The 71,854-nt window shown below is 39.0% G+C and overlaps 6 protein-coding genes and 1 long non-coding RNA gene across 7 annotated transcripts; all 7 read right to left on the reverse strand.

Moving 5' to 3' along the window:
- Positions 1-2,515: 2,515 nt before the first annotated feature.
- LOC116249747 (suppressor of RPS4-RLD 1) lies at positions 2,516-25,293 on the reverse strand. Its single transcript, XM_031622986.2, has 23 exons — positions 24,876-25,293; positions 24,650-24,759; positions 22,607-22,929; positions 19,651-19,695; positions 19,468-19,569; positions 19,313-19,393; positions 18,715-18,781; positions 17,514-17,614; positions 17,317-17,424; positions 16,591-16,661; positions 16,381-16,437; positions 11,604-11,712; positions 11,433-11,513; positions 10,951-11,037; positions 10,474-10,680; positions 8,743-9,080; positions 6,835-6,921; positions 6,671-6,770; positions 5,911-6,002; positions 5,762-5,800; positions 5,587-5,677; positions 4,667-4,764; positions 2,516-2,942 (listed from the first exon to the last, which is right to left on the reverse strand). Exons 1-23 carry the CDS (start codon positions 24,995-24,997, stop codon positions 2,654-2,656), a joined length of 2,805 nt encoding a protein of 934 aa, XP_031478846.1. The 5' UTR covers positions 24,998-25,293; the 3' UTR covers positions 2,516-2,653.
- Positions 25,294-31,081: 5,788 nt separating this feature from the next.
- LOC116250088 (3-oxo-Delta(4,5)-steroid 5-beta-reductase) lies at positions 31,082-33,017 on the reverse strand. The gene is given in 4 exon segments (XM_031623465.2): positions 31,082-32,443; positions 32,446-32,559; positions 32,562-32,619; positions 32,912-33,017. Coding segments are annotated over 4 exon segments (1,170 nt in total). The 5' UTR covers positions 32,951-33,017; the 3' UTR covers positions 31,082-31,484.
- Positions 33,018-35,141: 2,124 nt separating this feature from the next.
- Positions 35,142-39,011, reverse strand: LOC116250087 (pentatricopeptide repeat-containing protein At5g02860). Its single transcript, XM_031623464.2, has one exon. It carries the CDS (start codon positions 38,799-38,801, stop codon positions 36,444-36,446), a length of 2,358 nt encoding a protein of 785 aa, XP_031479324.1. The 5' UTR covers positions 38,802-39,011; the 3' UTR covers positions 35,142-36,443.
- A 2,330-nt stretch (positions 39,012-41,341) lies between these two features.
- Positions 41,342-44,996, reverse strand: LOC116250399 (uncharacterized). The gene is made up of 3 exons (XM_031624026.2): positions 43,980-44,996; positions 42,596-43,286; positions 41,342-41,571 (listed from the first exon to the last, which is right to left on the reverse strand). The coding sequence occupies exons 1-3, from the start codon at positions 44,994-44,996 to the stop codon at positions 41,342-41,344; spliced, it is 1,938 nt and encodes a 645-aa protein (XP_031479886.2).
- Positions 44,997-47,313: 2,317 nt separating this feature from the next.
- Positions 47,314-49,962, reverse strand: LOC116251141 (protein TRI1-like). The gene is made up of 2 exons (XM_031625230.2): positions 49,476-49,962; positions 47,314-47,792 (listed from the first exon to the last, which is right to left on the reverse strand). The coding sequence occupies exons 1-2, from the start codon at positions 49,779-49,781 to the stop codon at positions 47,673-47,675; spliced, it is 426 nt and encodes a 141-aa protein (XP_031481090.1). The 5' UTR covers positions 49,782-49,962; the 3' UTR covers positions 47,314-47,672.
- Positions 49,963-52,618: 2,656 nt separating this feature from the next.
- LOC126409946 (uncharacterized) lies at positions 52,619-53,831 on the reverse strand. The gene is made up of 2 exons (XR_007572899.1): positions 53,033-53,831; positions 52,619-52,943 (listed from the first exon to the last, which is right to left on the reverse strand). It is a non-coding gene; the product is annotated as an uncharacterized LOC126409946 (long non-coding RNA).
- An 8,670-nt stretch (positions 53,832-62,501) lies between these two features.
- LOC116251571 (uncharacterized) lies at positions 62,502-66,044 on the reverse strand. The gene is made up of 3 exons (XM_031625918.2): positions 65,371-66,044; positions 63,999-64,346; positions 62,502-63,796 (listed from the first exon to the last, which is right to left on the reverse strand). The coding sequence occupies exons 1-3, from the start codon at positions 65,821-65,823 to the stop codon at positions 63,182-63,184; spliced, it is 1,416 nt and encodes a 471-aa protein (XP_031481778.1). The 5' UTR covers positions 65,824-66,044; the 3' UTR covers positions 62,502-63,181.
- Positions 66,045-71,854: the final 5,810 nt, after the last annotated feature.

The following is a 71,854-nucleotide window of genomic DNA, read 5'->3' on the forward strand; positions in this document are numbered from 1 at the left end:
AAAACTTAGAGAATCTTTATATATATATATATATATATATATATATGAAAAATTCTAAGTATTACAATTGGATGGTTAAGGAAAAACAAGAAAAACAATGTGTGAAATAATATTATATGACAAAAATATCTATCACCCTTTTTCCTTAACGGTTTATCATGTTGGATCAAACGGTTGATTGACTCTCAAAAGTAAGTCATTATTCAATTATATATATATATATATATATATATATATATATATATATATATATATATATATATATATATATATATAGATAGAGTATGTGTGTTTGTTGTCAATGCACTTTCTAGGACGATTTTAACTTTATTAAAAAAAAATCGGCCGAAAGGGACAGCCGCCAAATCACCATTTAGAAGAGAAATTAAGTTCTCACTGTCAGCTGGTCTCATCCACCATTTTACCATTCCCAATGCAGATGAGGAGTTTTGAATAGTTGTAGGTGATCACCAACCGTAACATATGAAAAAATGGAGATCGTCTATGTTCTTGAAAATATGAATTGCCAGAATATCGCATGTTTTTCTTATCATTATCTTGACAAGCTGGGGTTGATATAAGAACTAAGATAAGGCTGCCCCATTTGTTGTTACCTATCGACTTAGATCACGCGTTTAGTCTTACCAAGTATTCAATGTGGTAACATACTGATTCCCACATGAAATTACGACCGAACAACATAGCATAGGAAGGTGAAACAAACTGATCTCTTATTTATAAAAATTTCCGTTGCTTTTATTGGCTTGTAAACGATGAAAACACAACGAATGACAACCAACAGACTACATGGTGAAAAGGCACAGCGCTAAATGTTCCCATTCTCGATTCTCATTGGAGAAGAAATTTTCGTTATCACGTGCTTCATTAGTTTTACAGCCATCTTTCTCCTGCCAAGTAAGCAAGGGAAAATTAAAATATTTTAGTTTTCTGGCCTTGCCACCGTCAAAAAGTGTTGAGATCAAAACCTTTTGTATAAATGGGTCCACGTAGCGTGCACTATATTACATTCGAGGGTCCAATGTTCGTCTTTTCAAACGTCATATCTTGTCTGCCATTTCTGCAGCTAAAGGTTGGATGAGCGCGATAGCAATGGTCATTCGCGATGCATTTCTCCTTGTCGAAAGTGCTTCATTCATTCTTTTCAGGCGGCACAATGAAGACTGAAAATTTACCGTAATATGTATATAGTATATACACTGTTGCTTGTGCATCAGAGAGAGAGAGAGAGAGAGATTTAGAAATACCACCACCCACTTCCGTAGAAAAAAATCCTCAACTGAAAACGAACGGTGGTGCCCATGAAAACTGAAGCAGTTCTTATTGCATCTTTTGTATGTGGTGGATATTGCAACATACTTGTGTTCTTGAAAAGATTGTGGCACGGTACTCGATGACCAACATTCGAGAGACCGATGCTTATTACCAGCATCAACTTGCATCCGGAAACTCCCATGACCGACTATCCCCATGAATAAACAGACAAGTACCGGCAACATGTCGGCAACCAAGGATTTCCAGAGAAACCATACTAACTACGTATAGTTAGCATGCTTTAGTAACGTAGCACTTAAGTCAAACAGCAAAAAATGGAGAATCCGTATCGGAACATCAAGCCCTACCCATAATGGGTACAATGAGCACCGGCGACCTGTCGGCATCCAAGGATTCCAGAGACTTCAATCACTCTATATAATCAGGACGCTAGTTGCACTGCAATATAATAAGTAAACCTTTGCCAAGTTGACTTTCAACCGCAGCTTGGTGCAGCAAGAATTGAACGACCAAATGCACAAGGAATCAATTCCCCGAAGGCAAGGTTCTTCGAGAACGTAACATAGTCCCTCACTGTTTTTTTCACAACATTAAAAAACGGAACTAGATTGGCTCATAAGCAAGTCATGAGCTTCTCTGGAATTGCTAAATATCAACTACCTGACTAATTTAGCTATAGTTAAAGCACATCTAAACAACTCGAGTACAAGAATAGGTCGTGGCTAAAGAGATTTACGGTAAAGCACTGAACGTGTAACAAAACAGAAAGTCCAGTGTGTTTTACAACGAACCAATGCAGCTCGGTGAAACAGTAAATCATACAGAGAGCAAGTTTGACTATAACCTTTAGAAGAAAAAGAGGAGGCAGATTACCTCCTCCTTTTTTGTGAACACATTCTCCAAGGGAAACCCGGACTGAAATGGAACGGTCATAAGATGCCTTTGAATGCATTTCCTGGACCGATGTTACCATGTACACCTATAACACAGGTTGCGCAAGGAAGAACCTCTATGGGACGTGAATCATGCGACCCTGCTTGGCAGCCAGGGTCCACCATCAATGCGGGCAGCCAAGAAATGGGTTAATTATACTCTAGGGTGCACATCGATGAATGATTACTTTTAGAAGGTCACGAAGATGAAAAGTCGGCTAGGTCAAACCTTGTTGAAGAACTGAAAGGTAAACGCCAACCAAGAAAATGCGGGGTGTCCAGAGCCAACGTCCAAGTAACAAAGCCTAAAGCTTATGCACATTTACTATGTAATAATCAAATACAAAGTCAAGATCAATACAACAAAAATCATTAAAACATTAAATACAGATTACAAAAACCACAGTTTCTGATGTGAAGTTTTCTAGTCACTCTTCATAGTTGCTTAGGCCAGCAATAACGGACCCTGTGGTGGTGAAAGCCCCCAATACATCTGGGTAGTCTCTCCACGAGGTGTTGATTTGAATGGAAGGCCAGAGCCAAGAATTTATAGAATCAATAAAAGAGCTAAGATTTGGGGTAAGGATGGCCTCCCAATCCACCTGAATGCCTTTGGGAATGTTTTCTGTCACCTCCATATTTGCAGCAAGATGCAATCCCAGCAGCACCACGTAGCCAACAACAGCCGTGCCCCTAGATAGAGGCATGAAATTATACCTGCACGTACATTATCTTTAACTCAGTTGGCCATGCAAATCTAGAGTCACCGTGGTCATCAATCCATTTGACAGTAGGTGTGTGGATCCTCCTCCTCTTAATTGACGGTAGGATTCGGCAAACTCTTTCACATTACAAGTAGGATGTGAGAAATGCATTCATAACCCGAAACCACTGGAAACATCTCTTTTTAGATATGATGGAACGGAGGAAAACTAGCTGAACCAGCAACATTCAAAAGCCTGATCAACTAACAGATAAAATCCAGTAAAAAATTGAAGCACATGTATTACAAAGATGTGTGTCCGATATATATATATATATATATATATATATATATAGTTTTTAAAATGTGTAGATCGATGGTTCATAAGATGACATGTAAAGTTACTTTTTCAAACTTAACCTACAAATCAGTTTTACCTTTCTGAAAAAGTAGTCATACATGTGGCACCTTGTAAACCATTAATCAAAGATCAAAGTTGATCAGATGACTCAAATGGAGTCTACATAATCTACTTATTCTGCATATTCCTATATTATATATATATATATATATATATATATATATTCTAAAAGTAGTCATATCTTATGTTACTAAATGATTCCATAGGACATATCTAATTGATATTGTCCCTAATGCATAAAATATGATCTATATTCTATAATAATGCAATGTGCTATTTTACTCATTGCGGTTTTTTTAATAACAAATCCAATCTAACATAAAATTCAGACATTACCTCATTTTTTTTCTTAAATTTTCTTTTCATTTATATTCTAGTTCTTATTTTGTTAAAGTTGCCAAGTTTTTTTTACATTGTCCAAGACACTTCTCTTGGTCCATAAAATTTTGCCGCTATCATTATTCTTTCTGCGACTCTCCTAGGCAAAACAGCATTACCATCATGACAAGTATTGGAAGAATGCTACTTGAGCTAAAATTTTCACTAGTGTGCCAACTGCCACTATGTTCAACCACCGGCAAGACTGCAACCAAAGAAACTGAAAAAATCTTTCACAATGCCATCCCCGGGAAGACTGCAATCCAAGAAAACTAAAAAAACTCTTTCACAATGCCATTCAATTCTGCCTTGCACCAAAGCTACCCGCCTCTCCAATGCCCTATTTCTCTTGGTTGTACACCTAGGGGTCCAACCTTGATAGGAGATCCCTCCATCAACTTCATCAGTTCATTCTCAACCAGTCAAGTCAATCTCCTCAAACCACATAAAAACCTATTTTTCCTCCATCACGCTACTCAACCTTAAAATAACATGATACTTTCTTTGTTGATATTATGCACAAGCAAGAACTGGTTTTATTTTCCAAGATACAAATATCATCCCTGATCGGCTGTTTACCAGGAGTGGAAGTAGTCACATACTCATACCTTGAAATAACATGACTGATGATACTTTCTTGATGATATTATGCACAAACAAGAACTAGTTATATTTTCCAAAATAAAAATACCATTCCTGATAGGCTGCTTTCCAGGAATGGATGTGGGGAATTGGTCTGAAGCCAGATGTTTTCAGTAAGCAGACATAAGAACTTCAGAAACTGGGTTTCCTGCCCCCCAAATGGAATTAGTAGCATTGAGTGGTATAATTCTAAACCGATTTCCATGAGAAGTTCCACCATATGGATTTTTTGAATTACAGCCTGTCCAAGTATGTGTTTGCTTGAATATATGAACAGAGACAGAGGAAACTGATTACCAGTAATATGCCAATCTTAGGATTCCTTGCTGTATCTTTTTGAGTGAATCCAAGTCAGTGGAACCATATGCTTCACCACAATAATCATTACATAGAGCCTGCACGAAAATTCACATGCAAAAGCACATTGTTATATCCAACCTATAATCTGAAGTCAACAAGATGACTCATCAATGAAGAGGTAACATAAGGCAGCATGGTGACCGACAGACCTAAGTCACACATAAATATACATGAAAATATGTGTTTGTACCATAGCCACAAATATCATTCTCGGGTATTTATCGGCAAGTTATTCTTTTCAGGAAAATCTCAGAGTTTTCAAAAAAACATACAAAAATCAAAATGTTAGGTAAAAATACAAGAAATGGAAAACTAATAAGTATTGTATTGCATTTAAGAAGGCAAGTTAAATACCTAAAACAAGAGGAAATAAAACAATGAAACACAAGTTAAAAAAATTAAAAACAGAAAATGAAATAATGAAAAAATCGTGTTAAAATCACAATAAATTCATTTTAAGTTTTTTTTTTCAATATATCATGACAGTTTCCCGTTTTTATTGTTTTCTTTGTTTTTCTCACTAATATCGCGACATTATCGAAAATATCGTGATATTTGTGGCTAAGGATTGTACACGTTCCCACATGCATGAGTGCACAAAGAACATAAATACACAAGCAAAGGATAATATAAGGACATCAAGGTCATAGAGTCGGATTTTTTTGTTAAGAACCAAGTGCTGCAGCCCAACAAAAGGGAAAACTTTTCAATTGCTTGTAGGAATTCTCCCACAATAGAAATGTTTATAGATGAAAGGAGCACCACAAAACCAACTGTGAATATTTATTCTCTTTGCACCTACTTACCTAGACATACCGACATTTCACTGCCAAAGACCAATTTAAAGAATGACATACCTCCCAGGCCATTATCATTTCTGCATCATAATCTTCCCATCTGGAGGGTGTACAAGGTGTGCGAATTGCAAAGTCATATCCTTTCTTCCCTCTGCAAGAGATTGGCAACATAAATCTTCTTGTGTTCTAAATCTAGAACTTGGTAAACAACATGCCCTATGTAAGGACATCTTACATTTTTTGAGTGGTAATTCTTGTCCCATCAAGACACTTCCTGAAGGTGTATCCACATTTTATTCAGATTAGAAAACGAAACACAGATGAACAGTTTAGCAACTAGACACTTTCCGCAAGAGAGCAACTAAATGGCTTCATAAGTTTTACCCTTCAAAAGCAGTACTATAGCAGGGAGTCGCTAACCAAAAATCTTCACCAACAACATCATGAAGGTCACCACAACCGTCTGCATTTACGATCTGCATCAATTATAATGTTCTAGGTTTAGCTATTAAGTGAAAAAAAAATTGAGTTATTAACATAATGAAAAAAGCAATAAAGGAGTTTGGTGCAGCATCTGTTGACAAATCAAAAGTGTGCCAATGGACCAGTGAAATATAGCAATAGAAGCAAATCCAGTAAGAAAAATACATTTCATAAGATAATAACTGGATCTTAGTCCTAAATAGGCAGACGCAGGTAGCAAAGGTTTTTAACCATTCATCTCCTTTACAACTTAATGCAATATTAGCTTACAAATATGACATTTTAGGAGCACGTATATGGTAAAGTTCTTAAAATAGCAATCCAAGAATGTTAACAGGAAAGAGTAACCTGTCACTATAAGGTTATACACATGATGGAAGAGAAAGCAGGAAAAAACTAGCAGAGAAAGGGAAATAAAAGCATAAAAACCATAGACTTGTCATGTAGAGCTCATGGTTATTTGTTTGAAAATTTGTATCAGCTCAGGAAACATATACTACTGAATATTGTCACAAAGCAACTTTGTCATTCAAAGCATGCTAGAAAACTTTACAGTGTGCTGCAAGAATGACTTTAGTATTCTAGATATGCTAGACAAGAAAAATCAGTCTGCACACATGCCTAGGCATGCAGAAAGTACATGATATCAAAAGAGACTTACGCTTTGTAGTTTTCCAACATCAGACAGGTCAATGATGCTATCTGATGCACTGTTCACAAACTTCTTCTCCTCCATGATTTTTTTTGCAACACCCAAAGCCCTAAAACATTTTTAGAAATTGAGAATACTGTTTGTGACTGAGAAAAATGAAATAGCAGACTTACCTCTGGTAGTATGGGTAGTATCGAGCAACTTTTGCTTGTCCATTGATCAGTGGTGTGTGAGACCCAAAGCCAGCATTGAACTCCTCACTGAGTTATAGAAAACATGTAACCAACTCCATGAGTAAAACAGACAAACATAGAGAAGAGACAACACACATGCATGCATTGTCAGTAAAACCACCTCACTTTCATGCAGACATCTGATGTAATACTCCAAACACAGAGGTAACTAATTCAACCTTCCAAATGAACATAAGAGAAGAAACTTGAATAGAAAATAAAATGGCTTCACAATGTTATCTGTATCGTACGATACACGAGCTTATCGTGTATCGTAAGTGTATCGCTCGTATCGTATGATATGGGTGCCGTTTCGTATGATACGAGCGATACACCCCTATATCATATGATACGGGGAAAACACAAAAAAGGGGCCCGATGGCCCCTTTTTTCTTTACGTTTTAAAGTTTAAACACTCATCCCTCTCTCTCTTCTTGTGTTTAAAGACTCCAAAAAAAGTGGGAGGGAGAGATTTTGGCCATTTTTAACAAAAATATCTGAGGATTCATCGATTTGAGAGATATTATCGCTGAATTATGAAAGATGATAACTATATGTTTTGAACTTATGAAATTGTGATGTAATCTAAGTCCTAAGACTCCAAGTCCTAAGACTCTAAGTCCTAATATTCTATAAAATTTTCAAGTTTAAAATTGTGATGGATGCTTATTATGTAATTTTGAATATCTGATTTCTTATTTTTTAATGTGTTGTTGTCTTGTTGATACAGAATGTTCCTTATGTATGATGACCTTTTTTATATTTGAATACATTTTTCTTGATTTCTGATTTTTTGTTTATTTTTTCAGATTTTTTATTATTTTCTCTATTTTTTAAAATTGTTTAATATTTTTAAATTAAAAATTAATTTTACGATACGTTACGCTACATTTGCGATATGTTACGATACGGCCGTATAGGTTGGCCCGACAATACGCGTTATGCTACACCTTTTACAATATTGTGGCTTCACACCCATGATATAGTACTTAAGTAACCATTTTAAACTTGATAATTCATATTATATATTATTGGGTGTTGAGAGTCAAGACAGTGATGGCCAGACACGCCTGACCTGTTGCAATCACCCATACCTCCATAACAAAGATAAACTTGATCTTTTAAGGCAAAATAAGAACATCCACTTTTTCCTGTCCAAGAATCTAATATCTGAGAATCATAATGGACCATCGACCCTTTAGAGAAACTACTTCAGAAACTAGTCCCTTGAGATGAATGCGTGCATATGTAGGATAAAACAATGCCAAAAAGCTGAGGAGTTTCCACAGGCCAAGCACAAAGGCAAATGGATATAACAAGGAACATAAAGTAAGAACCCACAAAGCCAATGTGACAATGAAACAGGTGCTTCTGGAAGAAAGAGCATGCAACTTGCAGTTGTAAAATAATACATGGAATAGCTACACATATATCCGTTAATCATCAGGACCATGGGCAGTCTATCACTTGGATAATGACCTACTTAGCTAATAGCAATTCCCTCGTTGAAACAACCAAGAAGGAAAATTAACCAGTATAGGTAGTTTCAAAGAGAATAAAATATGAGAAGTCAGCAGAAATGCAAAGCCCTGCCAATTGCCTGTATAAATACAATCGTAGCAAAAAGGCATGCACAAAATTGAAAATTAAACAGCCCATCAAAGGTCTCGACTACTTATGAAAATGCTACCAGTTCCTTAATATAGTGTTTGAGGGGAATTTACAATCATGGGTAAACCAACATCTATGGAACCAAAATGAAAAAGAAAATGTTTGGCAGAGGAAGACAAAAGTGGATAGGAACCAGAATTTGTGCACATTTATGCAGCATGTGTCAAATATAGATACCTTAACTTGTTCACCCACACAACAGGATCACAGGGTTCAGATATTTGTCTCCACTTAACAGCCAAAGAATATACTTCATGCCAAGACAAACCATAGCGGCCAGGTGTCGATCTGTCTTCACTTGTGCTGTATGAGGTTGATGTCTCAGAGCTGGTGGTGGTGCTACAACCAACACCACCACGGTTCTGGCTCAGAATGTTTGGCTTCTCCTTTCTTCTTATCTTCCTCACACCTCTTGCAGAGGGCTTATTAGACACTTTCCACTCTGCATGAAGAGATCGCCATGTCTTTTGAACCTTCTGTGCAACCTCTATTGCAGCCAAGCCCGCCATTCGGTACTGGACCAGATACTTAAAATAAATTAATTTCCAGGAAAGATGCATCAGCTCGGGAAAAAGCTAGACATATAGGAAACAAAAGGAAAAATGATATAAAACTTGAACTAGTTGTCATCCTATAATAAGCCTAGGTATAATAGGCAATACATAATGAACAGGACAGGTCGCAAAAACTTGGGACACCGATCTTCAGGTAAATGTCCAAAGAAAGAGAAGAAAGCATAGGCATATTAGTCTTTAAGTAGCACTAGGAAGTGCAATTTGTTGTATATTTCATCCTGATAAAACATCAGACATTATTTTTCCCCCGAATTGCCTTTGAACAAGATATACTTGATGAGCAGGTGTCTGAATATTGATATTGCATGCACACACTAATCAAGAAAAATTATCTGTGAATCAGATAGTTCATGCTTATAAATGTTTCGAGTTTCAACACTAGAAAACTAATGTCAACAAATTAACGGTCCCAAATTCAAGAAGCTAGTAACCAAATATTCTACTCTTGTAAATCCATCACCTCACATAGGAAGAACGAGTGCTTGTACAAGAATGCCAGTTTGTTAGACCATTTTGCAGTCTCAACACCAATAATAATAGTTGGGCCAAGAACATGGCCTCTGTCCTAATACAACTCATTAAATATGAGAATGAAAAGTGCTAAAGCCTTGTAAATTACAACCTATAGATATGACCAATTAGGGAGTGGTACTTTAGTAGATTGTAGCATCCTAAGCATATCATTTTCATGTCATCCATTTCTTGACAAAATAACACATTAGCAGAAAATATCTATGTACCATCTTCACTGCCAGTGGTCATAACAAATTAAAGTATCATGTCATAAAGGTAACTGAAACTGACAACTGATCCAAGTGCAACAAATGTCAACAAAACTCAGTGTTGATTTTAATCATTAATGGTAAAGCGAACTAAATAAGTCAGTAGAAGACAAAAGTTCATCATAACAATAGCAGTATAAGCAATTGATGCATCTAAATCTCATTATTAAAGCTAAAGTGCATTCACATTGTTTTGTACATAAATCTAGGAAAAATAAGTCAAGCAATTCGATATAAGGAACATAGTAGTGATGTAACAACCTGTCTGAGAACCCAACAAATAGGCTATAGTACTAAATGTTATCCTTATAATTGAAGAATGCCAAGCCCATAAATCAGAATAGATGAAAAGTCAATTACTAAATAAATGCGGTGTAACTGTGCTAGGAGGGAACAACATTAACAGAGATTTGAGACCAGGAGCTTTACTAACAAAATGTTTCACATGAAACACTCCAAAAGTGCAATCAGCAAAAAATGAATCTATATCTATCCTAACTACACCTCGCCACAAAAAGTTCTTCTTGTCCACATATTATGGAGATAATAACCTGACGCCTGTTAGGTAAGAAGCCTGCACAATCATACTGTATCTTCTTGCCAATGGAATCAGCTGCTTGCAGCAGAAGCTTTTTATGCTTTGTTAGCGTGAAATCCTGTGGCCGAAGGCGTCCACTCTTTAAGGAAGTACGTAAAGGTGGCTGTCTGTACACCCTTTCACAAACATATTTGGGATGCAATCGTTTGCACCAGTATTCCTAAATAAACAGAAAAGTTAAATATAAAAATCCTACTTATTCAGACAAGGATTATGATAACAAAGCTGAACAATAGCAAAGCCAGAAACTGTCGTGTTTCTAGCCTGTTTCATGTGAAATCACTGAAATGACTTGACCAAGAGAAAAACTAGGAATATGGCCAACTAGAACATCAAGTACTACATGGTAACAAGAATAGGAAACTAGATCCTTAATCTTCAAGGTCGCTGATGACTTCTGAATAATCAGCACTCAAATAAAATAAATCACCTTAAATAGGGGGTCAACATCTCCATCAATGTCAAATGAGGCGAATGGTAAGTTTGCCCTTGAAGCAGTATATAAAGCCATTTCCTTCTGCAATAGTAATTAAAAACAATGGAAAATGAATTTGCAACATGATGAAAGTAGTTAATTTTAATACAATAGCATACCTGAAAAACCAAGAACTAAATGCTGATATGAGCTAGAATCATATACCAGGTAACGTGGATCTATTGATGTACAGTGAGATAGATTCCCACTTTTATACATCTCATTACTCATGTCAATATGCATACTTGCTCATGACCTCATACAGGAATGACCTAGCAGTTTTTGTTATAATTGGAAAAGGAAAAAAAGGTTCATTGAAGAAATGAAGGTCTCTTCTACAGCCTAAACAGCTACACTACAGATTCTCATTACATGTCACACCAATAATGACTTGGAAGTCAGAACTGTACTTAATAAAAAGATCATAAAACTAGTACCTGATAAAACGCCATGCATTGAAGCACAAACTTATCAATAGAATCAAGCTCCAAATCCAACACACAATCATAATCCTTTACCTGTAAGATCATGATAGTAAGCCAATAAGGTGAATTATCAAAATAACTAGATTGCCAGACCTTTCCTCTACGTTTATAGTTTATACATACTGCATCTCCATAACAGCCCAAAGCATGGTGACAAGATGCCCGTAAATACATGCACTCAATATTGGAACCTTCAATATCCAATCCAAGAGATAAGTCCTTGATAGCACTTCTGCAACACGAAAACTTATGTCATAAATGTGTCACAAGCAACAGCCTGTTTCATATGCATTCTTTTTGAAAAAACAAGAAGTGTTGCAGCAGTAACCTAGCAAACCATTGTATGATTTGGATATGTGATCCTTTTTCTCCTTTCTTCAAACAATTACACAATGAAAGAATGCTCGGAATTTAATCAGCTTCGTTCTTTTTGAGATACAGAAATTATCAATTTAGTAGGACTCACTGTCTTCAGGAAACAATCAATATGACCTTATCTTGCATGATGTAAAAGGAGCGATTTCACTTTGTTCCCATATCTTTCAAGTCTTTATTTCATTTTTCATTAATGGAATAATCAAGAATGGCTGCATAAATATTGGAATTGGTTGTAGCCCTAGCCTGCTACTTCTGATATCATGCACATGTACTTGTTTATATAGCAACTCATTTCCTGTCAGACCTCACCTATACAAACCTTGAATTTATTTTCTTGACAAAATGCACATTCACATCTAGATGTGAATCAGATCACAAGTTGGACTACATTTGCATGAAATCAGAAACCATAAACACTGAATCTGCAAAATATAGCTTCTCTACAGGGTACATAGGCCAGGTTGGTAAGACCAAACCTGAAGTTCCTAGTACATCAAAAATGCAAAATATCCCCCACTTCTGGATTACACTTCAAGTAAGCTTGCTGCATTCAAGCAAGTTCCATAACTGTGCAAAGAAAATCCGTGCCCAGTCACTCTAAGAGAGGTCACTGCTAACACAGATCACTAGATGTTTTTCCTTTTGCACCTTTGGTTCATTTGAAGTTACAAACTGTAAATGTAGCCAGTTATTACAATTGCTCATTAGATATCTGCTCCTCACTCTGCATACACTTCGATACTACAGACTGAACACCCATTAGCATTACATGTAGAAGTAGGAGAAACTGGGGCTTGGCCGGACTGACTTGTTAACTGACCCATAAAGACCAGGCCAGGACAGGGTTTCAATAGACCTGAGGGTCAAGTTCCAAACCAGGCCTGGCCGATTGCCAATCTTAGCGCCCACCAGCCATTCTAGATGCCTAACACCCAGTTGAGACATTAAAACCACACTAAGCTGCAACTTGTCACATAAAACGCGTATTATTCGAAAAAAAAAAACGTGTATAATACCCGAGAAATAAGTCAGCCATATAAAACAGCAATTAGACGTGTCTTTTTTTAAAGAAAAATGCCAAAAAATAAAAAAACATGAAAAAACACGTATTATATGCATTTTTTCATATTATTATTTTAATTTTTTTATATTTTTCAGGATTTATTAAATGTTTTAAAGTTTTTAAAAATTTGCCAAGATTTTTTCGAGGTATTCCTGAGATATACAACTTTGGCGTATTATACAGAGAAATTCCTCACCATATAATACCCGTACATGATATATGTGACAATGGCTGCAACACATTACAAAAAAATAACAAAAAAATAAATTAACTGAAAGAGCATCTGAATATGCTTACAAATTTATTAACATTTTAGTACCCCGACATGTCTGATTAAAATGGGAAAAATACGTAAAAAATTTTAAATTTTTTTAAAAATTCATAAAAACTTCCTAAAAATTAGGAGAAAATAAAATAAATGAGAAACTAATAAGACATCATCAAAAAAAGAAATACATAACAAAAAAAAAATAGAAAAATGAACACAATCAGTCAAACAAAGAGGTCAGAAAAAAATCAGGACTAAACAGAACGTATTAAAATTATTTTAGTCTACTTGAATATTTGAAGTTTAAGTCTAAGCTTCTAACCCACAAAAAAAAAATTGAAGGTATAGAGAAACCAACGCACAAAGTTTCTAAGCCATAGAGTTTCTAAGCTCTAACTTCTAACACACATATGAAAATCGACTGAAAAATCAACATGTGCAAATCGACTGAAAAAAAAAAAACAGAAACTAGAAAACTACACGTCCAGTATTTTTTAGTATTGCTTACCTCAAAAAATCCAACGCAAATCTGCAATTCGACTGAAATAACCAACGCAAATCCTACCTGAGCAGGCATAGAACAAGGTTGGACAGTCGGAGGTCAGCTGGGTGCCGGAAAATGCAACCAGCCGTCGAAGGTTTGATGTGGCTGCTGCTCGACCGAAGCTGCCCAACAAAGAGATGCTGGTGTGCTCCACCGGTGAGTTTGCAGGTCCCGAACCTCGCTGGAAGTCAGAAATGGTCCAGGTTTTGAGTTTCCCCAATTTTTTAGACCATAAACCCTAACACTATGTTTGGATGGAGGGAAAGATAGGGAAAGGGAAGGGAATGGGGAGGGAAAGGAGAAGAAAGGAAAGGGAAGGAACGTTCATTCCTTTCCCTCCCTTCCCTTTACACCCGACATAGTTATTAGCTTTCCATTCCTTTCTCTCCTTATTAATTAGTCATCCAAACACAAGAAAGACCTTTCTTTCCATTCATTTCTCTTCCTCTCCCTCCATCCCACCAGGCTATAAATTGAAGATCGGAGGTCTGCTGGGCATCGACTTGTTTTCCTAGTTTTGTCGACGAAATCTTTTTAACTTTTTACTGTTATGCTTTATTCATTTCTTTCCAAATCTACCATCTAAAATTGTCAAAAATTACAATTGATGCCATCATTTGAAAAAAAAAAATCTCGCTTCAAAAAAAAACGTGAGAACAAATGTGTTTTAAATGCGTTGTTTTCGCAACTTAAATGCGTTTTTTTTTCGGCATTTCATTTTCGCGTGTTTTTTGTGACTATCTACATAATGAAGAGGGCTTCAGTTTTGGAGATGGAAGTTCAGATATATCGCTAAAACATGAGGCCTATCAGCCCACCACATGTAAAATGCACCCTGCTTTTAAGCTTATTACTTCTGCTTGTGTTATTTTTAACAACTTATTCTTGACTTTGAAATGAACACGCGCGCATGAAGAACTATACACAACACTCATGGATGATGGAAGTGTTCATGTGCACATTTTATACATATGGCAATTTCTGAAAAACACCTAAGGTTTTGGCAGTCACCAAAAACATGTATTTTATGTTCTTTCAATTTTCAAACACATCTCAACCTTTGCACTATGAATGAACAAAAGTCTTCCATGATTCCATCAACCTAGCCTAAGCCTATCATTATCCCAAGATGAGTTAATGAGCTAAAATATCCTCAAGATGAGCTATACATACATACAAGCGCGTGCACACACACACACACACACATATATATATATATAAAGAAAGTGACAATTACCTTCTTCTGAGGTGGCAAACACACAACCCTCCTTTCTTAATACAAAAATATTTTCAGAATATCGCAATAAATTGAAAGAAACAAGTGAAATGAAATAAAGGAAAAATATTGCCAAAAGATAAAGATATGGCATAAATGTCGTGATAATATCACAAGAATTTTCCAAAAATATCACTTTTAATATGTTCTAAACTTTTTCTAGTTTTCTGTTGACATTTTAATAAATATTTTAAAATTTTCTAACAGTTCTTGTAAGAAAATTAGTGAACAATTTATACTTTCATGTCATAATTTCACTACCGTTTGTACACGACAACTAACGGTGTCAATGACTGAAGACCTAGGCAGCCACAAGCGAAGGCAGAGGGGCAAACAACCAATGACCGACAACCTACCTCCATTTCTATTTCTGCTATCACTAGCAAACAGGGTGCTTAACAGTATGGACTCAAAACTCTCAGTTGATTAACTAGACCAACCTGTTAATATACTAAACTACTAATATGTTCCTTATTTTCTTATTATGGTATGTGATACTTTGTTGTTTTTCTCTAATCAATGACAGAATCATGGTTTGTTAACTACTAATCTTATGTATGTATGTTTGGACAATGGAGGAAGAGTTTAACTAGTTCAATTATTTGACTGGTTTTTCCAACCTCTCTATGTCACACGGACACGGCAAAATAGCCCACGTATCCGTGTTGACATGCGGACACGGCTAGGACACGGCAAAAAATAAAAGTCATTAATTTAATTTTTTTTTTCATTTTATCAATTTTTTATGATGCATCCAATTATTTCCATGAACAATCCTTTCAGATATTCAGTACTTTTGTGATAAAACACATTTTCTAACAAGATTGTAAGAGTGAACTATTAATTTAATGTTTTTTTTAATCTTATCATTTTTTATAATATTTAATGTAGCCGTGTCCGCATATCCAAAAAAATTGAAAATTGCCGTATCCGCACCCGTGTGACATAGCAAGCTCTCTTCTCTCACTCTCTAACCTACATTTTCCCCTTTTTGGCTTTTCCCCTTCTTCCCATTTTCATAATCACCCTCTCCACCTCAGGATTGGCAGATCCTATGGACGGAAAGGAACTAGAAAACCCAGTTCCAACTGAGACTGGTTTTATCATTTTCCTATACAGCAGCCACGCTTTTTTTGATAAATGTCCACATGGCATAACTTTTTTTAGCATTGAAAATGCACTTTTGACTAGAGAGAGAGAGGGAGAGCACACATGCAAATGTAAGATGGCAGTATGCATTGCTCCTTATCTCATAACAGTCATAACCGTCCCACTACACAATCAAGGTATCAATCATACCACAGAAGTGATGAATCTTATGAAAATGAAAGACGTAGAAAACGATATTTAACAACACAAGTACAAATTTACCTATGATTCCCCATGCCATGCTGCAGAAGCCCACGCAAATGATATGCTTTAGCAACCCTAGCTCATATTATAACAGCACACTTAGTAGTTTATGTGAATAAATGAAAAGATATGAAAATTCTGCAGCAGTGACACATTTTTTAAGATTTATCCAATCTAAAGAAAAAAAAATCTAGAACAGAGAAGACAAGAAAGATGGAATGGTCAAACCTGCTATCAAATTGAATAACTCGTTCAAGGCATGCAAGAGCCTTCTCTGGCCTTCCAAGTTCTTGGTAAAACTGTAACCCACCAGAAGCAACATGCATGCCAAAAGCTTGAAAATTGCAATATAACAAGGAAAAGGAAGTTTACACAAGACTTTGTATATTAACCTTTAAGAGATGTGTCTCACTTAAAGAAGAAAGAATAAAAGGACAGACATCATAATTTGTGTCATCACTAAAGAATTTTGTCCAATAAAGCTTCGTCTCCATGCAAATCCTTATTAATATATATCATCACAAGTTAAAGAGTACAAAAATTCCTTAAAACACTAACCACATGCTCTGAAGTACGCACTGGTGCAGGCAAGGACTTAAGGAGAATGTGCAGTTTATTCTATCAAAATGCAGTGATTCGTGTGCAGCAACGTCATTTGGTACATCTTACATATAAGCTTATAATCATGCATCTCCAACTGAAAATTTGGAGACAAAAAAAAAGGTACTACATTCCACTAGAAGAAATCTCACTACCTAGAAGTTTAGAACTTCCAAAAAGTCAACACACTGATAGAGAACAAAATAAATAAAATAACATAAATTGAGAAAATTATTAGCAACCTTGAACATATCAAAATAGAAAAAAGAAAAAGAAAAAAGAAAAAAACTTGAATACTTGAAAACTCAAAATATTTAGTATGGAATAACAAACTAAAAACTAACCCTTGCATACCTGTGCTAAATGGAGCCATCCATCTTCAAACTTTGGATCCAACTGCAAAGACTTTTTATGTGCCTCCTCTGCCCTTGCATATTCCCCAAGAGATGATAATGATAAACCCTATAATTAAATGGGAGACCAAGCAAGAATCAGATGCAAGGTCTTGAACCACAAAAAAGATGTATGCTAGGACAACCAAAAGTGCTTACAAGGTATGTGAATGCAGACTTGTTGTCCTTATCAAGCACCACACAGGAAGACAAATCCTCAACTGCAGCTTCATAATCTTTGGACTTGAAATTAACAATTCCTGCAGTTAAAGTCATTTTTTTGAACTGTCCACAAATTTGTGAATTTTAAATTTTAAATTGCAGAGCCACTACAAGTTAGAGCACAACTATATCAATGGATTATATGGACATTAAAGATGGTATTAAATAGGGAAAAAAAAAACTTATTTCTACTATGTTTAAAATTTCATAAAATTCAAAATAGTCATTAAAATGTTAAAAAACCCTCAAAAAGAATTCAAAATACATTACAACTTTTTTGGAGAAGAAATGTGATAAAAATATGATATTTCAATTTGCCATTTAAAAAGTTGCAATTTTTAAATTTTGTTGTTTACTTTACTTTTTCCTTTCTTTATTTTTTCTTAAACATGAATATTTGTGACATTTCTGCACACAGACACCTTCCTCCATGACTAATCAGTGATGCTTAATATCATAAACAGAAAATGAACCAAGTATGTAAGTTTTCACTGCAATTTCCTCTTCCCCACAATTTCTTTAGTACTCTTTCCTACAACCGCTCCTTTTCTTCTTTCACTAATTTACCCCACATACATAGCCATTGGCAGTTTTTAGATTCGTCATAGATTCCATCTTTTCATTAACTAAAATAAAACCATTTAAAATATGATCTTGAACAAATTGATTGAACTCATATTTGGTGATCTTCGAATAAAGGAAAAAGTGAAAGAAACGTATCATGTAATGTTTTTAACATCACACCAAGAGCCATTACAGGATGAGGCAGAAAACCTTTTTTTTTTTCCCTGTCACAGGCAGAAGTGTGTATATGTATGTCTATAACAGTATAACTTAAGCAATTATCCTAATCTACTCAAACATAATGTAGGTTCTCAGGTTAGAAATCAAACACTTTTTTCCAACGTTTCATACATAATGTTTGGTATATGACAAAATGCATGCAAATGGAATTTGCACACATCGAAAACTGATGAGAAAGCCATAGCCACACAAAACAATGACACCCTTACAAGTTATAATTCTGATTTTTCAAGCACATATACATCGGATCTACAGACTGATCAAACGTTTTCAGATATCAGCTTAGCAAATCTTGAAGTTAGCAGGAAACAATGGTGCACAGACCATATATTACCCCTTTCATGTAAGATGTCTGATGAATTTGGCTCAATTTCTAACGCTTTTGTCAGGTCCTCAATGGCCTGGAAATCAAAACAAAATTCAAACTTACTCAATAGATATAAGACAGGCAAACATTAAAAAAGTCACACTTCACACCCTATTATTTATACAATAGAATCATTTGTTCGACATGCACACATGAAATACTTCTCAAAAACAATGCCAACCTAATGACTTCAAATATACTTATTTTTCAACTAAATAACCAGTAAACCTGTGTCACAAAGACACTCTTATTTGGGTAAGGCACTATTTAAAATTTTAAATATGGCAGATTAAATGTGCTGCTAAAGACACAGCCAAAGAAGTGATGGGTGCAGGCAACACAATAATTTATTGTCCATAAAATGGAATGTCAAATTTGATAAGTATGGATGTTCACATGCACAAGTGCATGCATATACACATAGACACAGAGATGACACTTGCAGACACATAAAACACAACTTGGACACAAATAGTTGCCATTGCCAAATATATCATGAATAAATGGTCCCTGGATTTGGATCAAAGATTTTGTCTAAGTTCAAAGAAAGAGAATAAATTATTGCCTCCAGAAATTCACCCATAGCAGCACGAGCTTGGCCACGCCTCTTCCATGCCTCTCCAGCCATTGGGTTTGACTCTATAGCCTGAAGTAATCCCCACTTTTGGATTAATATATATTAAGTTTTGATCTCCAGACAAAAAACTGCAGTCATGCAACCTTACTGAAGTCTCCCATAGCTGTATCAAGATCCTTTTGAAAAGCATATGCAGTTCCTCTTCCAATTAATGCTTCAGGAGACATAGGGTTTTCCCGTAAGATCTGTATTCATGGCATAGAATTAGTTGTCTGATAGTTACCAAATAATAAGATAGAAAAACATAGCCAGAGCAAGATGATAACCTGGTTAAAGATAGACACGGCTTGGTCATAGTTACCTTCATTCACCTGTAACAAGATACTATTACCTTATTTTTTTCATTTGGAGAGAAATTAAAACTTATACATAATGGCTTATCCATCAAGACTTTTTTATTATCTTTATTAATTTATCTATACTAACTAAAAAAAGTAAGATCTTGAAAAGATGGGTAAATCCCAGAATCTAATGCAGCTATTGCATTATTTTAATATAAAACCAAATGTGTGTGTGTGTGTGAGAGAGAGAGAGAGAGAGAGAATGTCAACAAATTCAAAAAGGATATTTGTGCCAAAAAAAAAGAGACAAATTTTAGCATCAATCAACGTGTGACTGGGGCATGGACAAGGTATGCGACCTACTCCAATTTCTAAAATGACAATTTTTCCAATTCGCATCTTGTCATAAAAGAATTATAGAGCATTTCAAATTACTTTGCACAATCCTTCCCTTGCTGGCTTTTTATTTATAGCATGGATTTTTATATGCATCTACTAGGATGGGCTCATCATTGTCACAATATATGGCCACGCAATCTAGCACAAGCGAAACTGCAAGAACAATTTCTCAAACAAATAGTACATATTCTTTTTACTGAGGAAAAATGTTTTGCATCAGGAAAGCCAATGAATTTGGAGATAATCTATATTCTATAGAGTCAATGACACCCAGATTCATGTCAATTTTGCTTCAGAACTAAGAAGTTTGCAGTTCAGCTTCTTACAATCCAAGTGTATTTTATTTATTATTGTGTATGTTTCATCATTGTCACTTGTTTTACATCACTATTGTATATCTAGTTATTGAGGGCATTCCATAATGATGAAAAGTATCTTTACTTAAAGGGAAGTTGTCACGTTTTCTATTTTGAGAAAAGCATGAAAATCAAAAAGGTTCTGCTCTTCTTCTTCTTCCTCTTCTTCTCATATGGTGGAGACTTGAGATAAAAGGTTCAGACAGATCTAGTAGATGGGTAAGACCAAGTGAAAATGGTTGGTCCAAACCTTGGTCAGATTAAGTTGGGAAGGTTCCAGACCTAGATGGCTAGATCCTCATTGTACTGATCTTCTCACAGGAAAACTAATCCTGGTCCAATTAAAAAATGTAAGCAGATCCAGTTCACACCCCGCAAAATACTACCATTTAGGCATTTACTTGTTGAAAATTACATCTTAATCAGAATTTGATAGAATCTAGTTTAGCATAGAACTTCTAAACTAAGGCACATGGAAACACCAAAATGGCGCCGCACCCGTGTCGATGTAAGTGCAGGTGTACATTCGCCCTGACATAACACCTGACTTGGTCAAACTGAGTTGGGTGCTGCTGACCGCACCCGCTCTTGTTTTTTCCTTTTTTTCCTGCATTTTTTCCCTCCTCTCTCTTTCCCCTTTTCCTTCCTATTTCTCTCTCTTTCCTTTTTTGCCTCTCTCTCTCTCTCTCTCTCTCTCTTCCTTTCTTTGCCTCTCAGGGTAAGAGAGAGAGTCCTTTTCAAAGTACATGAGACCAGATATGCTTCTTAAAAGACGTCCAGTTTTATTAGCCTACAATTTTTTTTTGTGAAGGTTATAGGCCTGGTACAACATACCTGATCGTCAACGGCGTAGGCCTGTAGTCCTTTAAAGAGGACTCCAATGCCTATTGATCAGACCTCTCATCTTTTAAACCAAAATTTTATTTAATAAAATTTTGAATTTTGACTGACATTAAAATAACACTCATCAAAAATTAAAAAAATTAGACAAAAGAAAACAGATTAAACCTTTAATTACTTATATAATAGATTTCATTTCATATATATATATATATATATATATATATATATATATATATATACATGTGTGTGTGTGTGTGTGTGTGTATATATATATATGACCTCACTGCACTTGCACCTAAATTCTTTTGGAAGTTGCTGCATCCCACATTCGCATCCGCACCAACACCCTCACTGCACCCATATGACATAGCTTCAAAACTATAACTGGTACATTCATCAATCAGAAATTATAGGTCTGATCCAGACGGTTTGTCCTCAGATCTCATACCATATGCTGATCTTATCATGGATCAGGTGTGGATCACAACTGTGCTGCTAGCCCTACTAAAAACTTGTAGGGATGTAAATGTGCTGAGCATGGTCCAGATATACTGTTGCAAATTCTCACTCTCTGGGTATTCTCTCAATCAGAGACGGAGCAGAAATGTATCAAATATGAAACTAGTTAAAGCAGAATAAATTCGTAAGCAAAATCCTTAAAAGTTATTGAAATTTACATATGGTAGGGTTAGCAGCACGGTTAACCATGCCATGTAACAAACTAGTTTAACATGGCCAGTTTCAGTTAGAACTTAGAACTTCCCCACTTCCCACATTCGAAATTTTCTTTGGCTTTTCTGAAAAAAATCTCAAGAAAATTTTGACAACTACATTGTCTATGAAATACCTAAAAGTATGAGAACATATAAATGCTAAAAGGAAAAGGGACGTTTTATTTGGTTAACATTGTAGATATTTAACCTATCAAAATTTTTGAAACATCTTAGCTCCCTTAGGCCTTAGCACCATCTAGGCATAAAAGGATACCTTGGAATCATTGTCACAAGTAACAAGTGTCTTTTCAAAACACCAAATCCAAAATGGCAAAATAAGGGGCGAAGGCATGAATTCAATTATGGTATTGCATAAATATTGCCAAAGGAAAATGTCATGAAAATATGTGTTTTTACAGTGATACGTTCAAGAGCATTTCCTCCAAAAATAGAAATATTTTAAAGGTGGATACTTGGACAAAACAAACAAAATATGAGTGTATCCATGGCTATTCTAAACGTTAGTCTAGATAATGATAAAAGTTAGCATGGTGATCACCAACTATTTCCTAAGAGAAGAAAGAATATCCACTAAGACAGTTACAGCTTTAGGAAAATAACTGATCATACCTGGGCAATTCCCCGTGATAATCGAAAATCTAAGCTTATCGACTTTGTTTTTGAACCAGCTGTAGAAGAACTCTGCTGATTTAACTTTGCCTTATTGCCTGACTTGCTCTGAATTCCTGCACCTGAATTATGGTTGGTTAAACTTGTTGACAGCTGCACTGGTTGCTCCAAGGCCATAACTGGCCTATTTTGTTTCAGTTTGCATAACTTTTCCAATTCAAGTAATTGTTCTGTATCTGCTGATTGACGAACTGCAGCCCCATGACCTTGTTCCCATATATGTAAAGCATCTGCTTGCTTCCCCAAAGCTGAAAAAGCATGCCCTGGAAGCAATTTTTATTAACAACAGGAACAACATTTGTACAAGCACAAGAACCATGAAACCAACATTTCTTAACATCTCCAGCAGAAGATGTTAGCATTATTAAGTGCCCCTATTTCTCAAATGTGTTGAACCTAAGTTATTCAAAACACCAAAAACTGGTTGTGGATTCCAAATCATGTGCCAGATGATGCTCCACGTTTTTCATTTAAAAAGTAGTATATCAAGAAAGACCTTGAGAAACTACCTAAGTCATATAGCTGTGGAAGCAGGTGAAGAGTAATTTTGAAAAGTTGGGTGCATGATACGTACATACACATATATGTATATGTATGTATGTACACACATGTATATATATATATATATATATATATATATCAACAATAAAAACTGCTAGTTTGCTTTTAGTAATTACTAACACATTAAATTGTACTGAAACCTGCATCATTTATATTTCATAACATGAACACAGTTACGAACAATAAAATTGAAGCAACAAATAACTCAACAACAAGAAATGTTACACCACTAGAGTTTCAATCACTAAGATAAAACTGTCTATATAAGCTCATAATGCATTACAAATTGGCATAGAAAAAACCGACTAGTTTTCTGGAAAACTAGATACCTTCAAATGCGACCTAGTCCAATTTGGAATAGAAATAGACATGCGTGCATTAGATGCACCTAACTCTTCTTTGACTGTGTTTGGGAAGCATACGATTGGCTGCACCCACATCCAGCCCTGCTGGCATGGTTATGGCCCCCAAACACACGTGTCCGTGCAATGCCAAAACTATAGCTTCTTGACCAAGGTCCACAGAACAGGACCCAGCATAAAAGTTGAAGACACGTTTGGACCAAAAGTGTGCCACGAATCAGCAAATCTAGGATTCCAAGTTATATAAAATACTCCATCTACAAATGCCATCAACCAAGTACCACTACTGGCGGATCATTACCATTAAGTTGGTTAATTTGCAACCCAGACATGAGTTTAGATCTCTAAATGTCAAGTTTCTCTTGACAAAACAATCGAAGTACTAGTTCCCTGCATCTCTTCGTGATTGCTAAAACTGAACGCATTATGTGTTCTGACCAATGACAAATCCAGTTGCAGTTGATAATCGATCAATCTAATGTACAATGAATCACTAAGGATAATCATCAAACAAAACAGAACTGCGTACAGACAGAACGCAGCCTAGTAAACAACAAAGGTTAAATTGTCAAAGAAGAAAGCATAAGGGACAAAATGGAGGCCACGTTTGACCAAAATTATCGAGTAAATATGAAACCCCCTTCTCGGATCAGATTTTGCGGCCACGTGAAAACTCCCATCCGACAGCGGTAGACCATGAAACTTCCCATGCAGCTCACTATCAATGTGACCAATTGCGAGAACTTTCCTAGCCGCATTGCAATTCATATACCAGCATATATAATCGACCTCGCAATCAAACCAACAGAAGCTTGCTTTGCCGATAAAAATACCAAAATTTAGTAGTAGTTCAAAATAAAACCCTACTGCCCCAAAAACATTAAAATTCATCAAAATCTCCGCTAAAATTAAGTAACAAAACGAAACCGACGCGTCGCCAAGAGGGAAACAACATCTAAAAGAGAAGGAGAGAGGCCTAAAAAACGGTAGAGCGTGGCCGATATGTCCAGCCCAAAGCGACCTGAGGAGAAACAAATCAAGAAACTGCAAGGGGACTGACCTTTAAGCACGTAAGCCTGCACGCAGTCCGGGTCGAGCTCGAGCGCCCTATTGCAATCCTTGATCACATGCTTGTAAAGCTCCAGCTGGCTGTAGCAGTACGCTCGCTTGCTAAACCGCCGCCACCCAAAATTCCCGCCCAACATCAGCGACAAATTCGGAATCAATTCCAACCACAATTACAACACAAAATTAAGAACAAGAACGCCGCGTCAGCAGAAGGTTACCAGATGTCCAGGACGGAGGAGAATTGGGAGATCAAAGAATCGAGGATGCGAATGGCCTTGGACCAATCCCGGGCGGCACAGGCCTCGACTAGTGCCTGCCGCTCGGAATCGGACGCCGCCATCGATCGCGTTGGGCCGCACCGATTTATACCCGAGCTAGGGTTACAACATCCATCTCGCGATCTGGGCCTTAACCTCTTCCTCTGCGTCTTCTCGTTGGTCGTCTGTTTCCGGTAAAGAGTGCGAGAAGAGAGACGGGGAGAGGATGAAGTGAGCTGGAGGAGTGGGGCTGAAGGCAGAGATCGTTTCCTTTTGTAACCTTTTCTTTGATTTCCTTTTCTCTTTCCTCAAGGAAGGACGCGGACATGGATGTGAAGGCTTGTCCTTCCCCACCTCCCACCCCCGCGCTCCATGTTTTCCCTCGCTCCCCTTTTTATCGGGAACGTTTCATCCAAAGCAGTAGTAAAATCCTCTTCCTTCCTTCTGTCTTTATCTGGTTGAAATGCGCAACTTGATTTTGCTCGCAACCGCGAGTCAACTCACTGATACCAATTTGGAAATGTCACACTTTTTAGGAGGGGCGTTTGATTGCCCAGGATTTTTAAACCCTTGATATTTTAGATCTACGGATTGAATGTCTGATGCTACTTCCATTGATCTTAACCGGACCTTTTCTCAATGACAGAACACAAAATTGAGGTTCTGTTTGGATGACGCTTTACAAAAAGTGGGTTTTCTAAAAGCCTGGTTTTGTAACCTTTTTTTTTTTTTAATGAGTTTTGTAAGCCGGGTTTATGTGTTTAGATGACCTGTTAAAAACGTGATTTTCACTCTTTGAAACTTGTTTTTGTTTGGGTGAAAAAAAAGAAGAGTTTTACTTCATGTTTTCAAAAACTATAAGAGATTTTCATTAACATTATCTATAAGTACTTATTCTTATTGTTGTTGTTGTTGTTATTTGGGAAGAAATGGGATGGAAATGAGCTGAAAAGTGCCATGGAAAAGATGTTTATCACTTTTGAAGCCACTATACACTGAGTCTAGATATGCACTTTATTCATTGAATTTGATGAACATTTGAAGAACAATTGAATTTCAATAGAAGTTGATGATGTGAGACACATATAGAAACCATATGAAGTATTCAATGGTTAAAAAAAATAATTATATGTTTGAATTAATTTGATAATGAATCATTTACAACCAAGGTTGTTGAAATATACATATGATAACAACAAAAGTAAATGCCCTTTTACCCAAAAGGGTGTTTTGGCCAACAAGTTATTGAAAACAAGACAAGCAAAGATCACAATGGATTAAGTGCACGAGTTTGGAACTTAGCTAAGATGATCCCTGCATGTCATTTGGGTTAGACCAAGCTTGGATTGAGTTAGTGTAACAACCCGACCCACTCTTGGGTTCGGGCTTTTGGTTCGGCGGATCCCAATCCCCCCCTCCTAGCAGTTTCGGCTCCAGCCTCAAAAAGGCTAAGAACCAAAAGAATCATCTCATTAATGAGTCCCTCCTTATTTATAAGCCCTTGAAGATCTATCACAATCTTCAATACGAGACTAAATTTCTGAGGTCTTATAGTTAAGCTTGGTTGGAAGAGGTCTATAACTCATAATGAATAGCCCAACTTTTGAGGACTAAGCATGGTTAGGGTACAGTTAACTGAGGCATAGACATGGTTTACAATGGATGAATCCTAGTTTGATTTAGGTGATTGGTTGGCCTATTCAAGCATATCAATGAGGGCTTTTGAAATGCAAATTAGGTAAACATGAAATTTAGTAAATTCTCTAGGAAAATCATGGATGCAGATGTGTCTTACTTAGATTCTTAATGAAGTCAAGGTTGCTTCTATTTATAACTTTGAAGTAGAGTAACTAATATGTCATAAGTCAAGTTATTGACCTACACCCTACATGATGCATCTAATAATAATAAACTGGATGTTTTCTAACAAAACACCAAGTTTGCAAATCAAATCATTTAGTAGTTAGTAAATCTATGGCTCTAACAGAACAGGCATGGAAGCAGAAAAGAAATGTGCCTCAACTTGACTTGCAGAATAGCAGACAAGCCTACCAAAAATTTTTGGATCAAGGTAAAGCAAAAATATGGAGATTTTTCATCAATAACCACTGGAGGAGAACGATGTCAAGGAGTCAAGAGAGCAAGTGAAAAGTTAACGACCAGCCAGATTGCAATTATCCAGAACTGACATCAGTGTAGAGAATGGAAATATACTTCTAAGTTCACAACTTTATAAAGTATGATGGTGAAGACCAGAAAAGAATTCCCCACTTCCCACATTTTAAATTTTCTTTGGTTTTTCTGAAGAAAATCTCAAGAAAAATTTGACAACTAAATGGTGTATGAAATACCTAAAATATGAGAGGATATAAATGCTAAAGGGAAAAAAGAACATTTTATTTGGTTGACGCTGTAGATATTAAAAAAATCAAAATTTCGAAATATCTTAGTTCCCTTGGTACCTTCTAGGCACAAAAGGATGGCTCGGAATGATTGTCACAAATAATGGGTGTCTTTTGGAAAGATCATGTTAGAAATGGCGAAATAAGGCAAAGGCATGAATTCAATTTTGGTAGTGAGTAAATATTACCAAAAGGAAAATATAATGAAAATGTGCGTTTTTACTATGATATTGTCAAGAGCATTTCCCCAAAAATTAGAAATATTTTAAAGTTGGACAAAACATACAAAATATTAGCGTATCCATCGTTGTTCTAAACGCTAGTCTAGATAATAGTAATAAAAGTTAGCATGGTGATCACCAACTATTTGCTAAGAGAAGATAAAACAAAATGATGCATCAAAAGTTTGTTGATCTTGATATCCATTAAGACAAAATATTAGCGTATCCATCGTTGTTCTAAACGCTAGTCTAGATAATAGTAATAAAAGTTAGCATGGTGATCACCAACTATTTCCTAAGAGAAGAAAAAATGAAATGATGCATCAAAAGTCTGTTGATCTTAATATCCATTAAGACAGCTATAGCTTCAGCTGATCATACCTGGCAATTCCCAGTGACAATCAAGAATCTAAAAGCTTATCGATTTTGTTTTTTGTTTTTCAACCAGCAGTAGGAGAAGCACCGTCTGTGCATCACGAGTATGGACTGACAACGGTGAGAAACATCACCGTATAGCTTCTGTGGACAAAAATATCACAACTATAGATCTGTACCGGTGACTTAGAGGGCCGCTATAGTATCTTATTCGTTATCATTTTTATATGTTTTTTTTATTTATGACTTGGAAAAAAGAAAAGAAAAAAAATCTCCAAATTAACTATTTTCTCAAGAAGACATGCTTTCAATTGGCAATTGGCGAGAAAAGTTTTTTCTTGCTTGGTTTAAGCGGCCTGTGGCAGATGGCATAAGTTACATTAAGTTTCAATTCTATCGGATGTCTTCAAGGTGACCCATAATTTCATGAGTTGGGGTGCTTTTGATGGGCCGAAGAGTTCCTTGGCTCTACTTCCGTCAGAATGTTTTGTGACTCCAAACAGAAAACCAAATGAATCTCTCTAGTATGACCTTTTTCTCTGAATTTCAGGGCAAAAAAATGTGAAACAAATGAACTCCACTCTGTTCGTTGTGCTCTTGTAACCTTCATCCTTAGGCAACGTTAACACTTTGTTAATGCAGTAATTATTAACAATCTGAATGGTTTTACTGGTGATTAGCGTATAACATAATAACACTGTATCTCCGATTCTCTAAATGCTTAAATGCCCATGGTGATACGACGAATGATAGATTCACACCTCACTGTAACTCTTGGTTGAAGCCAAGAGGCATGAAAAATTGCTGCAAAACAAATGCAGAAAGCCATCCTCCGCTTGCTCACAAAGAGAGCACCAGCTCGGAATTAGAACCAATCCGTGAGAGAGAGGATCAAGAGAAACCTCCATCTACTCTATGTCAACGCCTAAAAAATGGGAATCGAACATCAGATGTGTCTCTCCCTAGCTGCACAACCAACTACATTCTACTAAAAGAATCTGAATTTTTATGCGGAAATTTTGCTTTTTCATCTTTTGGTGAAACATGAAAATGGTCTTGTTGTTCAACATACATGCATGTGTGTGTTCATGTAATTTTGTTTTCATGCATGGTTATCTGCAAGCAGGTTGGGTTGCGGTTTAATTGCACAGATCTTGTGTGATTATCGCATTGCGTTTGACAGATCGATTTTTTGAGTTTCGTCAGACAAGATTTTCAAGAATGGTTACACAAAATTGATTTCTAGAACGAAATTGAATGAAGTTAGTTCAATTGCATTGCATTCAACGAATTAGATTTACCATATCTTATCTTTTGGATGTTCATAAATTAATGTAGATTACTCCAGTATAAGCAAAAGGAAATAATATCGGCTTTTAATCTCAATCAAAATCTTATGTGAATGAACTTTTAAGCAAACGAATCTAAATACTGGTGATGGTCACCACCTATAGGTTTCCAAGGTGAGATCATCACCGGTATAGCTTTCGTGGCAGATCCATACCCTGACTTGCTATACATGTGGGTGAGTCACTGGTATATCCAGGGAGTACCGGTGATTGCAATCACCGGTGGAGGAGTCACCGTAAAAGAGCAATGGAGTGAGTTGCATGCACTGTTAGATGCACACAACCCATATATGGCGTAAGGGCAGGAGGGACATTTCTATAATTTTTTAAAAGAATGTTCATCTGTCTATTTTTTTAATTTTTTTTTATTTTTCTCTTTGCAAAAGTTTTCTTTTTCTGTATGAAATGAGGTCATTTCATCATTTAACCATACTGTTGTACACTATAACACATATTCGGAGATGGGTTCCCAATATTCTCCTAATATGTCTATGTGATGTATATATTGGTGAACACAATTATAATTTAGCAAAAAAGGGACATGACCTTCGTACAAAATTTGATCTAATGGCAATGCTAGTTAATGAACCTCTAACACCTCGACCCAAAACTAAATCCATGGTTCCACAGACCTTAACCAGGCAAGTAGTATGTGGAGAAAAGGGTTTAAACAAAACCATAGCAAAGTAGTATGTGGGGAAAAGGGTTTAAACAAACCATAGTAAATGGCGTAAACGAGTTTAGGCTTTACAGCCGTCATGAATTCCGTTCGAAAACTCAACTGCGAGGCAAATTTAAGCCACTCAAACGCTTGAGACACGTAAAAGCTTGAATTCACCAAGCGCACAGATAGATGTGCTCCTATGCACATCTTCCACTTCATCAACAGCTCAACTAAGGTATATGAATGAAGTCTTTGTTTTTTGATGTGTCGAGAAAAACTTGGCCCTGCATTAGCAAAATGGCAATTTTACTATTGATCGAACAATTGAAGGTTTTTCAAAAGAACACCACGCTTTTCATTCTCTTCCAGAAAGATTTCATATAAAAGTTTAACTCGAGATTGCTTGTAAACTCGGTAAATTCAAAAGTTCTAATGGAAGCACAGTTTTCATGGTCATGGGCAATAGGGTCTTCAATTTCCCCAAAACAAGAGACCCAGCTCAACTCCAAATTTTGGCAGTAAGGAAAATTCAGAAACTATGAGTCTCCAAAATGAGTGTTTACTCTCCAAAATTGAAACTCACTTTATTTTCGGTTCTTTTTTTTCATAACGAACCATAAAAATCGAGATCAGGTCGCCGTCCGTTGGAGTCGCCCAACAACATGGGCCACTGATCTCCATTGCCTGGCAAGTTGTGTCGCTAAAATCCTCCTCGAATGGGCGACCTTTTAAGGTAAAAGGGGTGGGCAACTGGATCCTGATTCCAAACCATAATTAAAGATGTAAACTGCAGGTTTGAAATTGATAAACCCTAAGTTGAGAATCATGTTCCATATAATTTGGGAAGACATCTCATAGCCTGGAACAAGAACTACCATTCAAGTTGCAACTCTCAATTTGATTACATGGATGATTTGCATATTCCAAATAATGTACTTCTTATGTAGACCCTTAGGCTTTTGAACCTTGAAATCACATCCATACGGTTTGCTTTGTGAGATACAAAGCTCAAATATGGGTCGCCATCCATGCCGGAACGGATTCGGTCGGGACTTTAGAAATACTTGGGAATGTGCTTCAGGAGATCATGATCAGTGAGCTATATATATATATATATATTATACAGATATATGAGTTCAATGAGTACCAATAACGACAATAACATGTCCTTTTATTAAAAAGAATCTATAACAAGAAAGGAACAAGAAAGGCAATCAAAATTGTTCAGCAAGAGAACCTCTGAACATTTACGGGATGGAATCGATTCAAAGCTTCAGACTGATCTGAGACGACACATTTGTTACATACATACACACCAAGCATGCATAAGCTTCAAATTTTTCGTGGAGAAAACACCAATAATACAAGGTATCCGATTCACAATTCATGTTTTCCTTTTTTTCCCTCCACACTACCATGAATTCAAGAGACCATCTTATTTGCCTGAAAAAAGGAAGAAAACAAAAATAATAAGAAAGAACACTACAGTCTATAGATTACTTTCTACCAGGAAATTCCTGGGACAACCAGACAGGCTCACTGACCTGGTCTGCCAAGCCTCAAGGCACGATCCTGTAGGCTTTCATCTTGTCGATCCACGAGGTGAAGCATTTGAAGGTGTTCCTGAATCCTAAGAAACCGTGCTCCTTGCTTTTGTTCATGCTGTAGATCACCGGAAAGTCATTGCCGAGCACCAGATCGACGAACCACCAAGTACCCACCTCGTTGAACTTAGTAGGCCTGAGCTCGTTCGCCTTCACGATCTCTTCCCACACCTCTTCCTTTCCCTTCATCTCCTCCTCCACGCTGAACCCGCCGTCGCGTTCCGGCCCGACCGCTTCCATCCCGAACTGCTCCGCCAGCAACGGCCACAGTTGCTTCCAGCGGAAGACGTCGCCGTTGCTGCAGTTGAAGGCCTCGTTCTTGGCGTAAGGATCGACGGCAGCCCAGATCTGTTGCTCCGCGATCAGGTCGGCGTCTGATGCATCCACGTAGCCCTCCCACATCGCTCGGCTACCCGGAAACGGAAGGGAGCTGGAGCCCTCGTGCTTGCGTACCGTGGCGTAGACACAGAGCGACCCGATGAGGCTCATCTGGCTCACCGGCGAAAACCCGAGGATCGTCGTGGGGCGATGGACGGACCACGTGAGCCCTTCGCGCTTGCCGACGGCCTCGAAGAGGATGTCCTCCTGCGTGTAGTAGAAGTTTGGGCAGGGCAGGCGGGCGAGGTCCTCGTGAAAGGGCGGCTCGTGGGGAACGAGGCCGTCGATCTTCTCAAAGGGGCCGAAGTAATGCTTCCCGCCGGTTTGGAGACAGATGTGCTGAAGCCCAGGCGCGTTCGGGATGAGCGCGTCGAGCACGTTACGGAGCATCCGGCCGTTCAGCTCGCAGTTCTCGGCCTCCGACCACCTGTTCGTCCAGCAGACATAGAACAGATGAGTCACGTCCGTGAGAGGCGACAGCTTCGCGGTGGTATCTTCCGCGTCGGCGACGTCGCACTGTATGTACTCGATGGGTTGTCTGCACTCCAGTCGGGCCGCGGCCGCCTGCCGACCCCGTAGACCTTCCACGGACCGCCCGGCGTGTCAGAGAGGGGGAGGATCTCGGCGAGGCTGTTGCCCACGATCCCCGTGACCCGATCACGAGCCCCACGCTCTGGAATTTCGTGGGCACCTCCTCCTCCTCGCTCCTCTTCTGCAACATGAATGGAACTACAAAATATTAGAGAATCGGGGAAGAAACCATAGGAAAATGGAAGATCGACGGTTTTCATTGCTCCTTCATACATTTCAAAACCAAGAAAGATAAATTGCCAATTGGGAGAGGGAAATTAGGAGAAACAGAATCGATGGCCTTCGTTTTTCTTTGCTCTGCGATTCGTAAGACGGAACAAAGGAACACATCAAAAAGAACCAGAAAGGTGAAGGAAGAAAGCCATCGATGGAAGAACTCGTTGGTCTTTCTTCTTCTACCTCATTGCGCTTACCCTCACGGCACCGATCGCTCCTGCCCACCACAAACTCATCCTCACTCCGATCTCGATTCCTCCGGCGTGTAGAGCGAGAGAGGGAGCGACAGAGAGAAAGAGAGAGAGAGATAGAGATGACGTGCTTAACCAACCTTACGCACACCTTGATGATTTCTTCAGAATGAGAATGACGAAGTTAACCCCCACGCCGGCCGAGTGTATTCTTCTGCTAAGGGAGGAATGCATGAGCCAAGAAGCATGGACGGAGGGTAGTTAAGTCATCCAGTAAGTTTTGGCAATACGTGTCCTTTGCTGTCTGCGCTACCCGTCCAGTCTGAGTTGGAATGACAGATATACGTAACTCGCACATCGTGAAACTGCTAGAGAAGATAAAAAGAACCTTTTGAGCAAAAGCTCGCATGCATGAACACGAACAGGAAACTTAGCAGTTCAAGGTCGGACAAGAAATAAAACAATATCACATTCTGTGTTCATGTACATGAAGAATTCATTTATATGAAAAAGGGAAAAGGAAGATGAAATTTGATTTGCCTTAATGAAATTTTATTTATCTACAAAGGGAAGGGTATCATCATTTTTTTAAGTGACACTTCTACATGATGCCTGCAGCATCATCTCAACCTACTGTTCTCCTCATTTCTTTTCCCATCTATAAGCTAGGACCTTGGACCACCTCCCTCCAGTCATCCCATTTATGCTAGAGGGTTATGATAGGAGTAGTGACAGTCGGTGGCTACCAACAACAACCTCGTATACTTACGAAGAAAAAAAGGTCCTTTCTTGATTTAGATCGATGAACGCATTGATCATAAGCCTTATACATATCGATAAGAAACCAGATCTTGGCATCACAAATTATGGGACAGACCAGAAAATTCAGAAGAATCCATTAGTCTGCTTAGGGCAGGTAAAGTTAGGATATATATATAACACACACACACAGTCGACCTTACATTATACTCGAACTTCATGTAGAAAATTTCATGGTTTCGCATTTTTATTAGCAGAATAGCGCAAAGAGAAACATATGCAACTTGGGTCCCATGTTTATGTCATTCAAAAGATCCTTCTTTCTTTACTTTATTCTTACTTCGGAAAAGTCCACACTATATCTATAGATACTATGAATCAATCAGGTGGGAGAGAGAGAGAGGGAGGGGTAAATGAAAGTTTCGACAAGAAAACCAAGGGTAAATCCCGACCACCACGCCTTAAGACATAGCATCAGCGGTAAAATTTTGTTCAAACTCCCCTTGTCTGTGACCATAGAACGAGAGATGCGAACAATCGCTTTCGTTCCAGAATTTGCGTTTCATGAACTGTACAAGAAACACGGAGATATAATAATACAAAGGATGCCACTTCAGCGGTCACCCAACTTTCTAATATTTCTCCAATCCAATACAAAGCATTAGCAGAATACAAGAATTCTGCTTCCAATCGGTTGCTTACTTTCAGTTTTTTCTGACAATGAAAGGCTAATTAGATTGCAACATTAACAAGTTACCTTTCTGCAGTGGTCATCAACAAATAAATAGAAATATAAACATGAACCTACCAGTCAAAGTAGCCGTGATGACGACCGATGGATGGCGCAATAAGAGCAAAAACAGTGCTCAAATTTGGTTGGTGAAAATGAGATTAAGTCCTACTTGGTTGTGAAGATAAGGAATAGACACGAAGTTAACAATTAACGTTGACAACTCCACCTGTACGAGAAAGCATATCAGATAGATCATAAATCATAGTTACTAGGCTCCTGGCGGTGCGCAGCAGGCTTGTGTAGGCATAAACTTTCTGAAAGCCACCAGCATCTGAGGAACTGTTCTGATGGAAGGACTGCAAGATGTAAGAGCAACCTACCCTTCGCTGAGAAACTGCATACCTTATCAAACATGGAGGAACAGTCACATGGATATCATCTTTGAGCGCCGGCATCTTTCACATGTGATTGAGAAGAATTGACAATTCCAAAACTTCTGATCTGGTCATTAAGTTCAACTTTAGAGCTCTTTAAGAATTTTCTTTATCCAAACTTGAAAATTCCAAAATGCCCCTGTTGGAGATTATATTTCAAAAATAGACGCTCTCAGGCAAAGAAGCATACTACCTTCTCTTTGAGCATGCGGTCCTGGAGATGCACTGAGTTGTGAACTCCAAATGCGAGTAAAAGTCGCGGGAATTCCTGATGGAACCACACCAAATAACATTTTTATATTGCTACTTTTTTGCAGAAAGGAAAAGATGAATAAATATCACCAACAAGGATACAAACATAAGTCAGCCAAATCTGTGGACATTATTAATGATTATTCATATACATATTTGCCGACATTCCCTGTTCATTTTTCAATCACAGTATGAAACCTATAAGATAAAAAGCTGGGAACCAACAAAATATATCCACCAATGAGATGCATCCCCTCATTATGTGTAATGAACACTACATAATATGACAATTTATCCTAATGGATATGCAAGGGAAAAACACCTCTATAATGTTGACATCACCAACCATCCAAGTGCCACAAATGAATGCACCAAGAAAAGTACTCCAGATCATGACATTTAGAAACAGTATTAGGTTCACTAACTATATATCACAAAATTTTCTGCAAAAAACAAAAGTTATTTGGATTTCAGATGCACAATTATTTGGATTGAAACTTTAGAAAGCAATTAATATGCCAGAACGAACAGCATTCTATAACTTGAGCTCCAAGGATGATAAACATGGAAAGAAAATTTTGATATTTGAGAGGCAATGTTGGCAGTTAAACCTCAGAAGGATCCAAATACAAGTCCTCTTGCAGGAGAGCCCCAGACCTCACTGATTATCAAAATTAACCAAAAGAGCAAGATAAGACCCGTAAAGACAAATACACACTAGAAGGTTTTCAATGTTCCATGTGCCAATTTAATTAAAATGAATGTAAATATCAAAGTCCGATGCACCATGTCTAGCACAACAGAAACATAAATAGAAATTGTTTTCAACAGGTAAATTGAAAATAAGATTATAACACAGGTAAAATCAATATTACACATCTCGACCACAACCCTTTAGCCCTAGCAACAAAAAAGAAACAAATTCATAACAAGCGATACATTTAACATTATCCAGAACAAGGCAATAGCAAAGAGAGATCAACAGAAAAAAGATAAACTAATTTAAGAGATGGTCAGAAATCAGATTTTACAACAAATTTGTATTAGCTTCTTGCTTATTTACAAAAATCAAACATCTTAACAGGAAAGCAGGGATCAGACTCTTTTTCTCGCTTTTGTCCCTTTCAAAAACCATGTCTCATGTCAGACATGCACATTTCTGCTGAAATGTTAATTCAACCTATGAATATCTATACAGGCTGTACACTTGAGATGTCAATCCAGTAAATAATCATAGAACCAGAACAAATCCTATAACCATCCACTTGTTATTTATGCACTGCCTCGCGAAATCCAACCATGTTGATCCTGCCAGGCACATAATATGAACTTCCATAAGTTTGCAGATGATAGTTTGTGCTTAACGACTTCTTATCCTTCCAGAGAGTCGGGATTCTTCATCCTTTGAGATATGTGGATCAAGTTTCCGAAGGTTCGATACAAATGCTTCTGCCTCTTCTTTTCTTCCCTGTTTGCAATAACCATCGACAATTGAATTGTACGTTGCCTGATTTGGCTTACACCCACACTTTGCCATGTACCGAACAACTTCTATTGCTTCCACAAACATCGATTGAGATACATAACTGGAAATGAATGTATTATAAGTAACTACATCAGGGCTAATCCCCACAGCATTCATTTCTGAGAGGATGCGGGAAGCATCTCTCAAATGCCCCTCCCGACTGTAAGCATATATAACAGTATTATAAGATATAAGATCTGGCTTTCGGCCTTTTGCTTGAATTTCTCTGAGAATTTCCTCTGATCTTGTGTAATTTCCAATCCTACTGTACATGTACATTAAGGTATTGTACGTTGTCAAGCTTGGAGTGAATCCACTTTCCTTTATGAAATTCAAGATTTCATTTGCTTTTGCCAACATGCGCCTTCTACCATAAATTGAGATCATTGCATTTAGAGTAACTAAATCTGGCAAGCAGCCTCGTCTCCGTAACTCCAAGAAAGCCCGCTCTGCTTCAACAAGGAGGTCACTCTTGCTGTTGACCAGAACAAGGGTTTTTAGAAGCACACAATGTGGTGGAACGACCCCAGAATATATTTCATCGGCAAGGGCACACATCCGATCTAACTGCTTGGCGTTTGCATAAGCATGGAGCAATGAGCAGTACGTAAGTTCATTAGGTTTACATCTTCCATCCTGCATCTCAGCTAGGATCGTCTCAGCCTGTTTCCAAAGCCCTCCACGACCCAATGCTGCCAATACTGCATTGTAAGTGGAAAGGTCAGGACCTATACCAGCAGTTAGCATTCTTCTATATATCACCATAGCCTGATCAAACAGCCCACATCTACTATATGCACTAATCAAAGTATTAAAGGTCTCCCTCTCTGGGATAAATCCAGCTTTCTTCATCTCCTTGAACACTCCTGACACTTCCAAGTGCATCCCATTCTGTCCAAACACAGCCAACAATGTATTCCATGTTACTACATCTGGCGTATATCCATAAGACCTCAGCTCTTCAAAAACCTTCATCATCTCACCAAACTTTCCTCTGTTCCCGTGCATCTTGAGGAGAGCATTGAAAGTACAAAGATTTGGCTTGCATCCCACATTCTTCATCTCCTCGAAAATTCTCGTTGCAGATTCATCTTTGCCACTCTTTTCGAAACCCGACAAGAGAGTTGTGTAAGTAAAAACATCTGGGTTGATTCCCTTAGTTTCCATTTGGCTCTTGAGCTCCATAGCCTCATCAAGAAGACCATCTCTAGCATGAGCAGAGATAAGAGAATTGTACGTCACAATTGTTGGCGGAAACCCATTATCTTCCATCTCCTTCAACACATCCAAAGCTTCCTTATGCTTCCTGCACTTCCCGTAAACGTCCAACAGCGCATTATATGTTACTTTATCTGGCGAAAAACCCATTGATTTCATCTCCTTGAAGAATCCGGCAGCCTCTTCGTGCAGAGAACCACGACGGCAGGCGCTAATTAGAGTATTATATGAATAAGGATCAGGGGAAATCCCATCATTCTTCATTGAATTGAACAAGGAAAGCGTCCTATTCCACGGCATCCCCATCTTGCCATACACATTAAGCATCACATTATACGTTATTAGCGTAGGCCTACATCCAATGTCATTCATCTTCTCAAACAAAGAGACTGCATCCCTATACCTACCGTTCCTAGAGCAAGCAGTAATCAAAGAAGTGAAGGCATAGACATCCAGGACAAATCCATCTCTCTCCAAGCTATCAACCAACGAAAACGCATCAGCAATGCGACCATGGCTACCAAGAATGCGAATCAGCACCGCAAGCGAACGACCGTTAACACTAAAATTCTCAAGTTTCCTCGCCCATTCGTACAATTTGAGAGCGGTTTCCCATTTTTTGTGAAACCCCAACGACTTTATCATTCCCACAAGGTCTCCCTCGACGAATTCGCCCATACCCACATCGAGAAATCCGTCGAAATCTACGTCTTCACACTCAAGAAGGGTTCTGAGCATTTTCTTACCATTTGGGGAAACACCATCGTCGCTCCACGGCTTCCCTCGATTAGAGTCATCGCACTTCCCGAGCCGGGACCTTCTGGTTGTGGGAAGAGGTTGGTTAGTCTCGAGAAGGAGATGCTTCAACACAGGGGACAACGAAGAAGAGCTCGATTGGTTGGTGGACTCGCTGAAGACTGGTTTTGATGGAGGGGGACCGGGTAATAAGAGGGGAAGAGCGAGCCTCTCAGTCATTTTTATGTGAAGATGAAGATGGTGACGATCGAACAGTGGTCTCCCCCAAAGAGCAAGGTATATGGTCTAAAAGATATCGATTCTGTAATCAAGAGAGCAAGAGAGCGGAACAGAAAAGGAAGGGCGCTGAAACCCCCACGATTGCGTCGCGGTTTTGCAGCCGTGACATAAACATCGCTGATATTTCAAACAATATGGTCACTTAGATGGTCACTTGTTCAACGTATATCTACTCTGTTTAGCAATTCTCGCTTCATATATTGAAAATGAGTAAGGGCCTTGCGCCGCAAACTGGCTTAGTCGAAGGACAACCGATGAATATTTCTATAAAATTTATTAAATCACATCTTATCCGTTTCTTGTACCTGTAACTCGCTGTTTCACAAAGTTGTGACCTTCTGAACAGATAGAAATCCCAAACTGATCGTTGGACTTGAATAGAAATCCAAATCTGATGGTTGGACTTGACTCTGAATCCGGCAAGTGAGTTGGATCTGGTACAAAAAGACAGAATGGATGGAAAACCATATCTAGATAATGAGCCTATCATAATCTTCAGGACCCATACTCAAGAATCATGAATCAGATCCAGATTGTAAATCCAACCAAGTCTGATCTAGTTAACTGGGCTGGCAATGGACAAGAGAAACTAACCAATCAGACATTGTTTGGTCGAATTCATCAAAGGTGAAGCCTTGATCTGCCTGCAAACTCATTATGGATGAGTTCTTAGGAGAAGCTTATCAAATGCTGACCATGTGCCGTTCCATTTCCTTAAAGCGTTTCGATTTTAAAATTTATCGTTTCATAAAATAAGGTGAACGAGTTTCTGCCACTTGCAGGACGAGAAACATCAGTACTACGAGAACCAGCGTGAGCCTCTGATCATTGTAACAAATTGCTATTTTGGCAACAACTTTTGATAAAAATGAATGATGTATGTATATATATATTGGCAAACTTATGTAGTAAAAAGGAGATGAAGTACATGTCGAACTAATATTTCATACGAACCTTGTGAATAAAAGTAATAAGCCGTGTTTGTTTCGTTTACAAGCTCTAACTTTAATTGTCTTTTAATTATGAGGATGAGCCTTGGAGTAGGGGTGAACAACGAGTAGAGCTCGAAATCGTTAAAGCTCCGTTCATGAATGAGTTCGAGCCAAGTCATTTGCTTAACGAATTAAATTCGAGTTCATAAGTCGACTTGTTCAAATAATCGAGTTGAATTCGAGCTCAACATGTAACTGCCGAGTCGAGCCTAAATTTGTCAAACTTTAATCAAATCGATATATTCAAACAAGTTTACGAGTTTATCGAACCTTAATCGAGTCGAGGTTGAGCTTAACACGTAACGATGAATATCAATTTTATTCAAACGAGTTTGCCGAGCCTTAATTGAGTTGAGCTCGAGCTCAACACAGAACTACCCAGTCGAGCTCGTGCTGCTTTCGTCGAGCTATTATCGAGCTTGAGTCGAGTTGAGCTTGAGGTTTCATTAGTCGAGCCGAGCTCAAGCTGATTGAACTCGGGCTCGACTCGGCTCGGCTCATATTCACCCCTACCTCGGAGGTATATGCAAGCAACTGACCTACACAAATCATTTATTTACATATTAAATGCCACATAGGGTGGAACTTTTTTTTTTTGATGGGGTAGAATAGTATTGTCAAAATTTGTATAAGGATCAAACAATATTTTTCACATATGCCAAATCAAAATTTTTAAAAACTAATTTCAAAATGTTAAGAGAGGGCCTCCTTCCCTCTGCTCTTCCCGCAAAAACTTAGTCGTTCACTATAGATGCCTCTCTAGCATTAATTTTTTAAAGGGTGCATAAATTTTTGATTCTACCACCCTGTCAACCCGTTTATTTTAGAAGTTCATCTTATTCACACCTGAGAAATCAATCAATTGGAGACAGAATTTCTTTGATCCAAGATCCACCAGACCCCGTTAATCCAATATTAAGATTCAAACTAAAAAAGATAGAGACTGCGTATTGCACTTAAGAGATTGTTTAGCACCTGTTGAGTGAAACTATTTGAAAAATTGAAACATATTTATGAAACCATGTAACATAGTATTTCATGATAGAATTTATTAGAAAGTAACAATACGGCCCCAAAGATATTTGTCGAAAATTCACAATCAAGTATGTCTGATCAAACTTTAGATAAGAGACAACTCGCGTCGCGGGCATCTCCATCAAAGGTGGACGGGACGAAGTTATGGTCTGTGAGAACCAGACCCTACCCGATCACGTCCAAAACTTGGCCCGACCCATTTACACCAGGTTGTGGTTCCATGCACGCGTGTCGGCAAACTAAGTCGACACCTCGCCATTAAATCGGGGAGAACACGGGCGACCACTCGCCGATTTTTTGATAAAATAAAATACAGAAAAAAAAAGCTTCCCGAAAGGACGAAAGTACCATCATTACGCCTCAAGTGAAGAGACCATGAGAACGGCCCAACAGGGGATAATTTAGTCATAAAAAGTCGTTCGGGCATTGTCCCCGGTTCCCGCTCCGAGCCACTCAAAAGAACGCATCCCCATCATGCGCCACGCTGCGTGCGAGCATCCTTACTGCAACATTCCCCTTCGCCATTCTCCGCTTTCTGTAGCTCCACGTTCTCCGTCCTCCTCCGCTCTTATTTCTCTTGTCGTCGTCGTCTTCTTCTTCTTCTTCTTCTTCTTCTTCAGAACGAGAAGAGGAGGAAGAAGAAGACTCCTCGTGGATGGTAGGAAGTGGGAAACATGGTTTTCCTGCATGCAATCTTTCCACTGTTAGATTAGTTAAAGAGGCGTGGTAGAGTGAGTATTGACATAGTATGCTCATTTAGTTCACTTTCTATGAGTGCTCCCTTATTATCCTGAGGTGCACTGCCAGGGTCCCCTCGTTATGGTTTTCATAATGGACAATGTGGACGAGAGCTGATCTCTCTCTTTTTTTTCTTTTTTTTTTTGGTTCTTTTTTCGAGTACATAACAATGAGAGAGATCATCTGAGTTGTCCGATTTTACGGACGGGCGGTCAAAAAACATGTTTCATGGGAGAAATGCAAGCATCGAGAAATTTTTAAACCTTTAAAGCAGAGAAGTTGTTCTTGGGGATCCGGGCAGAGCAAGAAACAGAGAGAAACAAGGAAAGAGCAAAGTGACGAAGAATTTCTTACATGGATAGAGAAGAAAAAGCAAATTGCATGAACAAACATATTTTCCCACTTCAACTTAACTATATTCCCCTCTGTACGATCAAATGATTTAGATGGAAAAAGGATAAAGAAAGTATGTAAACTGATAAAGAACGGAGTATGTATTTTTTGTCACGTTGTTTTGTGTTGCCACACGTTTCATGATTTATTAATATTCCTGTCTCACTGTTACCCAGATTTATTGATGCTCCTGTAAATAAATTTAGGCGGTACCTCCATATTTTATTATTTACTGCTTACATATGTGCCAGCGAACACCACGAAGAGTCGCAGACATTAATTCTACGCAAACATTCTTTTCTCAATGTCATAGCATGCTATTCAAGCAATCTAAAGGATCATGTGTGGTCTCATTATGCTCCATAAAAGCAACACCACTATCTCTAAGATGGATGACTAATGAGCTTGAGGAGAGAGGGCTAACTAGCGACCACCTTGGAGCTCGGACTCATGGATGCAGCTCAAGAATGAGGCTGAGCTATAGAGAATGTTTGATTCATTCCTCTGATACTGGAATGCAGAAGAGGAAAGCAAAATTTAACACATGTATTTAGAATCATGGAGAAAAAGAATTACCATGGAGATCATCACCACTCTTGCTGGTATTCAGATATCTCTTCCTGGCTCGATAAAAAATCCACGTGGCATTCATCTGCTTACTGATCATGCGTGCAGCATAATGTGGAACTCTTACACTCTTCCCATCCTTACTTGCAGGGCCACCATTAACGTACATCATGCAGTCCGTGAGGCTTTCCTTAGAGCAGCCGAGCATGTCATAGGCCTGAGACCTCCTCCACAGGCTCTTGGCGTGAGAGTTCACAGGGCTGGAGAGGCACAGAGCACGCGTCGTGTCCCTAACCGCGGCAATGGCTTCCCCTAGCATGAGGTGACACTGGGCTCTGTTACTGTAGAGGACGACCCTATCCTTCCTCATGATCAGAGGGCACACCTCCAGTGCCTCTGTGTACTTCAGGACAGCACCATGGTAGTCCCCAGTTGTGAACTTGGCATTCCCTTGCAGCTTTCTTGCTGATGATAGGGCTCTTCTTGCTTGTAACTCAGCAGCAGCTAAAGTTTTTTCCTTGCTTCTTTGGAGTGTAGCTGTGTGAATCCATTGAATGAATCTTTGAGCAGTGGGGGATAGAGCTGTGTTGCCCTTCTCTTTAAGGAGGGCGTTGGTGATGGCTTCCCCGACTTGTTGTCTGTGCCCGAGTGTTTTCAACTCGACCAAGTCTGCTAGGACCTCAATGACTGCATCTATGACCTACCAAAGAATGGTGGTTCTGCTAAAGTTTAGGAAAAAATCGAAAGTTTGTGAAGCAGAAACTTGATTCTGCTGATTGGCATTTCAGACTAAAAAAATTAAAAATTCAGGTACTTGCATCATCATGTACACATGCTCATGCATTCTTACATGCAAAATGCTGGTGAAGATGGCAGTCTATCATGAAGAGACTCTTGGCAAGCATATAAGTTTTTGATATTTGTGCACATTACGGTGAGATTAATTCGCATTGATGTGTTTAATTGTGCCAGATTTCAACCATAGAATGATGTACTGCCATAAGAATCCTACGCACCTGGCTCAGTGGGTTGAATTAAGATTAAGCTTCCAAATTAAAGGATGGAAAGGGCAAGATATTTACAATACATATCTCTTGCTAAAAAGACTGAAGCCACGGAAAGGATCTCTATTATGGACGAGGGAGAGGCGCTATGGCTGTTTCCAAGAGAAAAACTGAAACAGGATAAACATTCGCCTTGTTAACAGGAAAATTTATAAAACTCAACTATTTCCAGCTCATCTGAAAGAAAAAGAGAAAGGACCAATGGTGCTCAATAAAAGTTAACCACTTGCATTTTAGTCCCCTACAAGATCATTTTGCGTTACTTAGATCTTGATAATATGATGCTCGAGAAAAAGAAAAACCTGTAAAGGACGGTTTGGTAGGCTAACCTTTACTTTTACGTGGTGATCTTGTATCAACAACAGTAGACAATCAATGGCCATATATTGCCAATCGCCCGAAGACCTTGACAGATTGCAGAGAGCACTCAATACCTCTCGGCATCCCGCAATGCGGTTTCTTCCTAAAGCTTTATAGCATAGAATTCTCATGAGCCCGATGCCAGCGGATGAATTCTCACTGGTGATTCCTCCCCACATCCCACAGATATCCCTTAAAAACTCATCTTGCAGTATGAGACCGAGTCCTCTCTCCTTGCTAGCAAAACAATTCAGAAGATGCAGAGACCAGCACTGCATTTGGCTTGCCCATTCCTCTGCCTTCTTGTTCTCCATCCCCTCATCACCTAACCCTCTCGTCAGCAAGTCGCTCTGATAACTAAGCCTCCTCTCCTTCATGATGAACTCCACATACACCACGTCAACAGACCCAGAGGCAACCTCCATAGCCAACCTCACTATCTTTTCTACCTCTTCATCTTCACTTCCAACTGATTCAAATGTCTTGTCATAGCTAGCAAGGTGACCTAGTGCCCTCACAGCTACTCTCTGCTCTACCCAACTCAAACTTCCTTTCATGAGTTCCACCAAAGGAGGGATCACACCTGCTCTTACTGCCTCTTCTGCAAATTCCTCCATGTTCATGGTGTAAGATCCTATGATATGGGCAGCATAATAAGGAATATAGACATTCTGTCCACTATGAAGCCATTCTTTGTCATTAAGGGCCCTCTCAATCAGCTGAGACATAGAGTGGAAGATGCCAAACATTGGGAATTCAGGATCGTCAGGCTGTTTCATGGCTATGCTCCAGAGACTGCTCAGGACCAGCACTAGATCTGGATCATCATTGTGGGCCACCTCCTTGAAGTACTTGGAAAACGCTGCCATTCTCTTACATGGGTTGCTTTCCTTCATGGCGCACAAGAAGCATGAACCTGCAGTGCATTGCCACTTGCTCATGGTTTCTGTTGTTGGTGTTCTTCTTATCCGTGCTGTTTCCTTCATGTCTGTAAATGCAGGGCAGCTCCAGGGAAACCAGGAGGGTTTAAGGGTAAGCAGATTTTTTCTGAAGCGGAGGTTATTAAAGTTTAAACTTTGAATAATATGAAAGTGGGGATCATTATTTCAAAAAGCTTAACCTTTACCTAACCTCGTGTGAAAGATGTAAAGAAGTAAGCAGCCTTTAAGGGCTAAAGCAGGACTAAGTATGTATAGCTGGTAGGTCTGTCGTTTGTTGCAGAGAGAGGTTGAGGTAGAGAGCTAGCGGCGCATGAACAACTGGGATGTTTTTAAATTTACAGCTTTTTGACGAGATTGCATGCCATGGCTGCTGTTTGGCATGCTTGCAATATGTTGAGGGATTCATCTCAAGAAGAGGACTAGAATAACCCCCTGGTTCTGCAGAACTCGTGGGAAAAAATGGAAAGGGAAGTACATTGTTTTTTTTTTTGGTAAAAACACTGTAAAACAATACCAAGATCATAAAATCCTTTAAAAAATAAAATCCAAATAAAAAAGCCACAGAAATTACGTTAGCAAAGGCTGGACAACTGTTCAACTTGCTTCCATTGTTTGCAAAAAAAGAACGATACATGCTGGTCGTTACTGTGATGCATTCTGAGTCTATGAAGTGAAGGGGGAAAGGAGGGGCCGGTGAGCGTCATTTTACCGATTGCTTTGGAGATTGGGATCGGAAACGCCAGTAATGAATGATATTATATGTACTAAATAAAGTAAGGATGTCATGTGGCTCAAAGCACGTTCCCTTTTAACTTTGCGGCTGTGAATATAATATTAACGCATTCGTTGAACAACTAGAGAAACAGCCTCATGGCCAGCTTAGGGCTGATTATGATTCGTTACCATGTAAAGAAAAAAAAACTGGAAAGCAAAAAGCCGCTGTTCCCAATGCCGCGGGGCTCATGATGGCCGGCTTATGCGTACTTTGCAACCTGACACTTGTTCCCCTCCAAAATCTCTTCAGTGCCTCTCTGGGTACTTCACCGATTATTTGTTTATGAACACACTCTCTCTCTCTTTCCCTCTCTCTGTTATTTTTAAACACGATTTTTCACTCCCCAGAAGCCAATATCGCATGCCGGAAAATTGGGTTTTCTTTTCAGGAACAAATTGGACAATATCCACGCATTCCTCAATGATTATTTCAATTCGAAGCTGTTTATTTTTGAAAATGGCCTCGTTGCAGAGGTCCCCAATCTTCCAAAACATCACTGTAAGTGACATATGAGTTCGTATATGGTTCTAAAGTCTGCCACAGTTGAATGATATGATCCACATCATTCGGCGGTCGAAAAGGATGATGATCGAAAAACTTGCAGAGTCGGTCCCAAGTTGCAGTCACTTCGGCGAAAGGGCGGTTCCGTTTCTTCTTGCTCTTAGCACAAGACGCATCTACAAAGAAATCGAAGACCCCGCTTCTTGAGGCGATCGGGAGTTAACAAACGACACCGCACACGAAAATAAAGGGTAAACGAAGCCTCCTAGGATAGCAGACCGATTGCTGATCACCTTAATTGCAACCTCACCAGCTTCCTTCACTGAAGAAACTCTTCAGTTGCTGCCCAAATAAAAACTGTCTGGCTCAGTCGCGTTCCACATTTGGGTACGCATAAGATCATTTGCACTTCCAGGCAACTGCATCAACAAGGATTTAGGTTTACACCATTCAACAACCTTGACATCTTTTTTATAGCCCTGATGAATATTTACTTGGTTGGTTGAGGAAGATTTCAATAGGTCTTGCTTTTTCTAGACAAAGATTTCAGTCCTTTGTTAGGGAGTAATGAAGTTGAAATCTTAAGATCAAGATGCCGATATCTCAAGTCACATTTACTTTATTTTCCATGTCCCAAGGTCAGGTCGAATTTTGAAACATCATTCAGATCCGTAGATTTAAGATCAGACCTCCTTTGAATCCATGGCTTTTTGTATATGACATTGCTATGGATTCGAGATTCATGCTATCCAGATCCCCTGTCTAGTCCACTTCTTTTCACATAAACTGATCTACGTCTGCCTAAACCCAGGTTGCCTGCACATATATTTAGTGAGGTTGCGCTAAAAGGTTTCCACATTTCTCGCTATACTGAATCAGATTCCAAACGGACCTCAAAGGAATATTGCTTACCTTAAGCACGATCAGTTGCAACAGTAACATGATTGTAAATGAATCTATGTAGATCACCTATCCCCGACGAGGATTAGACCTCCAAGCACACTATCTAATCACCGAAATGTAAAAGAGAATGCCCTTAATTTTAAGGCTTTAATATAACAAAAACCTAGCCAAAATATAAAAACATTAACTGAATTGCTTCCCTCATTAATCATATAACCAAGTTAATGCAGCCACTGAAGATTGGTTGCAGCAAAAGTACCACATAGAAAAAGGGGGTGCGATCCCAGTGGAGTGTTTCAAACTGGGGCCATCCGTTAACAACAACTGCGAACTGTCCCAAGCTGCGAGGCAAAGAGAGATGGAGAGATGCAAAAGCACACATTTTTTGCATAAGACAACAGGTTGAACAAGAAACCATAACATGAACCAGCAACTTTCACAACCATATATATATCACCATCATCCGAAGATCAAACCATGTAAAAACGTTCACTTTCATATTCGACTTTTTTACTTGCATATCATTGCTTAGGATCTGCAGTTTACTTTAAAAAGTGGGGATTGATTAGTCCAGCGATCTCCAGAAAGCCGACCCGCTCTTTACCCCCCAAAACTTTCCTCAGCTTCTCATCACAAATGATGATTTTCTTGTTATCAGGGTCCTGAAGCGATAAGAAAATATAATTAAAAATCACAATAAAGTTTCATAGAGAAGGTGTCAGCTTCTTCTGCAGTTTTACAAGACAAACAGCAAATTAAGAATTTTATATAATGAAATAACAGGTGACAGGTCATCTTCTCAAGCTCAACTTGCCAGTTGCTGAAATGATGACCATCCCAGATTCAAAACCTCCAACAGATGAGGCTTGCATAAGAAATCCATCATAAGAGTGAGACCCATCAAATGTACACATTGGTGGACTTATACCTGTCTTTTCCTATGTTAATGCAGTTTATCAGCCATTCCAACAGATTATACCCTGCTGAAGAGCAAGTTGGTGTACTGAGACTACATAATCAGTTCGGTAGGTGGTGAATAACATCACATGAAAAGCCCCAGTAGAATCATGACCACTAGAAAAAAGAGTTTTCTCCACTTAGAACATCATCAATAAGACAAGTTGGTCCGAAGAGAAGCAACAGTAAACATACCAACATACCTGCAGTCTGCAGAGAATGTAACGACCTCTAGTTGTCCACTAAGTCTATTAGGCTGACAATCACATGACTCTATTTTGTTTTTGCTCAATGTCAACCTCACGAGTTTATGAACAATAACAGGGGCTTTTGCACATTATAACTATTTTTCAACACCAACTGTCATATAGGAAACATAATACAAGCAAAAGAAAAGTATAAGCAGCAGTCTAATTGGACATCGTCAGGATAATTTAGCAGCTAGGCAGCCAAAGCAAAGGCAAGAACCAACAATACACTAAACACCTGACAAAGTATCTCGTAAACAATGAATAATATCCCACATAACAACTGAAATGGTTGCAAAAACAACAATTAGCGCAGAAAAATGCCTATACAAATAAGCTTAAGCTCACTGAAATGAGCTAGAAGAAAAGGTGCAATTTCTCCAAAAAACTGTAGCGCATCCAATAAAAGAAAATGGTTGCAAAGGAAAAGCTGTTAGCAAAAGCGGTGGTTGTGAGACATCAGAGCAAGCATTGCAACATCTTTAAGCATGAAAACCCATGCGGTGGAAAAGCTCGACATTTGACAACGTACACCAAAATAGGCTCTGAGAAAGCTAGAAGTTTCATGTCAAATACACGAACGTGTTTCCACTGAAATGCTCAGATAATAGACTAGAACGCTAAACATACCTAATCCACCAGAAATCATACAGATACAAATATAGGTTCAACCTTGAAAAGAAAAACCCAGAAACAGAGCATCAAGCAATACAAAGATTCATGCATGCCTTAGGCTCGCATAGGAACGAGACAACAGAAAAAGCAAACCCCGTCAAGAAAATCGTGATAAATCATAAGCCAATGCTGCAACTACAATGACTGATGTACATCTCCCAATATCACAACTCAATGTTTATATTGATGTCTACCTGCTCCATGAGTGCTTCATCTCTACATATTAAAAACCACCAAAGCATTTGTACCCACCAAGAGACATGAGAAACAAGCGCAAATGCAAAATGAATAACCAGAGCCAAGCTCCAAACATAACAGCGGAATAGAAAGACAAACAAAAAATCGTCCATGGGTTTCATTTATAACCACGAAACAAACACCAAACGATTAGAGAACAAGAAGAAACACGAAAAGAAGCAAGCAAACTAATTCAACAACTCAAGTGTGTCAATCCCATTTTTGCACCTGAAGATTATTCTCCTTAATATAGGCCCAAATCTGTTTGAGTGCCTGCGTTCGCGGGATTTCGGGGACACCAACAAGCTCCTGCAGAGCTGAGGAGATGAGGCATGGTTTGCTGATGCCGCGAGGTTCTCTCTTTGCGGCGGTGGCTGTGGTCGTCGACTTGGATGCCGCGGCGTAGGAGATGCCGCTACGACGGCAGGAGGTGGAACGAAGGGGAAGGACGCTCAGATTACTGGAGAGGGTAGTGCAGGAGGAAGGAGGAACAAGGAGGGTCGGCCATCGACATCCAAAAGAGAGGGTCGCCATCGTCTTATGCTCCTTTCTTCTCCCTTTCCAGTTCCCTCTCTCTGTTTCCAGGTACTAAAAGGAGCAGGTTCTATGGCTACCAACAATCCCCGCCCAGTTCGAAGATTTTTGAGCTAAGAAACAGAGTCTACAGAGCAGAGCGCCACCTTTCCCCTCCCCTGAAAACGTTTTTAAGGGAAATTTTTGAACAAACCTGGAAAATCTAAAATCATCCTCCCTTTTGCTAAACTTTTCATATTGGCAGTTGAAAATGTGTCCGTTGCTTCGAAGTTCAATAGTGTAAGGCTACTGGGCTTTGCATTTTTATTTATTTTAGGTATTGATAGAAGCATTTAACCACCTCCTCTCTTCCCACTTGTAACCTCTTTTCTTTTATAGGGTTTGAGAATGTTTTGAGTTTAAGCAAAAGTTTTGCCTTTTCCGAAACTTTGTTCTCATCAATCCATACACTTGTATGTTGCAAAGCAGTCACTATGTTGGAGTGTACCGTCGGCCATGACCACTAGGTGGGCAGCAGCAGAAGGTTAAAATTTTTATAAAGGATGTCTCTCGATTCAAGTTAGAGTTTCAATATGTGACATTAAGAAAAACCAACTTTGGCAAAAGTTTTTGGTATCGTACCACAACAAACCAGCTCACTCTGCTTCAACATGAAAGTAGACTTGTGCCAAATTGAATCCAACATCCAGTTCTATTAAGTGCAACCTTTCTGTTTCACCAAGTGAGAAAGAAGAACAATAGAATCTGGGGTTACTGAACATTTTAGGAAGTAGAGTCGTAGTTTTCTTATTCCTAAAAGGGAAGAATGGCACCATGGGATATTGGACCGTCCACATAAATTGAAATATCAATGACGTTAATTGTAGTATTTAAAAGACAACTAATACTCTAACCTTGATCACATGGATACAAGTACGAGTATGGGTACAGATACAGGGACGCTGGTATGGACACGAAAATTTTAAACATTATAGATACATGGTTTAGCATAAGGTATACACACATATTATATATGTGTGCAAATTTTCACAAAAACATATGTAAAATTCGAAGAAATATAGAAAACACCGCCAAAAAATGCAAAATTCCAAAAAGACCTGCACAATTCCACTAAAAAATATGCAGAAATCAAAACTGTTGTATCTAACTATATCTAGACTCTAGCAAGCAACAAAAGTAAAACAACAAAACCTTTTCTTCTAGCAAGCTGAAATTGTATGAATGCCGGTGAATACCTGCTAAGGGGTAGGCCCTCTTCCTTTTATTAACAAAACAATATATATATATATATATATATATTTATTTATAGCAAAAAATCAAAATGCACGTCTCAGCTTCCTTTGGACCTTTTATGGTCTTCCCAATGGACCTCGTGGAGATTGGTTTATTTCTCTTTATGAAACCACAGTAGATAGTCATGCTGATCCTCAAAAAATACTACACTTCTAGCATCTGAAATGCAGTTGAAGATGAGGTTAAGGAAAACCTGATTAGCAGCTTTGAGCATTTCTTTCACATTAGTCTCGTCATTTATAATATTAAACAGGGGACTGCCAACATCAATAGATTCAACGATGGGCTTCCAATCAGTCCAAAACTTAGTGCTGTTTCCATCCTTAACTTTCCATGTAATGCAGTCTCTGATAAGTTTCCTTGCTCTGATTATCATGTGCTTCCAAATCACTAAGGAATTAGACGTGTGATTGAGATTTCACAGCCTTCGGCCATTGAAGTACTTTGATCATACATAAAATATACGAAATGCTTTTTTATTTCGCTGAGGACTCTACAGGCCGAGTATGCTAGCAAACTTGATTGGAGTCTTTGTTCTTTTGGATACCAAGGGCGGACTAGAAGAGATCGGTACATGTTTTATTAAGCAAAGACTACCTGCACATGAAATTAGCTTTTTTCTTTCAATATTGGAGCGTTGAACATTGACTTGGGGTGCTTGATGAGGTCGGAATTATGGAATTCTGGAATTAAATTTTTTATTTATGATGAAAATAAGATTTATGATCTTAAACAAAAATTTTTGATTCTGGAATTATTGGCTCCACCTTGAGTCAAAATTCCAGAACTGTGATTCTACCTTAGGGGGTGGAACTGCAATTCGAGAATTTTAGATTTTTTTTTATCTTTCTTTAGGACACATGTCATGATGTTTTAATTTAACAATTTTAGAACTTTAATTCACGTCTTATGAAAAACATCATTTTCAATTTTGGAATCAAAATTCCAAACTAGCAAACACAAAAAGAATGTAAAACTCGAATTTTCATTCCAATTCTAATTTAAGGTGAAATTTTGTTTCTAAAATTTTAATTCTAGAATCAAAATTCAAGGCTGTCTATGCCCTTAGTTAGTCGTCTATTTTGGTGGAAACTCCCAGGCATTTGATTGGGAGCCTGGTCTGACGACTTCGGTTGCGGCATTAAGTTCATCCGAGCTCAAATTGAACATCATGACATTTTTTTCAGTATCCACTTTCAAACTCGAAGATGACATTCTTATGCACCTCAACGATCTCAAATGGAAAGCGAAAAATAGAACAAAGCCATTGGCATGAAGAAGTGAATCAACCTCTCCCCTGTCTTTGACAAGAGCTGGAAGCTTAATTCTATTATTACTAATTTCATCCTGCAGATTTCTAATTTTGTGTTTCTTTAATTAAATTCTGAATATGAATCCAAGTCAAATTAAACAATAACATAATAGCGGAATATGGTAATAGTTATAATAATTGAATTCTGAATCTCGAAAGACAAAATTCCTCAAACGATATTAAAGGTCGTCTACTGAGAAATATGAATGCACCATGAAATGAAGATAAGATGTAAACAGAAACAGAATGATATAATATTAAAAAGGATCAACAAGGTGAAGTTGCAAATCCGAATCAATATTCAAGCTCAGATTCACTCAAGAGAATCTGAAAAATACATATCACCACCTAGAAGGCCGAGGGAATTTGGAACTTCTAGCACTCAAAGGAGAGAAGAAGAAGAAGCGAGAGAGAGAGAAACCAAAACAAAAGGAGATATGATGATGATGAACATAACGGCATTGCTACGGCTCTCAACGAGCAAGTGGGAGAACCAAAACAAGAGCGAAGCCCGCCGCCATTATCCTCTTCACAGTCATTCTTACCATTGCTCCACCCTGCACCATTAATGGAAGCAAATTAACAAAATTCGAGATATATATATATATATATATATAGAGAGAGAGAGAGAGAGAGAGAATAGTACAGCTTTATTAGGAATAGAAGTCGGAGCAGTGGCGGCCAGAGAAGGGCCAAGCAATGCGTGAGGAGGTGACGGATTCGTCGCGTTCTTCTGTAGCACCGGTGCTAAAGTCGGTGGCGCGTCTGTCGGAGTTGCTTCCGGTGGGGCGTCGGCCGGAGTCGCTGAAGGTGGCGCATCGGTCGGAGTAGGTTCCGGTGGCGCGTCGGCCGGAGTCGCTGAAGGTGGCCCATCGGTCGGAGTTGGTTCTGGTGGCGCGTCGGCCGGAGTCGTTGTTGGTGGCGCGTCGGCCGGGGTCGATGCTGGCGGTGCATCGGCTGGACTTGACGGTGGCGCCTCGGCAGGGGGAGCGGAGGTCGGTGGGGCGTCGACTGCGACGTCGGGGGCCGGCGGGGAGAGCACAGGTGGAGAAGGAAGCCTGAGGGGAGTGGGGGGGCAGGCGTGGCGCCGGGAGCCAATGGAGCGGGTGCTGTAGGTGCGGAGGCAAGAGGGGTACCCGTGCCGGAAGGTGGATCATCGATTTCGAGGATGTTGGCAGGGGCTGGGGACTGTGGTTGCGACGGGGGGGCGGGTGCCACTGCCGGCAGCTGGCCATAGGTTGCTACTACAAAGCAGGCCAAGACAATAAGCCCAACCTTGACCATAGTTCTACGGCCGGACTGCAGCATCCTCTCCTTCTTGCGTTCGTTGCCCTGCTTGCTCTTCCTTCTCTTCTCTTCTCTTCTCTTCCCTTGGTTTCAAAGACCAGCTAAGCCTGACGGGAAGAGAGACGGAGAAAGAGAGCTTATCTGCAGAGGCGGCGACTCTCGAGCTATTTGAAGAGCGAAACGGCAGAGGAAGAGGGAGAGGACGACAGCGTTCATCAAAGCGCCACGTCACGTGAGCGGGACCCATTTCTCATGTGGATATCACATAATTACAGGGTGCGAGAGAGACACGTCGGATTCCACATGACAATCTTCTGAGAAAATCCAATGAGAGAGAACGAGAGTGGGTCCATGGTGGGCCCACCTAACTTTCGCGTAGGAGGAAAGCTTGGGATGACGCAGATTTTTGGATCGAATTGAGGGAAATAATAATAAAAAAAGGGCCGAAGTCGAATGGAACTCGAATCGCTTCTGAAAATGAATCGTTAGATAACAGAGATAAGATATTATATTTATTGCATCCTAGATTCTATTAAGAGTAATGATCAAAGAGAAGGGAACATGAAAGATAATTAGGGTTTCATTCAACTCAAAAGTGATTATAAACTAGTCCTAAACACTTGTATAAATAAAAACGATCCCTAGATATGGATCCAAACAAAACAAAAAAATAAATAATAAACTCAAAATACAAACTGATATCGATTTCCATTTCTGTCATTTAAATAATCAATACATATCTAATAAGCATCGCCTTCTTGCTGTTCTTATGAAAGTTCATGACTGGATTTTTGTTCTTATGAAGTTATGACTCGATTTTTGCTTCATCCTTCTAACAGAACCTGCATCGAATATGACTTCAAGCACTGAGAAGGATTCATAAAGTTGAAGTCTATACTAGTTAGCTGGGGGTGCCAATGTGCTGTGAAATTTTTTAGGATTCTTTTTTGGTAAACAGAACAATATATGTAATTGTTCTATGAATACGGTCGAGAGATTGAGCAGATGCATATAATCTGCCTCCAAAAAAGTTTGAGCAGATTCATAAAACAGTTCCAAACTATTTCTAACATACATTTTGATCGACAACCACACAATCGACAACATACATAAACCGTATGAGCAGAAATATACGAAACGGAAAATAAATTGTAGAAAGCAGACACATTAATATGTAAATTGCATTGTACGAGTCAATATTTACGAACATCACATTTTCAACGCAAAATATAAACGCGACACACTCAGTTCGTAGGAGGAAAGCTTTGGCAATCAGAGAAAGGAGGGGGAGGCCTTTGCTTGAGGTGGAAGGATAGCCATGGAGACGAAAAGAAGGGGATGGAGGATTTAGCTTGATAGATGGCAAAAGTTTCTCAATCACTTCCCTTAAAGGGTGGTCCGTTCCGTTCCCTCGCTAGATTCCATTAAACAAAAGCAAGGCCCTCCTTCTCTTTCTTGTTTCTTCCATCTACTCCTTCCAAAATACCACTTTCCTCTTGTCTTTTGCCTTTTTTCTCTCATATTACTCAAGAAACAGGTTCCATTGAATCCACCGATTGCTACAACAGAAAACTACAGAATCAGCTTCTGCATCGAATAGAAAAATAAGAGCCGAATCAGCCCAATTGCTCAACAACAGAGAATTTAGAAGCACATTAGATATTATTCAAGTCTGAAAGAAGTTACTGAATTGTCTTAGTAAAGTGAAGCAGCATATTTTACATTCAAAAGTGACATTTACACGCCTTAGTGAAATTTCAGATTCTGTTTTTTATGCCTCCCGAATTTCCATAATGTAAGCAGACCCAACCAGCTCTATTCCCAGAGGGTAAAAGGGAATCAAAATGGATGCATTTTTTGGGCATAGTTTTAGCAATTACTTATTCTTGTGAGGGACCCCTTCAGATTTTTTTTTTTTTTTAAAAGACTGGTTGTAATTTTGAAAAACAAAACCTTTAAGTTAGTCTACATAAAAATTTTGAAAAATACGAATACAGTTCGGCCCTATAAAATTTTGAAAATATATTTCCGCTCCCCAATGAAAAATTCCTAACTCGGCCCTAGAGATGGAAAGACTCAATGACAATAACTTAGAAGAACCCAACTGTTTGCATATAAAAGTCAGATCATAACCTGGTCGGATTCAGCTCTGTATCAGAATTGGTTACATCCAAGTTTATAGGGACTGTTTAAGCTTGGCTTGTTTTTTTAATCTCCTGCCAAACAATGAGGTACGCGGTTCAGATCCAAATGACTCAGTTTACGTTTATTTTGCGAAATATCATAATGGAATCATGATTCTAAGAAGTATTGCGCAACTCAAATTAAGATAATGTACATGAGTATAGGAGCTGTATTTTTTTTTGCTGAAAATATCTACATGGTCTTGATGTTTGTGTTATTAGTTTCTCACTTAGTTCAAATTTTCCTTATTTTTTAGTTTTTTTTAAATTAAAATAATACCATATTTTTCTCATACCCTATTGAAAAACCTCCCAGTTTAATAAAACTCAAAAAAGTTTTTCTGTGACTATGATTTAGACAAAGTAGAACTGCATGTTCATGTCAAAACGTGCCTCATTCCAAGGTTTACATAAAAAAATGTATACAACAACTACAAGAAACGAGTTTCCAGTTTCCAGGCTACGGAGGCACTAGAATTGCATCTGATTGCTTCAGAGTTTCGACTTTTAGCCTATCATCTTCTTCTTCTACATTAATGCTTGGACTCTTGGCTGTTTCCTGTTTAAGTTTTCCACAGCTTGGTCTGTCTAGGAATTAGAATTATGACTTTCAAGTTGAAGGAAGTCATGAGTTCAATACCAGAAAACATCTCTTAGCGTAACCAAGTAAAGGTTTGCCTAGACTTGCTTGTGTATCCTGAAAAGAAATCAGCAAACAAATAATTAAAACAAACAACTAAGTAGAGAATCAACTGATAAGCCATTGTGTTTCTGCATCAATTTTTTTCTGGGACTGGAGGTTCCAATGGATATGCTTTCTTTCTGTAGTAACAAACCCAAATCCAGGTTGCTTTGATTAGCCCAGTTCGATGGAAAAAAGGATCTGTTTACCAAATGAATGCAGTAGATCACTACCTGATTCAAGTGGATCTCCAAATTCAATTACGTTAATAATCTAGGGTAATTCTTTTGTGGGTAAAGCATTTTAATTTTGCTTTCAAAGTAAAATATTAAAATTTGCTGCTCAAATTATGTATTTAGTTTGGCTTTTGTTTTTCCCTTGAAGTAAAACGCATGCCAAGTCTCGGCGCATAGCATAGATTGTTTTCTTGCTGACAGTTGATTTTGTAATTATAGGTGCAAAAGTCTTCACATTAAAATGACACATTCTATAATAAAAATATTAAAGAGCAACGTATTTATAGAGAAATAAAAAATCATCATAAATCTGCTTCTTTATTTAACCAATCTAAAGTTTTTATCAAGTATTTAGTATTTAATTTCTCAATTACTTTTTTCCTTTTCATTTCAAATGTCTCGAGGGGCGTAGAACAGCTGGTCAGGCAGGTGAGCTGGTGAAAGTTGGTCATGCTCTCAAGCTCCAGTTTGCTGCGCACCTTTCTTCGGCCTTCCCCTCCATCTTCTTCTTCCATTTTGGCTTGTTTTGTCTTCCAGCTTATTTTGCTGCAGGCCAAACTACCTTCGCACACTCTCGGGTCAGACTCAAAGATTTGGGTTCTCGGGGGGTAGACATGACTAAGGACCCTCAGCGAAAGCCTGATCATCAGTTTGATTATACGGATGTTACTTTTCTATATTACAAATGGTGGCATAACATGCGTTACTCTCGAGTTGAATGCAGTAACTGTAAGTTCACATAGGTCTCGAAGCAGCCCTATACCAGGGGCGCAAGAGGAAGAGTGAATGAACTTCTGCCTCTCAGATTTCTTGTTTCTTCTTGTTATTGTGACAGACCTCAAGATGCCATCATCTGAAAAATGTCGGTACATCGAGATGCTGGTCAGGCCAATAGTTTCGTATTGTTCTTGGGGGCCCCTTGGCTGCCGCTGATCTGGAAAAGTGATTGCATCCGACGGCTGTGGTAAATTGCCTTGACTGCCAGCCCTTGATCAAGTCGCTCCAATTGATGATGCAACTCAGATGGCTTGACCAGCATGGATGTCAGCAGTTAATGAGCAGGGGAAGATAAAACCATTCAAACAACTAGGAAACATGTTCATGTCTGATGCCCAGAGAAGTCAAGGCTCATAAATGCCTTCTCTGTGCATGTTCCCAAAAGTAAATGGAAACAATGTCAGAAGCCTAATAACTCCAATCTCATGAAGCATGTGCCTGGGTGGGGATCGACAAACCCATCGCAATTGCAGAAAAAAAAAATGATACATTACATCATCTTCATAGATCAAAAGCAGAAAAGTAGTCCTTGAGCTACTTTAATATGTTATATCCATAATTAAGTACTCTATATGAAGATTAAAGAGTTATCGGCTTCAAACTTGATGAATTTTTTATTGCTAGAATCAAGCCATGCATGGGAGTTAGCATAGCATGATGAATTGTTTATGGAATTTAATTACTGATGCTTGATGATATGGTTGAATCATGGGGAAGGAGAGCTAGCGGGGGCCATGAATCTATGACAAGTCGGAGGCCCTCAACTGCTCCGGTGAGGACAATAAATAGACACGAAGTACAGAAGACAAGAGAGGTTGGCAAGACGCAAATAATGGTGTCCCCTGAATGCAAGATTGATCGGTTCTAGCACTTAGATCTCCCACGAATTAACAAAAACGAATAATAAAAATGAAAAGGTGAAAATAAATGAGAGAATCGCCATGCAGACTATGCATTAGTTTGATTTTTTCCTATATTTATATATGGTAGTCCATAACTTTTTGAAGATCTTTTCAAAATAATCCCTACCTATGTTAGAAATTTTTGGTCGTAGGGTGAAACTATAGTTTCAAAATTTTAACTCAGGCCGAAATAGAAATTTTCAAAACTTATATATATATTATTATTTTTTTAATTTACATATAAATTTTTAAAGTTTTTAAAATATGAGGGGGGCCAACGCGTTTGTTGGCCACCCTTGCCGATACACCATAGTTCAGCAAAATAGTCTAGAAAGTTTGAAAGATCCTTGTACATATAAATATATATAAAAAAATTGAATGACTCTAGCTTTTTAGAGTTACTCAGTCATTCAATGTGTACCATTTGATTATAGACGATTAATAAAAAAATAAGAAAAGTTGAACATTTTTTTCGTTTAATATTAATTTTGCACCTTTTTTTTTCTCTCAACCATATCATCACTTTAAATGGACCGCCTTGATTTATATATAGTGTTTGAAAGTAGTTTTTTTTTACATAAAGAGACATTAAATCTGAACCGTTGATCTAAAATTAAATGACCCAGATCTCCTCTCTCTTTGCCTCTTTCCCTACCTCTCTTTCTCTTTCTTCCAGTGAATCCCTCTCCTTCCTCTCTCCCTCTCTCTCTCTTCTCCTCTTCTCACGTGGGAAGCCTCCGTGACTCTGCTGTCACCGGCAAGTCTGTTGAACGGCGTTGGCCCCACCGGAAAAGGTAGGGGTAGCTGCCGGTGCTCTCCCTTGCCGCTTATTTGACTTTGTTCTGATGATACCTTTATTAATTAAAAAGAAAACAACTTTTTCTTCCAAAAAAAAAAAACCTCAAAAAATTTAATTGATAAAATTACATTCTTGCAGTGAAACGTGGGATGAATTTATGAGCAGCTATACAAGGTAAGAACAAATTAATACGCCTTCGGGCCTATGAAGTAAGGGTTGGATCTAAGGGTACTGATAGAAAGTGTCGGCAGTCAATTGTTTCCGGCTCGCCCGGCGGCCTACCTCTTAGGAGCAGGCACATTGAAAGTGGCCAGATCCTTAAAAGGGCTCCTCATTGTGTTCACGATAGTAAATAAATAAAACTATAAATGCTTCTCAGGAAGAACAACCTTCAAATTGTTTTCTTGTCCACTGAAGAATAGACAGCTTTTTAATATGTGGCATATAATAAATCCTTCATGCATGAAGCGCTTCTCATTAGATTTTCTTTTTCATGCATTCGCAATTCTGTTTTGTTCTTATATGTATTATTTGCAATCTGATTTGTATTTACACCATTAGTTTTACGAGAACCAAGCGTTGGCTTGCCTCAAAACTAGAATATTAATGCATGTGTAAGTTTCTATACGGATTTATATGCTGCAGCGTAAAATTTCGTTGGCATTAATGGTACAGCTTGCAAGCATTGTACTTCTCATACTCTTCGCAATTTTCGACGTCCATTACTGATGGTTAACTAAATTGATTTTGCAGTTAATTTTCTTTCAGTTTTCAGGTCCAATGAAACCAGAAAAAGATATTTTTCTTGGAAAATCTAGATCTTGGGACATGTGACATGTTATAACCAAGGAATTTGCATGTATCTATTTCGCATTTATATATATACACACACAGTCAGCTACCAAGCTCGATCTATAACTGCAGTAACAGCAAGCTTGGACTCCAAAATTTGCAGAGCTCACTGTTTTAATTAAGATCAAATTTCATAGGTTGATGCAAAATTGCAAGTTAAAGGATTTAAGCTCTGAAACTCATCACCCACAAGGTTAATACCTTAGATTTGATGCTGCTCACTAGTTGGCAAGACAATGTTGTGGATATGTAGAAGCTTGTAATTAGAAGCCAAAACTGATGTTGGGGTTGTGACCTCTACACAGCAGACAATGACAAAACCTTTGCAGTCTGACATCCAGCAACTTTGGCGGTTGTATTCGCAAGTTGACACACACAAGACCCAGAGCTCAAGCTCTTATCAACGTGTTGGCACAACACGAGAATGATCTACCACTAAAAAAAGGATTCAGATCTGCAGCGAATTATACAGATCACAGGACGTCACCCTCAACCATTGCTGCTTCATGGAGACCACAACCCTAGCTATCTTCAAAGCCGCAGGATCTTACTCTCAACTTTTACATTTCCAATGCTGATAAAGTGTAATGACCATGTGAATCGAACCTGAGACACCGCCCCCCAGGTTTTAATTAGCTATGCTGCACACTGGTTGGCAAGTGAGAGAAAAGAGAGAGAGAGAGAGCAGGTGTTGCCAATTCGGCCATTGCACGTGGTGGAACAGTGTTTGAAAAAGACGACACATATTTCCGGTGGCCCTGCTCCTTTTGACCTTTGGATATTGGACATCGACGGCCCACACGTTCCCGGCACGAGTCTCCCTTCAGCACGAACGCCCATGCCCAAAAGGATAAGCTGTGTGTACGGACGACGACATTTTGATGACGAGACCATCAACCCCGCGCCATTTCCCTCACACAATTTACCGGAAGCTCTGACGAGAAAGAATAATGGCGGATGAAGTAAAAGAAAGAAGAAACACCGACGTTATAAACGGGCAAATATGCTTGTTTTTATCAAACCCTTTCCCTTTTGAGACTAAAGAGAACAGGATGAGAGAGTTCTTCAAAAATTTCCAGTGAGCAAGATTAGATTTTAAGTTGCACTTCTGCTCTTTCTAACCTCCACCACATGAGAAAAGGTGGTGGGTGCATGTGCCATGAAATGTGAAAACTGGAAAGAAGAGGGCAATTATGTGCCGCCCATGTTCGGTTTCTTTGGGCTTTACTCCTTGCCTTCTTTTGTGATCTTCGGTTGTTTGAAATGGAAGAGAGTGAAACGTCACATTGAAGGTCTCGTGGGGGCGCCATTGGTGGGACACTGTTCAGTAACTCCAACAGCAACGTGTATTATTTTGGTGAAAGAAACAAGAACTGACCTACTCATATTCACTGCCAACCGCTTGCATTTTTGTTACTGTTATTTCTTTTACTGCTGCTACTACTACTGTTGCTATTGTTATTATAGGCATTCATTAATTACTCATAAAAGCTTCGTTTTTGGATGTCAAAGTTCCCTTCTCTTTCTTTCTTTTTCTTTTTTTTTTTTAAAAATCAGGGAGGTGCCCGTTCCAGACGTCAAGAGGCTACTCCCCATGAAACACGCTTCTCTAGATGGGAAGAAGAAAGCATTTCTGTTTAACGAGTCTCTGCTTGTCTTCTTCTCAAATAGACATCCTCTTCAATTCGTCTATGCTTAATAGTAATATGAAAATTTTTGTGGGTCGTGATAACTTTGAATGGGAAAGTGGGTGCAATTAAAAAGCCTACCCAAGTGGAATATGAACCAATTTCAGCAACAATAATTCAGAAATCCCAAAACTGCAAGCGAAGCCAGTTCTTGAGAGCAGGGGCCATTTTTCATGGATAACAAGGCCCAAGCTCATATCCATTTTAATGGTCCAGAAGGGATCGGTACCATAATGGGGCCCCAGAAAAACATAAAGAGCACCGTCATTGATGAATTGGAAGGTTCCCCTACCCAAGCATTAGGCTGAGAGAATGTCAAGGGGACAAACCCTAAAAAGTAGTCCTACGTTCGTTAGAAACCGGATTGGATCACCCATTGGACTGGGCGGTCAATCCGTTGGGAGCTTACTTTAGCCCTGTGCCCTGCTGTAATGATGCTTTAAAGAGCATGCTTTTGTTCCTGCAGACAGGGCAACACGCTCGTTCACTTTGGGGGTTCACCCTAGTCAAAAAGCGCGCAGATTCTAAAGCAACACACACAAACATGTGCGCGCGCACACACACACATATCCTGACCTGACAGCTTCCACAGATATAATATTACAAGTTGAAGATAATGTGTACAAAATATGTACAAAGAAATAAAAGCTAAACATGGTGGTAGCTAGAAGCTACATTTTCCCAAGCACAAGAGTTTGAGATGTTCATATCCACAATTAAAGGCATTCAATAGCTTCTGATAGATCAAACAGTTTCGTATACATTTTTACCATCTTCACACCAAGAGTAAAAACAGATCAGAACAAAAGTACAGACTGGGGTTGACTGGAGCAGGTTTCCCTACAGGATGAATCTTCTTTCCTGCCTTCTACCGCTGCTGATCCAGAGAAACTACTGCTCAAACCCAAAACTGGCAGCCTGGCTATCAATCAAAACCACAAACAGCAACACTTGAAGAAGATAAAGAGTAAGGAGCTTCCTCTCGCTCTCTCTGAAACTGATTATCAGTAATACATTGACATCCAAATTAAGAATCAACAGTTAGCAGTTACTAAAAGTAGATCAAAACTAAAGGGATCACCGCCACTTCTTTGAGGCATGGAATACAAGCCATGAGAAAAAAAAAAAAGAAGCCAAAAATCCATATCCACGGATCTCTCACCAGTACCCAAATTGATACACTCGAAGGGAAGCGGTGCGAGCTTCCTCATCAAAAGTAAAAATTTACTACTGCCTGCAGAACACCCTGCAATTGATTCTACTCTCTTTACAAACAATGCGACTAATTTGCTCATCCGGGTATCAGTGTCAATTGCCACCAGCTTGCATGGGTCAATAAGCTACACTAACAATATGAACAAATAGCTTCAGCATTTGGGACTCGGAATATCAGACTTCCACCCTCCATATGATGTTATCAAGATTATCCTGTGATTTTCCTATGGCAGCAACCTTAGATCGATGTGCACCTGCCATACCCTTACCTCTTTCTCCATGGGGTAGTTCACAAGTTTCACTAATTGACCCGGACCTGATATCAGCTGGAGGGATGAAACAATCCATGGACAGTCCAGGGACATTGAAAGCCACTTCCTCAATAGTCCACACCTCTTCCATCCTTGTCTTTGTGTGACTCATTGCCATCTCTCCAAACCTGAAAAGCGTAACTAAAGACCGACCCGAGTGAGCGATCATCACTCCTTCCACTGGCCTGTAATCGTCAAGAAAAGAGTTGATGGTTGTTTCCCAGTACACTGCATCCCCCCCATTTGACTGAATTCGAGTGAGGTGGGAGTCCTCCATGTGAACTAGAAGACCAGTCCTTTGGCTAAAATACCCAAACAGGACATGTCTAATTATCTCTGCAGGCCCTTCACTCCTGGCTTTCAGGGTCTGTGGATCAGCACAGAGCTTGAGAATAAAACATTCTTCACCATTTATCTGTTTCTCCCCTATGCATCTCGCGTCTGCAAACATGCTTGCAGTAGTTCTTGGATCCAGCCCCTGAAGGGAGGAAACACGAAGTTAACAGACGATTCAAATGCCGAAACATGAAACAACCAAATAAATTCAGTGAAGTTTTGATGAAAAATGAGTACAACTAAAAGCAACTACTACAAGGGTGGAATTGGAACATCAGAAGATCTGAAAAAAGCAGAATCCCAGCTGACATGAACCATTATAACAAGAGATGAATATGACCAACCTGAAGTGCTCGGCGTAAAGGTCTCACAGGCCCTTTTGCAGCATGGGATCCAAGCCATGGGGTGTGTCTCCACACAAGCTTACCATTGCAACCAGCATGCACCTTACTACCACCAACCGCAAGTTCAACATACCACATGTCTGGCATCATTTGCCACAGTACGAAACTGCCCGATTCAGCGGCCCTTGATGGGTTCCTGTTTTTCATAACCTTCGTCGCAGTCTCAAATTCAGAAGCCACCATCTTCACCTTTCCCATAGCATATGCGTTCCTGATTGAGCTCTGCAATTTCAATCCACCGGATGCAGCTGTATACTGCTGAAGGATATACTGAGCAGAAGAAGTTTCCTGCAAACAACAGAAAAAAAGGAACTGAATTAACAAATAACCCTTAGCCCACAAGAAAAACAGATACGAAAATGGAAAAGCATAGGTTGCCAACAACACCAAAGTCCTAAAAGCAGATTTCAGAAAGGGAAATCAAAAGCCAGATTATTAGCAGGGTATTTGCTTGTCGGTGCCATGCAGGCCCGAGATCACCGAAGATCACTAGATAATACTACAATTATATCTCGGTTATTAATAGACACGAGTATTTCAACTATAGAAAACCCATAAAATTTACGAATTCCTTGAGTCCCTACCCTCCGCAGACAGATCGTACATACGATAGCGGTTATGACATTATTCAAACAGTCGATGCTTATGGCAATCTACTTCTTCCTTGGCTTTTAGAAGAGGATCATGTGAGCCTGGAGAGAAAAATAAAAAACTAAGAAGTCCTACTTTTAACAAATAACTACATGTTTAGGAGTGAATGACACCATCAACCGATAGCTACTTCAATTAACAAAATCTTCTTGTCCCTTTCTTAATGGTTCATCCCCGAATTTCTATCATATCAATCACAAGATCAAAAAATACTAATCTAAATCTTTACCCTTCTCCTCCTCTTCCCTTTCACTCAACTGGAACCTTAAATGCGTAACTCAAAAATGAAGAGAGAAAAAAAAAAAGACACATGGCAAGAGAATCTCAGCCTTTCAGCCTATCTCTCAACGTCAAATTCCCCCCAGAAAAAGAAGAAGAAAAAATCCTACAGTATCAAAACAAAATCAACTAAAAACTCCCAAATATCAACTCTTGAGGAACATGAGATACACACTCCCCATTTTCACTGTCCCATAGAAAACCATATCGAGAAAATGTAAAACTCAATCATCACACAAGAAACTGCGCAACCCAGACACCAGAACGGTTGACATGCAGGATTTTTTTTTCCCCTCTTAAGAAGAGGTAAAACTCAAAAAACTGAAAACCGCATTGTAATACCTGCTGAAACAGCTAAAAGGGGAAGATAAGGATCACTCACAATTGGTGTATCCTTGATGCTAAGGTGAGGCAGAGGGTCGGTGGTGCAGACGTGAACAGGCGCAAGCGGCGCCCCCATGACGCCAAGGAGGAGGCGGAGGTCGGATCTCTTGCTGTATGCCGACAACGACACGGAAGGCGTCCTCGAGAGGAGCTGCCCTTTCATCCAATGCTGTATCCCTGCCCACCCTTCTTTTCTCCCGCCTTCTCCATCCCCAGAGCCCTCTGGATCCGGCCCCTCCATGAGCGGCGTCAGCGCCTCCCCCACCGGACGAAGACTCCCGGACCTCGCGATCAGGGGCTCCGGCAACGAGGCCAACGGCTTCCTCCTTCTAAGCAGCACCGCCATGGGCGAAGCGCTCCTTCCAGGGCTTCTTGCCCGCGACCTGGACGGAGAAAGGCCTCGTACCACCTCCTCCTTCAGCGCAGAGAAGAACCCCTGCTTCCTCTCCATTGACTTCGACACTTCTTCCACCGCCACCACCACCACTACCACCACCACCAATAAGAAGAACCAAACTAGCCAACCAAAGACAGATTAAAAAAGCAAAACCTGGAGGACAACCACCAATTGGAAGTGATCCCTCACTAGTCACTACAGCACTCTGTGGAGAGGGAGAGAGGAGAAGAGCTTCTCTTCCTCTTTTGCTTCCTTCAACACACTGGTCTAGTGAAGAGTGTCCTGAGTTAAGGCTCTTTGGAAACCTTTTTTCTGTTGGTTATTGTTTTATTTTTATTTATTTTTTGGTGGTTTTGTGTTTTATTTTATTTTATTTTATTCTGTTGACTACGGAAAATTGAACTTCTCTGGTTCCACTGCTTTCTAAAATTCCTAAAACCGCTGTGTCAAGGTGAGCTTCTCTTTTCCTATGCTGAGAATTCCATTATTTTTTTAGTCCTCCCAGTTCTAGTTAATTCGTAATGCTGCTACTTTAAGGTAAAATTTCCAGTCTTATTCCACTTACCCACCCCCAACCATCTTTGGCCAAGCTCGAACTGGACGGTAGAATGGAACCAAGACCAGACCTACTTGTGTTAGGTGAGGCCTAACCCTTTGTTAGAGAGATACTAAAACCAATTTCAGATTGGTTGCAAAATGGAGTGACTTCAAAGTGGGTGCATGTAAAAAGCATTGGCAACAACACCAAGTAGCCTTCAATATTGGGCTCAAATTTGGGCAGATATGAAGATTTTACAAATGATAGATTTTCGCAGGAGCTAATCTCGTGTTATGCTATAAGAAATAAGGGCATGAAAGCCGCGACATGCATCCCTAGTGAGCTGCCAAAGGCATATGTTTACAAGAGAGGTGTCTTTCATGCCCTTCCCTCTTATGCATAACATACAAACTGCTCGAATCTTCGCATTCTTGGATGAGAAAACTGAAAGTGTTACATAATGTAAGAGTTGGTCATTTTTCCTTATGAAATTTTTACATTTCAAATGCCAAACTTTTACTGATCACTGCCCAACAAACGGCCCCAGAGTATAAGGCAAGCCAGTGAGACTTGCTTCAGATCCAATATTTCCAAATCCGACTTGTTGCCTAACTGGATCCACAACAACAAACTTAGAAGAAAGAATATGGGTCCGGATCCGATCTGATCGCACTTAACACTTGTTCTAAGTTGGTTAGATCGCGTCCGCAAAGCATCATCGAAAGGGGGCATTTGAAAAAATCAGAAGCTGAGGAGGGGTTTGGCAAAATGCCCCCAACGGCAGGGTCTCAAGCGCAAAGTTTGTTGCTTTTTGTGGTGACCGGCTGGCGGGCATCACCAAAACTGCTAGCGGTTTAGCAACCGGCACCTAATGTGATTCGAATTCGGGAAGAAAATTCAAATCTGAATCGGATTAGAAGTCGAACTTATATGAATTCGGTATTGACTCGACAAATCTTTGAATTCGATTTCACGAATTCAATTGTTGATGCTTCGCATTCAAATCCAAATTGGCCTTCCAAAAAGGTTAGGTGGCCATTCAATTGGCCGCAACTACTTGTAGTTGGACTTGGATCCGATTACATCTGATAGAGACGGCGCCACCCGAAGCCCTTTCCATTTCCCTTTTCAGTTTCTTTAACGACCGAGATGGCGTCGCGAAATCCGCCGGGCCGCCGGCGATAACGGTCCTCCGCCGAAAGGGGTAAACCCGTCATTTCGGTCTTTTCCGACGACGCGTGAAGGAGGCGGCAGGACGCGCTAATGATTCGCGCGTGTGCACTCGCACGTGCAGAGGGTCGTCTCGACCACCCGTCACGGCACGTGTTCCGGACAATTGGGCTGCCGCTTTTTTCTTCGTTTCTCTCACCAATGTATGAAAATTCCACTTGCTACCATTGTCTGCATAATTTATATTTTAAAAAGTCGGTAAATTCAAATATTTTAAATATGATAACAAAAGTTGGTAAATTCAAATATTTAAAAAATGACAACAGTTTTCACTATTTAAAAATTTTAAAGCACATAATGCCCCACTAGCTAGAAATAATCTGGATCTTTGATTTTTGAAGGTGCAGAGGAGAAAAAAAAAAGAGAAAGTCGTGAAATTGAACTGCATAGACCTCTCAGAGTTTGGAAAACAAAAATTTTGTGGACAAGTTTCATCACTTAAAAACACAAAAAAATTGGCTCTAGAGAAAATTGAGATCTGATGAGAGAACTTCAACTTGTCACAACCTAAAATTTCTAGTTAATAGAGGGTTTAGAATATTCGTATGCCCGATTCCATTAATCTCCAATTAAATGAGAAGTAGAACAGTGAGCCAGTGAGATCCAATTAGATTTTATTAGTTCGAGGCGAGGCTAATGACAAATTTAATCATGATTAACTAATCAGCATTAGAAAATGTGTGTATCCTTGTGGGCTGTGTTTTAGCCCCGAAATTCGGAGTCAAATAATTGAAAAGCAACCATATTACCCATTCTTAATAGCTTCGTTGCTCGATCGTGCTTTTCTTTAGTTTCCTTCTAAGCATTTTAAATGACTTGTTATTTTATTTAACTATGCTTCTAACTTGTAAACGCGGGCCAACTACAGCTTTTAAGGATTCCACAAAATCCTACTCTATGAAAGCACGAGCACAAAACTTCAATACCAACAAGCTTGTTTAAAAAATATAATCCAAAACCCCAACAATGATATATATTGCGAAACTAAATTCTCTACTTAATACTTTATTATCAATAAACAAAATTTTCAAAATGCCTTTGTTAAGGCCATACCTAACAGCACATGCCCCACACACACACACATATATATATATAGTGTGGGGCCGAAGGACTGCTGCTGTCATCCTGATCCCCCATTCTGATTAAAGTTTTAGTTAAAGAGAGGTCCCTACCCTTTTTCCTTCTCAAAAGGTCCTGACGCCATATGGGAAAATTGGGCTGAGCTTTGCTTTTTTCCCCTTTGTTTTTAAAGGAAAACTTGCTTTATTAGCAGTTGGGTAGCTCACGATGTGCATCGACTCATTGGCCGTTACTTCTTGTTGAAGTATTCATTCATGGCCCATACCATTCTTTATTATTTGATTCCCTAAAGCCTTTAGCTTTTTGGCATATTGATGTGAACTTTTAAAATGTAAAGAGAAGGAAAGAAGGGGCGGAGCAGCAACTCGCCCAACTTTGAAGCAGCCGATGAGCTTGAGCCCGAAGACACTAACCGTCCGTAAGGGTGGGGAATCGGAACCAGGTTGGCTCCTTTCTTCTTTTTTCCATTGTAGATTTTGTTCTCTTCACAATCTCCCCAACAAAAGAACGACATCATTCTACAAAAGTTCATCTTTTTCAAGGCATATTTTGATCGATTACAAGGTTTAAGAAGCAATAGCCTCTACTGCAACTGTGTAAACCTTTATTATCATGTATTGGACTCAGTCCTAACCACATGGAGTGCTCATACCAGACCCAGGCTAGTGCCTTGTAGTTTTACATATACCCAATCCATTGCAATAATAAGATGGATCAATACCCTTTAGCTAAAACTTTCTTACTCTGCCGCTTTCAAAAGCTAAAGTATATCAAGATATAATAAAAAGCGATGCTGCAAAAAATGCTCTGAATCATAGTGTCATCTACTTAAAATAAATTTTTAATTAAAAAAAGATGCAGGTCAATTACCATTATTTACTATACTAATAAGGGGCGCCTGGTTTAAAATCTCTTTGGATCTGATGTAGCATGTGTTTGTTGATGTAGCAAAAGATCTATGGTAAAATTGAGAGTTCATCAAATTTTAAAATCCTTGTTTTACTTTTTTTTTTTTGTTTGCATTTGAGAAAATATCGTTAGGCCTAAGGGGTGTAGTATTATAAGTGATTGGCTTGAGGAGTGCGCAGACAATGCGTTTTCAATTTGATTATCGTGGGTGCTACTCTTATGAACTGCAAATAGTGACATGCACGATACTTGAGTTGAATGTTGTATCGTAAAACCACTTAAGTGTTGAAGTAGAGCCTAAGAGCAGAGAGAATGGGGTGTTTTCGCTTCTTGCATGCCACAAAAGATCAGATTTAAGATCAGCGCGAGTGAGTCATTATTTGTTCCTGAACTTATAAACACTACCAGTAGGAAAGATCACTCCTACTACAGATAAGGTGGACTGTACTCAAACATGGAAGAAGAATCACCAAACATAATGGTGCAGCAACCTTTGCTGCTGTAGCTCTGATACCGACATGTCAAACATGGGGTAGGAAATTTTCCCATACCGATAATGAAGTTGAATAATTTCCATGAGAAGCTGATAACAGAAACTGATGGTAAACTGAATACCTCTCTGCAAGGGACAAAAGGAAAGGAGGACAAAAAATAAAAGTTCATCCGAGAGCCTTGTTTGCACGGAAATCCCATATTTTCATAAGAAAACAATCCACAGGCCGTCACTTTCTCAAGGGGTCCTTTCTTAAGGAAACTTGGTTTTCAATCAACCAATGATATCTCAAAGGTAGATTTGGTATCATCAGGACATGATCATGTTCCATCGGATCCCATTGAGTTCATCTGGAGCCAGCGGGCATACACTATCGAACATATCCTGATTCCTGCTTTTTCACTAATAATTGATATGAAAGAGTGGCGTGATATGTGCTTGGGATGTTGAGAATTATACTCCAACAAGGAAAACCCACTCCTACTTCCCAGATCATAAGAAATTTAACAATGGTGACCTAACATGCTGAATTTTGTGGACCACTTTGATCAATATGAACAAGTTGACGAATCGGGTCCCAGCGAAAGCAGCCGTAGGCCGATCGTTTGTCACATGTAGGGGTGAACAACGAATCGAGTTGCTTGAGCTCGACTCGGTAAAGCTTTGTTCGTGAATGAGTTCGAACCCGAGTCATTTGCTTAACGAATCGAGCTCGAGTTCATGAGTTGAGTTCGAGCTCAACACGTAATTACCGAATTGAACTCGTGTTTTAATCGAGTTTATTGAGCTTTAATCAAGTTGATATATCCAAATGAGTTTACGAGTTTGTCGAGCCTTAATCGAGTTGAGCTTGAGTTCAATACATAACGATGAATATCAAGTTTATTCAAACGAATTTGTTGAGCCTTAATTGAGTCGAACTCGAGCTCAACAAGTAACGACGAATATCAATTATATTCAAACGAGTTTGTCGAACCTTAATCGAGTCGAACTCGAGCTCAATACGTAACTACCTAGTCGAGCTAAAGTTACTTCCGTCGAGCTTGAGGTTTCATTAGTCGAGGCGAGCTCGAGTTGATTGAACTTGGGCTCGACTCGGCTCGTGTTCACCCCTAGTCGCATGGACATGATGCCAGAAATGGGTGCGGCAGAGAAGAACAGACCCAAAAAAATGACAAATCAATGACTTAGGGAACTTACTCATGTCTTTCTCTTTGGTTTTCTTTCATTCCAAATTAGGGCCAGTTCGTTTCAGCAACACTGTACACGATGGAAAAAGTGTTGAAATGGTTTGAACGCTGAAACAAACAACAAAATAATAGGCTGGCGCAAGTGGGACTTGTTTAGGACCATTATTCTAACTTGCAAGGATCAAACTATGTTATCTAACCTAACCATAAAGGCTCGTCGAGTATAGTTTATTTACAGTATCAGTAAAATACAATCGCATTAAAACACACTGCAGGTCAAATATCGTCATCACGAAAGCCACCTTCATAAAATTCAACAATGTAGACGTACTTGTACAAGCGTCCTGTATTCAACTTGAACACGTGAAGCTAGTAATAGCCTATAAACTAATCAAAGGTACCACTATATATATATATATATACACACACACATTATCCCTAATAAATAAATGAACAAATAAATATATTTATATACTATCCCTAATAAAGTATAATCATGGCAGACGCAAACGAAGTCATTGTTTTTTTTTATTATTTTTCCCTTTTTCTCACGTTATTCATGTTGTATTGGCTTGATTGAATTACTACAGCCAAGATGAAACATGAATCATGGATCAGGTGGTAACTAGATCTGATAAAACATGG

The sequence above is a fragment of the Nymphaea colorata genome, chromosome 3, assembly GCF_008831285.2.
Source record: "Nymphaea colorata isolate Beijing-Zhang1983 chromosome 3, ASM883128v2, whole genome shotgun sequence".
NCBI lineage: Eukaryota > Viridiplantae > Streptophyta > Magnoliopsida > Nymphaeales > Nymphaeaceae > Nymphaea > Nymphaea colorata.

Coding starts and splice junctions, on each gene's coding strand:
- LOC116250087 (XM_031623464.2), bottom strand. CDS start 38,801: ATGACTGAGAGGCTCGCTCTTCCCCTCTTATTACCCGGTCCCCCTCCA.
- LOC116249747 (XM_031622986.2), bottom strand. CDS start 24,997: ATGGCGGCGTCCGATTCCGAGCGGCAGGCACTAGTCGAGGCCTGTGCC. Junction 16,662..17,316: donor GATGGCTCCATTTAGCACAG/GTATGCAAGGGT, acceptor GGTGGGTTACAG/TTTTACCAAGAACTTGGAAG. Junction 2,943..4,666: donor CTAAGATTGGCATATTACTG/GTAATCAGTTTC, acceptor ATGTACGTGCAG/GTATAATTTCATGCCTCTAT.
- LOC116250399 (XM_031624026.2), bottom strand. CDS start 44,996: ATGAAGGAAACAGCACGGATAAGAAGAACACCAACAACAGAAACCATG. Junction 43,287..43,979: donor ATCACCACGTAAAAGTAAAG/GTTAGCCTACCA, acceptor ATTCTTTGGTAG/GTCATAGATGCAGTCATTGA. Junction 41,572..42,595: donor GAGTGGTGATGATCTCCATG/GTAATTCTTTTT, acceptor GATTGCATGCAG/GAAAACCATGTTTCCCACTT.
- LOC116251571 (XM_031625918.2), bottom strand. CDS start 65,823: ATGGAGAGGAAGCAGGGGTTCTTCTCTGCGCTGAAGGAGGAGGTGGTA. Junction 64,347..65,370: donor GCATCAAGGATACACCAATT/GTGAGTGATCCT, acceptor TGTTGTTTGCAG/GAAACTTCTTCTGCTCAGTA. Junction 63,797..63,998: donor CTTTACGCCGAGCACTTCAG/GTTGGTCATATT, acceptor TCCTCCCTTCAG/GGGCTGGATCCAAGAACTAC.
- LOC116251141 (XM_031625230.2), bottom strand. CDS start 49,781: ATGGCGACCCTCTCTTTTGGATGTCGATGGCCGACCCTCCTTGTTCCT. Junction 47,793..49,475: donor TTAAGGAGAATAATCTTCAG/GTGCAAAAATGG, acceptor TTATCGCTTCAG/GACCCTGATAACAAGAAAAT.